The sequence below is a fragment of the Rhipicephalus sanguineus genome, chromosome 6 (genome assembly GCF_013339695.2).
Source record: "Rhipicephalus sanguineus isolate Rsan-2018 chromosome 6, BIME_Rsan_1.4, whole genome shotgun sequence".
Lineage (NCBI taxonomy): Eukaryota > Metazoa > Arthropoda > Arachnida > Ixodida > Ixodidae > Rhipicephalus > Rhipicephalus sanguineus.
In genome coordinates, this window is record NC_051181.1 from 101341875 (window position 1) to 101412806 (window position 70932).

General features: G+C 46.5%; 4 protein-coding genes and 1 non-coding gene across 8 annotated transcripts; 3 read left to right on the top strand and 2 right to left on the bottom strand.

Annotated features, from left to right (window-relative positions):
* Positions 1 to 5216: 5216 nt before the first annotated feature.
* Positions 5217 to 28051, bottom strand: LOC119396040 (40S ribosomal protein S4). The gene is made up of 6 exons (XM_037663083.2): positions 27986 to 28051; positions 27613 to 27690; positions 25447 to 25627; positions 10324 to 10593; positions 5904 to 6033; positions 5217 to 5370 (listed from the first exon to the last, which is right to left on the bottom strand). Exons 1-6 carry the CDS (start codon positions 27986 to 27988, stop codon positions 5244 to 5246), a joined length of 789 nt encoding a protein of 262 aa, XP_037519011.1. The 5' UTR covers positions 27989 to 28051; the 3' UTR covers positions 5217 to 5243.
* A 201-nt stretch (positions 28052 to 28252) lies between these two features.
* On the top strand, positions 28253 to 29018 carry LOC119396041 (60S ribosomal protein L23a). The gene has a single exon (XM_037663084.2). It carries the CDS (start codon positions 28328 to 28330, stop codon positions 28979 to 28981), a length of 654 nt encoding a protein of 217 aa, XP_037519012.1. The 5' UTR covers positions 28253 to 28327; the 3' UTR covers positions 28982 to 29018.
* A 4712-nt stretch (positions 29019 to 33730) lies between these two features.
* On the bottom strand, positions 33731 to 60043 carry LOC119396042 (alpha-taxilin). Of its 4 annotated transcripts, none has more exons than XM_037663088.2 (12): positions 60020 to 60043; positions 52135 to 52548; positions 51267 to 51542; positions 50209 to 50323; positions 47416 to 47546; positions 44081 to 44200; positions 40750 to 40944; positions 39748 to 39867; positions 38277 to 38444; positions 36902 to 36997; positions 36068 to 36203; positions 33731 to 34040 (listed from the first exon to the last, which is right to left on the bottom strand). In XM_037663088.2, the coding sequence occupies exons 1-12, from the start codon at positions 60026 to 60028 to the stop codon at positions 33994 to 33996; spliced, it is 1827 nt and encodes a 608-aa protein (XP_037519016.2). In that variant the 5' UTR covers positions 60029 to 60043; the 3' UTR covers positions 33731 to 33993. The 4 variants fall into 4 exon arrangements, with proteins under 4 accessions (XP_037519016.2, XP_037519014.1, XP_037519013.1 ...); XM_037663086.2 differs by lacking the exon at positions 60020 to 60043 and adding an exon at positions 56243 to 56672 and having other exon boundaries at positions 33731 to 34037; XM_037663085.2 differs by lacking the exon at positions 60020 to 60043 and adding an exon at positions 56243 to 56671.
* LOC119396043 (histone deacetylase complex subunit SAP18) lies at positions 56867 to 60431 on the top strand. Its single transcript, XM_037663089.2, has 3 exons — positions 56867 to 56974; positions 57144 to 57250; positions 60071 to 60431. Exons 1-3 carry the CDS (start codon positions 56873 to 56875, stop codon positions 60363 to 60365), a joined length of 504 nt encoding a protein of 167 aa, XP_037519017.1. The 5' UTR covers positions 56867 to 56872; the 3' UTR covers positions 60366 to 60431.
* Positions 59366 to 59439, top strand: Trnat-ugu (transfer RNA threonine (anticodon UGU)). Its single transcript has one exon. It is a non-coding gene; the product is annotated as a tRNA-Thr (tRNA).
* Positions 60432 to 70932: the final 10501 nt, after the last annotated feature.

The following is a 70932-nucleotide window of genomic DNA, read 5'->3' on the forward strand; positions in this document are numbered from 1 at the left end:
AACTTCCGAGACGTCACCACTGCTTCCGAGCTCCAATCTGGCGCCTGTAGTATGATGACACCATAGTCCCTATTTGCGCTTTTGTCCCAAGTTCGTCCTCAAGAAAGTCGTTGCCGCCAGACGACGACGACGACAACGACGATGGTGATGTGTGTGTGGGGGGGAGGGATCAAACCCCGTCGAAATGTTTAACTTTTGCATGGTTATATATACACGCACATACAAACGCACGCACGAACATACATAAAGTATAGTTGGACCCCCCTCCCCTCCCCCTTTTCTGGAAACGCCCCTGGCTCGTACTAAAGTTGCCTTGCCGAAACACCACTCTTCTTTCAGGTCGTACGCGTAGTTCGAACTACCGCGTTGAACTGCCGGATCCACAGTGGATCCAGCACTTTTGATAGCGCACAGCTCACGTGCAATGCCGTGAAGCCACAAACGATCCGCCCGCCTAAGCTTCAAATCACTCGAGGGAGCTCTCGGCTGCAACACAGGGATGTTCCGTACTATAAACAGAGGTCAGCAGAATTCTCACTTTCGAGGACCGAAATTTTCTGTCAAGTCAAGCTTGTAATGAGTTTACGATGGCGGCGTTATCGTACGCGTAAAGCCCGCCGCCGGTGGGGTACAGAAATGCGGCCCTCGAATTAGGTGCGCCTGTCAAATGTGTGTTTGTATACGGGCCGTTTCTCAATAATTATTCTCTCGACCGTGGGCTTGTGGGCGATCAGCCGTTTCTGATGTGGCAACCTGATCTTTTATCGAGGTGACTCGTCATTCGACGTTGCACACATTTCATTGTTGCCTGAATATGAACGCATGACCTCGCGTTCCGGCGGCGAAACACGAGTCAGCAGGCACGACGCCAATTGTGTAGGCGCGCCCTCAGGCCCCATCCGTGACCAATCAGAGCCGTTTCGCTTCCGCCGGGGATAGACAGAGGAAGAAACAATGACAGAAACAAAGAAGGAACAGGAGGTCAGGTACGCACACGCCAAGTTTCACTGACCCCCTATTTCTCGATAGGGGAAGGGCTCCCGAATTTTTTAATAACTTTTTTCCTCATGAAAACATACAGGAATAACCATGTCTATGCACATTCACGGAAAAGTGCACTAAAAATTATGTTATTGGAGAAAACTTCAGAAACGACGGAAACGCTTTGTTAGAGGGACTGTTCGTGGCCTCAAAATTGCCTAAAGGCCCGAACACACGCACGCGTTGCAGCGCGTCAACGCGTGACCTTTTGACGCGGCGCCGCGCCCTCTCCCCATGGAGAGGGAGGGCTCGCAGCTTCGCGTCAAAAAATCACGCGTTGACGCGCTGCAACGCGTGCGTGTGTTCTATGCACCAAGGAACTGGTCTTCCACGCCTTTTCGAACATAAAAAAAAGATCTCGGTGCCCCTAGTTATGCTGGCTACATGCGGCCCCGGCGATTTTGGGAGCCGGAAACATGGATGTCAAACTTCAGTCCCTGCAATCTCGGAGGCAATGCCCCGACAGTGTTGTGCTGTGAAATCAAAATATTACGTCTTCACTGGCATAATTTGCAATATTGGCTCCAAAAGTGTAAAATTTCTTGCGTATACCAGATTTCCTGTCCGCTAAAATTAGCTAGAGATCCCACGAGAAAAGTAAGATTCCCTGCGTGGAACTCCAACAGTGATACGAACGGGCATATTATAATGAGCTTGCTACGCTATTTGGCTTCATCGCGACATATCAATCCGATCTTCCCGCGCGTCATACTAGAAATTTATCCCGCGCCGTCACTCCTACATAAATTACGGCCAGCTGGTTCGGGGCATAGCAACAAAAACTCCGCTATTGACGTTCCCGTGCAAAAAATAAATTAAATTGCGATAGCAATTATATGGACAGTCTCGGCTGGATCTTGCCGTCGCCGTCGCCGTCGCCGCCGTCATGCACCGTATATGTATAAGTATGTATATATATATAAAGGCCCCAAAGAAAAATAACTCAGAAAAATGCTTCCGAAGCGCGGAATCGAACCAGGGACCTCTTGATCCGCAGCGAGCGGCGCTATCCACTACGCCACGAAACGCAGATCCTCCACGTAGCTAACGGCGAGCGTTATATACACACCATTTAGCGCTGGACGGACTCGGAGACAGCAGGCGATAATAAGCGTTTCTTCATTACCAGCGAGGTGGCGCTAGGATCCCGACGGGCGCATTTAAAAGTCGTCGGCGAGCTCGCTCGCTTCTTCTTATATTTGCGCATGGGAGAAGCTTGCCCTTCCGCTGTCTGCTCGCGCGGTTTTCTCGTGGCGAGGGGTAGAGGAATGTTTCACGCTTTCACCGTGATGTCCGCGCTCATGTTACGGCGCGTACGAATGTCACTCGAGCTCAGGGACGCCGCCAAACGAACAAACAGAAGATGAACGCGAACTATCAAGTGTCACAGCTCGACACTTGAAGCACGCTAGTTTCCTTCGCTGCTTCGGCCGCCTTTGCAACAGAAGCGCTGTTCCAACTGAGACTATTAGTTCCTTGCTATCGCATTCATTGCTTCGCCCTTGCGGCGAAACTGTGACTTTTTTTTTATTGTTCAACAACGCACAGGAGAAATCTCCCACCGGCACCACCTTGGAGGTCAAAGCGTAAGACTTGTTACTCACTACTACGACCACGACGACTACGAGGGACGAACGGGTGCCGCCTTAAGGAGCTTCGCCCCTAAAAAGCAATATAGCTGCGGGCTAAGATCTCATGAAAGCACGGTAACAGCCTGAATTACGGCACATCCGATTATGGTGGAAACGTTACTGTTTTCCGACATCGCGCGCCGAATCGTGCCAGTGGGACCCGTGCTGGTGTCGCGAATTTCGGTCGCCGCTATGCCTTGGCTCTGAAAAGTTTTGTAATTCGGCTTTGTAGCAAACATCCACGTGGTGTGGCTGGTAATTGCGAGCTGCAGCCCCCCAAAATATCGGTCGACTGCCTAAAACTTGTTTCAGCATGTGCCCTCATCGGGAAAAAAAGAAAAAAAAGCTTTCACTTGCAGTGAGTTACGCTAGCTCTTGCCTGGAAATTTATTCTATTCTTCACGGAGTCCTAAATAGCATATTTGAAGCTCGGGATCCGAGCGAGTGAGCTCTCCGATAACAGCCAACAAGCGTCGTCTTTTTTCTCGCCGATCGGGATGGCTTGCCAGATACCAGCCTTGTCGAAGACATCCGCTTCCTGAACGATCGCGATCGCTTGCAAGATAAGCTGTTACATCTACTGCTACCGCTTCTACAACTAATCATGCTTGTTACTTGACATGCGGCGATAACAAAAACACCATATCGGGCGCTAACGCACAGCACGCGCGAGAAAGAATACAGAACTACACCGCGTAGTCACAGAACACCCTGACAACATTGCGCGATACGATGTGTCGTGGTTCATGGTTCCCGCATGCCGCGCATTAGCCCGATTCTCTCCCACTCCACCGCTCCGAAGGCGATGACAGCATCGAGGTGCGCCACTTCCCCGCAGCCGCAGCGGCCGTTTGATTTGAAAAATGCGTTCACAAAATATCGAGCCAGTGCTACCGCGACTTTCGTTGCCTTTCAATAAAGTTACTGTGGATTTTCCCTGATGGGAGCACAATTTCCCCGAGTTTTCCCTGAGAATTTCCAGACTACCCAAAATCCCTGAGAATTCCCGGTTTTCCCGGTCGGTAGACACCCTGGTTCTAATATCATTACTTTACCAGAAGCGACTAGTTACGTAAGTTGCGCTGCCAGTTACCGGACCCTGTAATAGTTCCGAAATGCTCCTTGGCGTCGCCACCGCGCGCTATCGGACGGTCGCGCGAGAGTACCAGAATCTTTTCTCCACTTTGGCAAAAAGAAAGAAAAGGCCTTGCAGCGGGTATTTTGGGCAATATTTGCAGTGGCACTGTATTTCTTTGCTGGCGGCGATGGCGTACGCGGAGATGCAAATTTTTACTTGGTGGTTAATGCGTAGTTATGCGGCGTTCCCGGCAGGTACGCATTAAAGGGACACTAAAGAGAAACAATGAATTGGTTTAGATTGATAAAGTGTGCTCGGAGAACTCTTCAGCAGTTCATTTCACTACCATAGGTTTATTAGCGGAGAAAACAGTTGTTTCATTTTTAAATTTCGCGCTTGTGTAATTCGAGACGTAAAAGATTTCAAAGAGCATTTAACGTATTTTGGCACCACTGGCTCGACGAAATTTTCACAAACTCGTTTTGTCAAGTCTCTGGCCCCCTCAGAGGACAATGTACTTCGATTTAACCGATTAGGAACTACGTAAGCCCAAGCAGGCGCCGTCAAAAATATGTCACGGCAAATGGTGCGGGAATTCCAAGGTGGCGTCGCCACCTGTATTTTCTTTTTGCGAGTTTTCTCGCTTATTAGGAGTCTTCTCGCAGCAAGCGTGGTGTTTGTGGTATCGTGGAAGACCACTTTACTAGTGCGAGAAAAATCGTTTTGCTCTTTAGTGTCCCTTTAACGAGGCTCCACTGTATTGCAAAAGACACGGTAATACTATCAGTGCTGGGCCCTACATGCACAAAAGATTAAGCTTTGCAACGTAACAAGCCATAGCCATCCAGCACACCTATTAAGCATGGAAGGAGATGCCAATTAAAACAGCGAACTTGAAAATCTTGCGACCAAATGGTGAGGCAAGTTGTCATACTTTGTGCCCAGCTGCCCTCAACATACCATTTCAAACACTGAAGCAACAAATACTCTATATAGTTCATTAAAGTTTAACAAAATTCTTCATTTCTCAGCAGTCTTCATTTATTTCTCAGTGTTTCTTGCTACCATCGCTAAGCACTGTGCTCTACTCATACCAGAATACACTGTAACCAATGACAATCTGCACTGCTGCGCTCCAGGCAGGCCTCCTTGCCAGTTGCATAAACAAGAGGAACCAAATGCACTAGCTGCACTGCTTTAAAAGAAGCTTCTCAACAGTATCCAAGCTACTTTGAATTCCCCACGGCTATATGAAGATGTGTGCATCAGTCTAATAACCACACATATAAAATTGAAGCATGAACCACCAAGAAGAGTGCACATTTATCTGCTATTTCAACATCATCCAAAATATATTTCTCACTTCTCCATTAAAAAAATGTTCTTGTGAGTAACCTAACTGAGGTGTCAGTGAGCATTTGCCGGACCCTCAGAAAACACACAGCACTTCACTGTACAAAAGAAGCTGGGAGGCGTCAAGTCAGTTTATTGGCTCAGTGCTGGGCCTTGAGTTGAAGGCGTCGGTCACGTTCCTCGGCAACGGTCAGCTTGATGCCCTTGCCACGAGGCAGCGAGATGTAGGGCTTTGTGCTCTTTCCAATCACAAAGATGTAGTTCAACCTGCACGAATACGATGCACCAGCTTTTGATCATATTCGTGTGTGCACAGAAGCCGAAGTTGCCCAGCTATCACTGTACGAAACCATGCTCAGTAAGACCAATCACAAGATCAGTGTATCACAAAAGCAGATATGTTCTCCTCATAGCATGGTATCACACAGCGTACTAAAATGAGAACTATTACAACAAAATGGTTAAGACATTTGCCCTGTTGTTTAGACTCTTTAAGCTTGATTCCATCAAATATTAAGGTGACGAAAACTGTTGGCCTTCTGTTTCATGTTCAACTGTCAAGAAATTTAGAGCTAAATTTCACAATAATTAAAAAAAAAACAGCAAAGGTGGGAATGAAGCCCCAACAGTATTCCATTAAAAAACAACTCTCGCCAAATGTATGTAGCATTCAACAATAAAACATGGCTTCAAGCTAAAGTTCCATGCTGGGCATATGTTGGCTACACTCTTCACCACAGTAAACAAATTAACCCTGCTAAAACCAAGCACTGTGAAATCACAGCACTCCCGAAACACACCTGGTGGCAAACGAGTGACCCTGGGAGTCCTTGACGTGGACAATGTCGAATGAACCAGGGTGCCGCTCCCGAGAGGTGATGATACCCACACGACCCAAGTTGTGGCCACCAGTCACCATGCACATGTTGCCTGTAACACAAAACCAGAAAGATGTGCTTGCTCACTTGAAACCTACAACAGTTACCCCATATACTACAAAAGAAAACTGGCAGACACCTTTACTTAATAGTTTCTCAGGGTTGCAGAAGCTATGCCAAACGCTCTCAATGATTGCCAGTAAAGTTGTTAGATGTTGGCGATCGTAGTGGTAATCGTTATTTACTGAACCCTTTGTGGCGCTTCGCCATTTGACACTGATGTACTGCAGCGAAGTTGACATTAGAAACCGTTCTGCAGCACAGTTGGCATTGCAAAAACTAAAATACGCCTTTTGTGCATACCCCACTCTGTTTTCATGAAGCCACTGTTTGGCAATGCCTAGCAGCAGTTGTACAGTAAGCGTGCACTGCAGAATGACAGAAAAAATTTCTTGTCTATTTGCTATTGAGTTCCTCACACTGACTAAAACGCACGAAACCGTAAATAATAAAGGCCACATGCAAACAGGAGGAGAATGCTCCCTTGAATAAAGGCAGAACCATAGATGTTCTCTAACCTTTACATCGTTGGGGAGAGGGAAGGTCCCATGGGAAAGCTGTTGGGTTTTCTCATTGCCAGAAAATTTTAGAACCACTTTCCTTTGTTATATTCTTTTACGTAATGAGCAACGCCGATTTATGAGAGATTAGTCGGGAGGATTTGTCTGAAACTAAGTGCCTCCCAACCAAATAGGGACAGTTGGCAAGTACGTGCATGGGCAAGCATGATTAAGGGGGGAAGCGGGTCTTTGAGACCGAAAATCAGAAAAAAAATCGAATTTTTGAAAATGTTTTATTTGGATTCTGCCGCTACTGATGCATAACCTCGCCAAGTTTCATGCGTCTTAGATCAGTATTTTAGCCGTGACAGCATTTTATGTGCCGTCAGCGAGCTAAATTTTTAGCGATGAACGCGTAAAAAACGGGCTTATTCAGCGCCGCGCTGTTGCCGTTCTACGTTACCTACGGCAGCCATCTTGGTCGCATTCGAAAGAGCCGCGCTTTTTCTTGAATATCCCGCCGCCCTTGTTTCCGTCCACTCAGAATTCACGTAGAAAATCCGCGCCAAAAAAAGGTCCCTCCGCGTGAGCCTATTGGCACAGTGAGCCCACGTGACTAAATAACGCCTTCCGATTCGTCGGGCCTCCCGCGCTGTCTGCTACAGTGCACGTAAAGCGGCAAGTTGATGTCGCCGTAGTATAACTGTGTTGTTCTCGTCGATTTACGTCCGTAAAGTTCCAACCCGCGCAAGCTGGCAAGAAACTGGAGCAGGCGTTTTTATCATCCTCAACAAAGACTGCACGTTGCGGCGGCTTACTGGCACGGCGCCAAGTGAGCTAGACGAAGTGCGCCGCAGCCGCCGGGAGTGAATTAGGCCTACGCTCTCGGCCGCGTTTTGGAACTTTGATCGTGGCGAAGCCGTATCGAAAGTTGCGCAGCGCTCATAAATTCGAAAAAAAAAAAAAGAAGCGAGATCACGGCTCGGGTGCATCAGAAGCGCATCCAGCGGAGGACGGCGTGGTGGCGGAACGCGATTCATCGGTCGAAATGCCGACTTCACCTGTGTCGGCGGCCGCCTCGACGACGTCAGTGATAGGAAGCGTGGTAGAAGGATCGACACGACGTTCTTGACTAGCACCGATCGTGCGCAACAGCAGAAAAAGACTGAAGATAAGATCTCCGGCTTATCGGCAACTTCCGCTAGCGAGCGCAAGCTGCGCACGCTCGCTACAGCGTGCGAGGGCTCTGACCCGTCGGCGGCTAACTACGGCATCGTCGACTTCTCCGCAATCAACAAACTGCTTGAAATGACATGCACTGGGGCCGTTTCGATTGGAAAATGTGATAGGCTACTCTCCTGGTGTCTTCTAAGGCATTTATTTGCAAAGTAAAGCATTTTTACTTGTGTAGCGCTCCTTGAAGATACAGAGTTTTGTTTTTTGCTTTTTTCTCAGTTTCAATTTTTTGGCCACCTTTCATTCTTTTAGCGAGCGTTTCTCAGCTTTGGTACACTCGATTTTGATCATTTTTGTATTACTGAAAAGCTGGATGTTTAGTGAGTGCAACAAAGTGTCATATGTTACTATAGAAAAGCGTAAGTTTTTACAAGAGAGAAAATAACAAAAATACATTTTCTCGGTAATCGAATGGCGGATTTTGAAGCTTCATAACTTTTGTTGTAGGAAAGCTAGAACCATGAAATTTGCTTTTTGCACTCTTTGATAACTGTAGAATGCAATGACATTCAATTCAGCAGGATCCGAGTAGCCAATTTATTGAAAAAGTGATTAAACGAAATTTTAATGAATGATTAATTAAAAAAATTGTCGTAAGGGCTACATAAAAACCGAGTTCATATTTGATATTTACACATGTAAATACATGATCACCGAACTTTTCATTATCCTAACTTAAATAAAAAGATGCTTCATGTCAAAGTGCCCCTTCCCCCCTTAATGTTGGTTTCTCATGGTAATGCCCTACACCGAAAATGAGCGATGTAGTGCGACCGTCGGAAGCCATTGCTTTTGGTCCGCTTTTTGACCACGGCTCCCAGTTGGAGGGGTAACCATGGCTTCGATTGCGACCGCAGTGCATGGGACATTGACAAATCTGTAACAAGCGAACTTTCTTGGCAAACATTCTAAGCCTGAACGATGCATGTGAAGCACTAAGTGAAAATAGTTTGAAAGAACACTTCTCACCAGTCTTAACTTATCGTTGCACTTTAGTGTCCCTTCGAAGGAATTACAGCTCTGACCATGAAACTGAATATGTCATGGCACTGGAAGCTTTTAGACGTGTGCTTCATGATCTCCTTCCATTACAGTGGTGGACCCAGTTCTGTTATACCAATGGATGAAATAGCCACGTCCGTAATTCGGTGGATGCACCTTTATAGCAAATACGAGCATTTCAGCATCAAAGAAATGTGTGGCCACCACTGATCACAAATATGCGTAGGGCAATGGGAAGACATTAGAAACAGTATGTGTGCACAAAAGGAAAACTGGAGATGCACACACTAAAGCATTTATGTAAACCAGTGAACCCATTTCACATTGCCCTGAGTAGTTAACTGGCTGTTAAACTTTTCCCATAAAATACACTAAAATAGTTTGGGGAAAACACTACAGAAAGCTCAACTTTCAGTCATTCTATGCCAGTGTAACATTGTAACATGGGCAAGTTAGCCAGAAGTGAGTGGCCCAATGCCTTTCATACGAGTCTCAGCGATGCAGTGGTCTGCTGCATATACAGTAAAAGCTCGTTAATTCGACTCTCGTTAATTCGGAAAATCGGTTAATTCGGACACGTCATCTGGTCCCTGTAAATATACGCATCACTCTATGAGACTGGGCGCTCGTTATTTCGGACAGATTTGACCGCAAATCGGATAATTCGGCGACTTTCGGGCCGCTGGCAAGGCTCGAAAACGAAAAAAGAACAATTCGGAACAAAAGTGAAGCTCAAACGCAGCATCGCCATGGACATCAATTATAGACTTTGCTTGGATTGAGACTGGTTGAACCAGTTGAACGCCTTTTTTTCGCGTGTGGGTTTTGTTGCTTTGTTCCCGTTGGTGTGCTGCATCGTTGATCGCCGATTTATCGAGGAACGTTTCAGTACGGCTCCTTTAGCTTGATCGTTGCTGGTGCTTTTGTGCTGACTTCTCGTGCGACCACACTCTCCGCCGATGGCAACGCCGGCGAAGCGGCCCAAGTACGAGGCCAAGGACTTCACCACCAAAGTAGAAATTTTGCGTGCTCTGAATAACGGGCTCTCCCGACAAGAAGTGATGAAGAGTGATGAAAGGGGATCCTTCAATCGGCGGCAAGAAGCAAGGAACGAGTAACCGTACTTTTATCCGCCAACGTGACGGGAACAGAGCGCTTGCCGCTTCTCGTTATCGGAAAGGTTCAAAAGCCACGCTGCTTTAAGAACATCAACAATCTTCCCGTGGATTACCGTGCCAACCGAAAAGCGTGGATGACGGGTGAAACTTTTGCGGTACTGCAGACATCATGCGAGCTGCTGAGCACCTTGAAGGGCTCAGAAAAATTGTGTCCGCGCGAATTTCTGCTCGAAAACAGACAAGCATCCGCGATTACTTTGTTAAGTAAAGGTATGTTGAAAAAACTCGTGCATTTATTGTGTTTATTTCGACCATTCGATAATTCGGACATTCGGTTAATTCGGACATTTTTTCCGGTCCCTAGAAATCCGAATTAACGAGCTTTTACTGTACATGGAAAGGTTAGAAGAGGATGAGTAGACTGACCGGAATCGAACTTGATGTAGTCGTCGATCTTGCCGGTGGCCAAGTCAACCTTGACGGTGTCGTTGACCTTGATGAGGGGGTCAGGGTAGCGGATGGTGCGCGCGTCGTGGGTGGTGAGGAAAGGCACTCCCTTGGGGCCCACCTGCACCCGCTTGACACGGCACAGCTTGTACTTGGCCTCCTCGGGTGTGATGCGGTGCAGGATGAAGCGACCCTTCACGTCGTACAGCAGCCGGAAGAACTCGCCAGTCTTCTCAATCGTCACCACATCTGCATAAAGGCCCACCGTCGAGTCTCCAGGCTGCCATTTCACCAGCAAAGCATCACAAGCTCGCTCGCACAAAAAAATTATCTCAGGCACCACATTTATGAAGCCCACTACAGCACCACTCAAGTTGTGTGGATTTCAGTGAAACTTGTACTGTTCTTTCTGCCCTGCCACTGTTTTATATTGGAGAGGGGTGAAGCTACAAAAAAAAAAAAAAAAAAGAACTCGTGCAAGTTTTTATTGTTTCACGGGGTTGCAGCACAGTCAAATCCCGCTACAACGAAATTGACGGGACGCCCGAAAAAGTTCGTTGTCGCGGAATTTCGTTGCAGCGAAATTTCATCTATAGACAACAAAAGTTAGGAAGATCTGATGATCATGACTCGTCCTTTGGTCCCGGCAAGCGTATGCATTGTCCTTTGCATTTAACTGTCGCTAACTCGGACGCACTTGGCCGCACACCGTGCGAATGTATTTTCTCGCGTATAACACGCACAAAATATACAGAAAAAAAAATTTAGCGCTAAACTCGGGGTGCGGGTTATACGCGAATTTCGTTGCGCAAGTTGGCTTCACGGCAACGCAATGAAGGCGGCTTTGCGTCAATAGGCGAGTTATACACGTGGGTTATACACGAGCAAATACTATATGCAGGCTACCCTCGAAGCGTGCCGGGCGCGTAGCGCCGCGAAGGAGCATGCCAAAGTTCGCTAGAGGCTAAGTGAAAACGAAGTCGACGAAGTGCCGAAGCTCCGCACTACCACAGTCATAAGCGAGAGAAAGGAAAGTCGAAACGCTTCGTGCCGTTTCACGACTTTATTGCCTTTAATCTTTCTCCCGGTGTGTTGGCTGCGTACTTCAGCATATTCGCTATCGATAATCGCGACGATAGTCTGCGCAGCGCTTCCGGCAAACGGCGACGGTAGTTCCGTTTTCAATCTGTGCGCGCTGGTCGTGCGTGTGCCTTCAGAACTGCATCGTTGCTATCTGTGATCGCGCCTACCGTGGTTTTGGCCGCAGCATTGCATTGAGTCGGTGCGCGTACGTTCGATGGATGCGCGCGTACTTTCGTGGTCGCCCGTGATCGCGTCGACACGACCGCATTTGTATTCACAGCGGTTGCGGCAGAATGCAGTTACGCTTGGACTAGGTGCGCGCTGGCGGCGCGTGTGCCTTCAAAACGCCATGGATGTCATTCACGATCGCAGGGCTTGTGACGACGAGCAGTAGTTTTGTCTTGAGTGCTACGTCAAAACAATGGCGGGAGTTCATCAACGATTCTTCCGCGGCCCGCACGCGCATCAAATCCGCCGGCAGCATCATGGCGGATGGACGATCTGTCGCCGAGCATATCAATGGCGAAAAATTTACCGGGATGTGCGTGAGGTGGCAGAAAGCATGTCTCCGATGAAGACACGGGTCTTGCGATGCGGCCGCACGGCTCTGGCAACGAGAAATGGTAGAGTTTCTAGCGGAATTTCGCGGCAATCCTAGGCAAGCTCCTTTTCCTTACGTGGTGGCACTTGTGAAAACTTCGTTCAAGCGGAAATACCCAGAAAAAGTATTCGTTGTGACGAGACATTTTTCGCATTGTTTGCTATGGGCGGCAGACGGGGAATCGAAAATTATTCGTTGTGGCGGAAATTTCGTTGTAGCGGTATTCGTTATAGCGGGATTCGACTGTAATAACATACAGCCTTGAATGATTGCCACTAAAGTTTCTGGACATCAGCGATCACACTGGTACACAGTCAAACAGCACACGCACGCACAAATTAAGGGAAAAAATGTGCTATGCCCCGTGACAACTGTAGCACCTTTGGACTCTTGTACGCTTTCCTGCATACAGCAACTGTATGGTGTGCATGCGCTGCTGTCTACATGTTACTGAGAATGCCTCACTAAAACTAAAAATAACATGCCAGACTGCAAATCGCAAAAGCCATGCGCAAATGCTGCGGCAGTGCTAATTTTGATTAAAGGCCAAACTGAAGGCACCCTCTCCTCTACACCTATCAGTAGGGAGTGGCCCCTATGGAATGCTGTCGGGGTTCTTCAAGGCCAGAAAATATTAGAACCTTTGTCCTTTATTTTCACAGTTGGGTTAGGACTGTTAGAATCTGACTTATTGCCATGTCCATACAATCGGGAGAAGCGGAAGGTATCCATGATAGAGTGAGTAGGCACAACTTCACGAGGACAAAAAAAAAAAAAAAAACACATTCAGGCAAATATGCAAAGGCTTGCAAACCGCATTGGCACAGTTAACATTGCCTTGCCATATGGCGACACATGTAGTCTCACCAACTGAAACTGAGGCATGCTGAAGTTTCGTAGAAAGAAGAAATCGGCTTCTTTGCAAATGGGACTGTCACTTTTTCATAGATCAGAGAAGTGCACCGGACAAATGTGGCGACCAATAAACTTCTCTACCTTGTGTTGTCCTGCTGCGCAATCGCAAACTACCACTCGGGGCAGCCCAGTATGCTTATAAGGGAAGCAAAGGAAAATCGCAATAAAAGCAAACGACGATCCTGAGGAATGATGGAAGAAAGCACACGACTGCAAACGGTACTTTCTACCGCCCTCCTAATTGTACCGCTCACACTCCCGAATGCACGCGGGAAAGACCTGTGCCGCGAGAAAAAGCAAACTTCTTGAGGCGTTTCACACTGCTTGATGTATGAAGTGTTCCAGCTATTTTTGTTCATTGTAGTCATAAATTTTCCTATGCACTGGCGTTAAAGCACCATTGTGCTAAAGAATAGCTCGACGTAAAGGACTAATTCGATTTATCTGAGTTCAAAATAGTCTGGTGTGAATGTACTGATGCGATATTTCAAGACAGTTTTCTGCTTTACTCATACTCAATACTTATTTGAATGTTTCAATATTTGCCCACCTCTATGCATCAGCACCAATGCATTCCTCAGGCTATGCTTAGCCGTACCAGATATCGCAGGCTGCAGCATCGGGAAAAATTTTCACCGCCATGCACCGCAGCTCACCATCGCACTCATCTCTATAATGGTAACAGGTGCTGCACGGTGCATATGAGTTTGGCCTTCAACATTGTCCTTATCAAAGACCACGTCAAGGCTGGCAGTGCATAGCAATAATATATAGACAAGGACGTGATGAAACAAGACGCTACATACATGTGAAGCACACTCGTATCACTCCACAGCACTATGTTCCACTACTATGCGAGCACTTGCCATTTTGTCAAAGTGGAGGCGTGCACTCTGACGCAATGTTCCCACAGAGCCAGCATATGAAGCAGGCCTTGAAGACACCCCCCTCTGACGGTGTACTCTGTGGGCATACATGCAGTGTAGGCACATTGTTGGACCCAGACAGGCAGTGCAGAGCCATGCCCGAGCTTTGGATGGTGCCAGCACGTGCCACCCTGGCACACGGACTAATTTGTAAACTTCACAACAAGCACAAATTCAAACTACAGAAAATTAGCAGTGGCACTTATGCAAGGAATTTTAGACTGCCCGGGGTCCTTAACCCTTTGAGGGTCGAATTTTTTCGCAAAATCCATTCCAAAAATGTGATTTTTTTATTGCTGAAATAAATTCTTCAGACGATTCTATTTAAAGGGGCGATGCCACCAAATTTGTGGCTTGCGCGTTCTTTGCTGTAAGCGTTTCCTATAGCTCCAGGAAGCATGATGCACGCACCAAGATTCGTGTATTCTCGCTAAATAATTTAATATCGCCTTTTGATGTGGACAACTTTCGGTTTCGGTTTCTGGGCGCCGAGGTTGGGCAGTGACGTAGAAGTGTAGGAGGCGTGGTCACGTGACCACACAAGGCTGTGACGCACTAAACCAGGAAGCGATCGAAACTCGGCGAGTGATGTAGCAACCGATGCTTTGCCGGTACAGCGAAACCTCGTTAATACGTACCTGCCGGGAACGCGGCATAACTACGCACTAAACGGTAGTACGCATTAAACACCAAGTACAAATTTGCATCTCCTAGCGTGCACCATCGCCCAAATAAATAGAGTGCCACAGCAAATATTGCCTAAAGTACCCACCGCAAAGCCTTTTCTTTCTTTTTGCCAAAGTGGAGAAAACATCCTGGCACACTCGCACGACCGCCCGATAACGCGTAGTGGCGACGCCGAAGAGCATTTCGAAACTATTGCAGGGTCCCTGATACGTGGTCAACGCAGTGACAGACATAGCGACAGAAGGGACAGTGTGATTTCCGCGGTATATGTGCGTGCGTCTAACTGCGATCTGCCACTAAACGAAAACTGACACAGTTCCAGTGAAACGCGGTACGGCCGCGTGGAGCCGATCGTCTCCCGGCTAGTTGCGTGCAGCGCGTCGCCTACTCGGCTCACGCCGTCACTACCGGGCCGCTTGCTGTGCCGCACGCGCGCATTTATCGTGGGAATGTTGTTCGTACCCACTTCGCTCCAGATCGTGCACAGATGCGGCGAGTAGCTTGTTCGGTTAACGCAGCGATGACGAGCTTCATGCAAGCGATGCGCACTCCGCGATGCTCTAGCGGTCCTGGCAGCGGACGGAGGCGCGTTGTGTGGTCGCCTAATAAAAGCTTGCAGTATGGTTACAACCACGCTACGCTTGCAGTATCGTACACGTGCGTTTAGTGTGATAGCGTCAATGCAGCAAGGTTTCTCGGCGCCCGCGACCCGCAACGCTAACTACGCAACAGCGATCTGCTTTCGGTTCTACAAAGCGGTGCGCGCCTTATGACGGCTTAGTAGCGTTTGCTGTCGGGCTAGTTGATACATGGCTTAAGTTCTTCGACCATACCCGAGCATTTGTGCCATTAATTCAACTTCAGCCTTGAAGACGGCCGCGCACAACGAAGCGGCAGCGATCGGCGGCCCAGCGCGTTCAGGTTGTCGCCTAATAAAAGCGTGCAGTAGGCTTAAAAAGTAGCGCTGCGCCGCACGCGTGCCCGAGCAGATAGCTGAAGATACTTATTGTGATAAGATTGTCGGCGATAAGTCATGGCGCGTTCGTCGGTGGCCGCCACCTCGCCTTCGTTCTTCCCCGATGCTTACCCGCAAAGGCGTCGCCGCAATCGCGCGGAAGTCGGAATCGGGGATTGACTGACCTGCGCGCTTCTCAAAAAGGCGGAAGACCTTTGGCGGCACATTCTGGCGTCAGGAAGTCGAGCAGCACAGTAAAATTTTATGGCACAAAAAGCTATCGCGGTACGCAGGGTACGCACTAACCGGTAGGCACAGGGCGAACCACTACGGCTTAAGCGGTCAGCGAATGCATTGGGCTCTATGGGACTCGGTCGGGGATTCGTCGCAGCTACGTTTTAACCGTTAGTACGTTTAAAGCGGGTACGTATTAACGAGGTTTGACTGTACTATAGTGAATTAGAATATATTCTTGTTCACTACAGCTGGTACGTACGTTGCGGAAGTGGCGGAGGTCCGGAGGTCACTCACGTTACCACAGCAGATTTGGTGTGACGTCACTACAACTTTCGTTGCCCATCCTACAGATCTACGTCAGTGTTGGCGCGCTAGCGATGGGTTTCCACCGGGAGAATGGGCATTTAGGTACACTTTGGAAGTGAATTAAAATATATTCTAAACGTTTGCTGTGTCCGACCCTTCGTGTGGAATGTACTTGCATACAGAGGAAACCCACAGCAGGCTTGTTATAGCCTCGGAATTTAGTGGCACCACCCCTTTAAGAAAAAAATTGTCTAAAATTTTTTTTCGTGACCGTAAAGTGACAAAAAAATCAGTTTTGTTGCTACATACATATGGTTTATTCGTAGTAAAATCAAGCAGAATCCTAAAAAAAAAAAGAAGCTTCACAGTTTTTTATGAATAAAAATTATGCATTGTATTAAACATAGCTCACAAACATACAAAAATAAGCGCACCAGACTACGTTTCCGGTTAAAAACGCTCGTGCTCAAGCACTAAAAACTTTTCAGCGTGTGATAGTCTTTGAAGCATGGCTCCCCGCGCACGCGTTTCAGATGTCGCTCCTTGATTGTCATCGGAGTCTGAACTGGTCAAAACTCCTCGTCTGACGAACTGAAATCCAATGAATCAGATTCTGATCGGCAATTGGGGAATAGTCTGCATCGGAAGAATCGCTGCTCGACTCACCGGCAGCAGCGCAACCGACGCGCGCTTCCATAGCGTGAGCGAACTGCGTTAGTGAGCACACGGAAGAAAACTCTATGGTTCTGCGCCCGTCCGGAAAACAAAACGAGTGAAAAAGCTACAGTAATACTTCGTCTTATCGCCAACAAGACGTAGTTAGTTTTTCCGAGAACCCAAAACAGGAAACGCAATCACGGCGGCGTCGTTTGTGTAATTTAGCGCCGCGCGGAAACAGATGTAATCGCGCGCCGGGGTGCAATAAATGAGAGAGTAACAAGCGGTCACCCTTTGAGAGATTAGAAATCAAACAGCCATCCGCTTTGCGGGCGCAAGAAGCGAAAACCAACCTAAGGACGAAACCGAAACGAGCCGGACCGCGTGCGCGCGTTCTGATGAGAGACTACAAGCCGCCGCGCCTCTTTGGAAAGAAAACAAAAAAAGACGGAGAGACATTGGCGCATTAAAAAAATTACACGAATTCCCGAAGCGTGGCAGCACATTCCAAGCAAGAGAAAAGGGAGAAGGCGCGCGTTTGAAACCAAACCGCGCCGCGGGCGCTCTCGGTTGCGCAAGCGATAGCCGGCGCGCGGCGCGCCATTTTGCGAAGCATAAAAAAAGCAACAACGGAGAGACATCGGCGCATGAAAAAAATTCCACGTATTCCCGAAGCGTGGCAGCACATGCCAAGCAAGAGAAATCATCGAAAAAGGCGCGCACTTTAAACCAGGTGCACCGCGAACGCGCTCGGATGGGCAAGCGATAGGCGGCGCGCCGTTTTGGGAAGCGAAAAAAAAAAAAACAACAGAGAGACATCGGCGCATGAAAAAAATTCCACATATTCCCGAAGTGTTGAAGCACAGGCCAAACAAGAGAAATGATCGAAAAAGGCGCGCGTTTTAAAAATAAACGCTATGCCGTACATGTACGACGAAAACCCTTTGGTACCAGGAAGCTTCTGCCGTACATGTACGGCGAAAACCCTGAAGGGGTTAACAGGCCAAATCCAACAAAGTTTCACTTAGGTTATAGGGCATATGCACTTGACATCTGCTAGGAGCGCTAGTCACTCATGGTTGCCATAACATTGTTGGTCGCATATTTTTTTTAGCCCATGGCAAAGAATCCCAGTTTTGTCCGTAAACTGCTACTGAAACAAAGTGTCTTTTTGTCCTGTTGAAGGGACACTAAAGGCAAATACTAAGTCGACGTTGATTGTTGAAATAACTGTCCAGAAGCCTCGTAGTGCTACTTTTGTGCCAAGGAAGTGCTTATTTTGAAAAAAAAAAAAAATCAAGTTTTAGCGGTCCGCATCGCGTTAGCGCACTTCAAATTACCCGCCTGAAAGTGGAGTTTCTCACGTCACTGCTGCCGTGCCCAACGTTGCCCGCCTTTACCGCGTGGCGGCGTGCGCCATTCGGGCATCCGGCAACATCACATGCATGCAGCATTTTGTCGAACGGTCTGTCAGCGACCTTCACGAGCACGCAAAACCCACGCGGCAGTACGCGATACCGAAACTACCACTGAGACGCAATCGCGTGAGCAAAGCAAAGTGCAATGGCACCAACTCGTTTGAACTGATATGGGCAAATTCAGTGCAGTCCTGCACAACTTAGTTAAAGCAATAAGGTTTTTGAGCATGAGGAATGGAAAGCTACAAGATCCACAAGGGCCATGATTCCACGACTGGCTGGGCACAGCAGCCACGCTTCAGTTCTCCCCGGTTGTTGGATATGTGAGAAGAGTTCTGCATATTTAAAAGAGTTCATCATGCAGTAAGCTACAAAAGATTTCCTGTGCGGATCCCGTAAGCACAGTAATTTGAATGGTGTGACAAAAGAAAACTGCCATATGGTTTTAAACTGAAACCTCGATATAACGAATTATCGGCTATAACGAAGTAAATGAAGAATAGCCATGTAATAGATACAGGGTTCAAAATAAATGTTTATAAAGAATTTTCGGATATAACGAAGTTATTTTCGTGGCAGATGTGACTGTTATAACGAGGTTTGAGTGTACTGGTTCCGAGTGCCACTGCAACGCCATGGACAGCTCAGAATTGTCAGCAAAGTTGATGAATCGGCAATCATACCTGCACAGTAAAAGCTCGTTCATTCAGACACTTTGGGTGTTTTCTGACCCCCGGCAAGCAAGCGTATTGTTTAATGCCATCAAACTCCTTAATTCAGTCATATTTGGCCGCAACTCTGATGATCCTCGGAGCATGCCAAGCCCGAAGCGCCGCAAAGGAGCAAAAGTGCCATTCGCAAGCAACCGAAACAGCTGCGGGCATTCAGAAAGGCGTGGCTGCCATCCACAATCTTACCACAATCGCGTCACTGGCAACCAAAGCTTCAGTCGCTGCAGCAAACTTTTGTTTTCGATTTTACTCGGCACAAGCGAACTGTGTGGGTGCTATCTATGATCGCGTTGAGAGCAACTATGGTCAGAGCTGTGACAAGCAGTAGTTTTGTTTTCACCGCATGCCTTAAGGGGGGAGGTGGCATTGAAAAAAAACTTTTTTGTTTGTTGACCTAGAGCAATGAAATTTGGCATGCATACTAATAAGTGTCTTGTATAGGGAAATATGCAGTTTCATCATGATACCTTGAGTAGTTCTCAAGTTACATCATGCTACATGGTCCAATTATATGGTCTGCTTGTGGAAAGCCTAGCGCTGTAACAAAACATGCCAGGAAGCTGCAAATGGTGTTGATCTTTACTCAAAAGAAGACTACAGGGTATGACACTCTCAGAATTGTTTAGTAAATTCTCTTTTTTTTTTAGAGATCATCATGGCTGCTGACACACATTGTCAGAAACAGTGTCATGGACAAATCATCATCTAGAAAAATAACTGGGCCATAAACAAGAAATTGAAGAATGTCATACCCACAAGCAGTGTTCAGGGATTCAGGAAAAAGAAACAGAATCAAAATCGATCCAGTCATTCCCGTGCTACTCTTTCCACGAGCAATGCACAATGTCCAAAACACACTTGTGAGAAAAAGCCTATCAAAGTTTTCGAAGTTGTTTACATTTGTTAGAAGGCACCAGCACTGTAGTCCTTGGTGTTCTTGTGTAGAGGCAACCTTTTGCGTCTCTGCCCTTTCACTTCATGCATGTGCGATGACTTCCTTGCTCGCTGAGCGTCTTTTTAGCAGCCCTGTGGAGGGTAAGGGCCCCAGGTTGCACACCCATTGCAGCACAAACCTTGGTGTAAGCTTGAAAGTTGCCTGCATTGTACCTCGCAACTGCCTCATGGACTGCTACTTCCACAGTGAAGTGGGAGGCATGCTGCTGCTTAGAAATTAGTGACCAAATCACCGAGTGAAGGCTTTCAGCGGCATTTTGTGTCTTGTTGCCACTGCAACGAGCCTGCAGTTGAGGGTCAGACAGGCGTTGGTACACTGGCCGCAACGCTTCAACAACTTTGTTGGGCAGGTTATACGTGTGTGGAAGTTGTGGCTTCCCCTCTGCCTCTGCTGCACGGTGCCTGCACCAGCTGCGGGCACCGGAAGGACAGAGCTCTTGATGAGGTTCTGCATCTGTCGATGAAACATTATGAAAGGTGGCCATCACTGCTTTCTTCATATCTTCGACGTCCGTGTTGCTTCGCAGTGCTAGGCCATAATAGCTGGTGAGCCTTTTGATCAAGTCCTGCGTCAGGCCAATGTTGTCACGGATAGCCATGCCATAACAACTAGTCAGTCTTTTAATCAGGTCTTCAGTCAGGCTGCCCCATCCTCCTAGTCTATCCTTCTTGCTTCTTGACACATGTGTTGGAGAGCTGTACCCATCCTCTCTTTGACATGATTTATACAGTCTTCTTTAGCCAGTGGAATAAATCTGTATGTTCTTTCTTCAGAGTGAGGGAAGTATCACTGTCTTCATCACAAACAATGCATGCGTACCGGAGGTCATTCTTTCCAGTGACCTTCTGAATAAAATTAAGGTGGGGGACGTGGCATTTTCCTTCGTAGGTTTTGATGAAAATTGGCACAGTTATTGCAAACATTTCTGGGATCAAATATCCGAGCAGTTTATTCAATAACGCGAGTTGGTCAGATATAAATTCAACTCCCTGCTTCACACACGCCACGCTCATTTGCAAACCCCGCCTGTGATGCGTTTCATCATCCACTCGGTCGCGGAAACGGTAATTTGCGAGGCATTCGTTATTTTCGAAGATTCATCAGAGCTAGCGGCGATACCAAGCACGAATCCAAACGTGCCTAAATTGCGTCACCAGCGCTTTCTTTCAAGCCGATGTACTCGGCCGCGGGGTCCGGGAAGTCGGCGCACGATATGCTGGCTGGCGGCATTCGGTGACAATGCACAATGCTCCTAGCCGCGGCGACGAAACATCGGCGCACATAACGTGCTTGGTCTCGCATTTTGCGGCGCCGACGCGCGAAATTGCTAGCCGCTGTTCCGAGCGGTCAATGCGCGACGAGCTTGGCCGGGAGGTCCGCTGCCGATTCGTAAAATGTCCATCCGCACTTTCGAGGAGCCAGCGGACGATGCGATTTGCTGCTTGTGACGAAGCACAGTGCGGCTTGTCCGCTAGTGCGATGTCCTTGCCCGCAAAGTTCGGATTCGTCTCGTAAACCAGCGCCGTGAGCGGAGTTAGGCCTAGCCACGACACCGAGCAGTAAGCTCGGTCGCGGTGTGCGTGGCCGCGGTGCCCGATGTTTCAAAGCAAGTCATGTTCGATCGCGAGTACAAAGAGTAGTAGCGCGAAGTTATTCGTCTCGGAGTACGAAGTGCTGACAAGCTGAACTTCTACCCGAGACGCGCATCTGCGATGTTCGCGACGAGCGCGGCACGCTATCGTCTATCGTGCACTGATGACTGCGCTTCCGCTTGCAGCTGTCAAACTACAGGGTAATCATATTCTAAATTATCGTCGACCCGTGCACACAGGACGAGTGAACGCGTCACTAAGTAGCGCGATTTTCGACAGTCGTAACATCAGGTAACATCGCGACGCGTAAGCAGCAGACGGCTGTCCTCTCGGAGCGAGCATCGGACCAATGACGAGGCGTGCTGGAGCAACATGGCGGACGCGGCCACTCGGAGGCCTCGAAACGACCTTCAGAGATTTGCTTTTTGTGCGCTTGTTTTCAAAGGGAGGAGCCAGCTGAGGCGGGGAATTTGAAAACGAAGAAATGCTCTTTACGGCGAGCTCAAAATGGCGGCGCCCGGTTGTGCCGTTGCGGCCGCAAGACTTTTTTGAAAACCACCGTTTTTTTGCGATCTCCACAATAATTTTCGCCAACTCAGCACGTGCAACAAATTTTTTAAAGCACTTCTAGGTGGTTTTCAGTGAAGATATTTTGGAATCAGATAGAAAAAGGGCTACAGAAACTGAAAATGTGATTTTCAAAAAATCGATTTTTTTTGCCATTTTGCGCGATACGAAAGCCGCGTCCCCCCTTAATTCCTCATTATCTCGAAGTAGTAAAAACCAGAAAAAAGTTCGATAAGGAGACTTTCGAGATAAGCAAATATGCGCAAATTCCATTGAGAAGTCCAGTTTTATCTAAAAACGTGATCACTACTGACCAGTTTCTAAACAAAAGCACGCAGCTGGCTCTTTGCAAAGGCTTTAAAGAAGAAGACATACCAGAGCTATCAACCAGTTATGTTTTTCAGCACTGCCTTTTCTATGTAGTGCAAAAAGACTGAATAAGGATGGTCTGCCCTGCACCTAGCAAAGCTTTCTCGTGTTGCTTAAAGGACCCCTGACACCAAAATTGAAACCTCGAGATCTTTGTGTTGTTTGACTTTCCTGTATACGGGGGCACATCTGACCAATTATTAGTGACGAACGTTGCCTTTAAGATATCTTAATTTGGTTTTAAAGTAAGCGTGAGTGCTCACTTGAGTTGGCTGCACCTTGCGACATCCTGGTATGACGTAGATAGAGGCCGTGTGATGGTAGATAGAGGCCGTGTGATGTTCCAGTGTGATGTTCCACGTGTAAAGCAAGTATTGTGGACGTCACAGAAGGTTTGTGGGGCCCATGTGCACAATACCAGGAGGAGGCCTATTGTTCCGCACCCCTCTGGCTCTGTTGTCGGGCTGCTCTGGAGGTAGTTTTCATGAGGGGACACGCGCTTAACAGGTTTAACCCATATGGAGGCACCCACATACTTTCAAACTCTACTGCGTGGCTCCCCCGCATGGGGCGCCAGTTTCTTGTGGTTTTTAGGCGGGCGTTTTGAAGTGATGCTAAAATGGTCACAATTAACTGCGCTAGAATTAGTTGTAAGATACGCTAGAGCATTTACGATTTAATTTAGAGATTACCAGACACAAAGCTACAAATTACAGCAAAAAAGTCACCAACGAAAATTTCGCTGTCAGGGGTCCTTTAACACATTGCATGTGGCGATCGTCCGCGCGGCTGCATTCAACATTATTACGCATCAAGCAAAGCATGTTTCTTGTTCTTGTGAAACAGTGACAGATACCAGCATCCTTTACGCGTTGTGAGTAGGACTTGTATATTTAAATCATGCTTAAAAGTAACAAAAACCGGTATGTCGCGCAGCCTAGCAGAAGAGCCTTGAAGCTGGATTATGAAGTCTGTCAATTTGTTGTACATAGTCACATAGTCTGATGCCGTCATGCGCTCCATAATTGGTCCTCAAAGTTGGAGTATGTATAATATCTATCATCGCTTTGTTCTGTGCTGTCTACGAGGTAAAAAGAGTTGCACGATGAGAAGCGGCGCTGCTTTCAGTGGCCCATGTTGAGCCACGACGCATGCGCGTGGAGTGCACGCATGTGCAGTAAACTGCCACGCTCGAACACAAACCGCTCTCGCGCTCACTGTTTGCAGCATGTGTTGTGAAGTGTGTATAAGACTTCATATTCGCCGCAGATAGAATAATTCTCATTAAAAATGTTTCACGCCGTTTTCCATGTTACCATTCTGTGACTAGACACCTTGATCAGTTAGCTTTCCATTGTGCTAAAGCAAATAGGTGCCCCAAAAATTGGTTGTCAGTCCGTTTAAGAAAATGATCAAACCAGCTGATGTTGCAGGCGAGATCAGTGTAGACCACTGCGAAGCCCAGAGAATCAGCCTTCTCTGTCAATGTAGTGACTGGAAGGGGCTCCTCTCTCACGATGAAACCACACAATCAGCGCCGTTTTGATGTCCGGAAACTTCGAGCCTCGAATCCGCTTCTTTGATTAGGGCTACCTTTCTTTGCAGCATAAGAGACTCTTTGCTTTGGCGGCATTATCCTCACACATTGCACGGCCGATGAAAAAATCCGCGCGACGTGCCTTGCATAAATAAAATACTGAAATCTTATCTCGGACGGTAAACAAAACATGTAAGAACCGTGCTATTTTGCAAGGCCTGCCTCTGTGCATGTCCATGGCGTCGCATGATGTGACACAGAGTTGCTTGACGTTATGCCGCTATTCGTGAACAGTGTCCACTTTGTCGTAAGCCTGGCAGCCTCACGAAATGTGAGATTTTGCCGCTAGTATTTTGTGAAACAGCTCGGCAGCGAAGTTTTTGTTCCACTCTCAGTCAAGATTGAGATAACCGAAAGCGGGCACTGAAATACTTCGAGATAAAGAGCAATAAATACATTGCACCTACGGGAAATCGTTCGGTACCGAGGAAAAATCAGCTCGGCAGATTTTTCGATATGCGAGTTCGAGTTAACGAGGTATTACTGTATGTGGCAAGACTGCCAGAGTTGGCCTAGCCGGTGATGCTAATCTGTTTTCAACGAACTTTGAATACAAAATAAATATTGAAATATGACATTTCTTTGCTGCATACTATTTCTGATCGAGAATTATAATTTGGTGAACATAAGAAAATAAATAGCATCGCTGGGTAGACCAGCTTCCTGGCAATCTTGCCACATACTTTGCTTTTGTGTTTGGCAAAGCAAAGTTGCCAAAAATCCCCGTAAGAATTATGCTTTTAGAAACTGCATATCTTTTGTTCTAATGCGGCTATTAAAAGTCTACTTGGAGATTTCACATTTCTACGTCAACAAAAAATCCTGAGTGTGCATTACAACGGCAGATTCTAAACTTTAGTTGCCAATATTCACGGCGATCTCTGAATGTTTTTAATGGCCACCTTGAGGCTACGTTTTTTTATTTGTGTGGTGTTTCAATCTCCAGCAAATATACATATCTAATGTACCAGCGTAGCTGACGCTACTTGAGAAATGGCGAGCGCGACAGTGGAACTCAATTAGCTTGGTAACATAGGTAAATAGCTGACGGTGCGTATAATTCCAGAAAAAAAAGAAAACGGTTGACCTATATTCAAATAAGCACGGTAGCAGCCCCTTCCGAATATTAGTGCACTTCTCCATATGACACCAGAGTACTGCGGCAAAAGTGCCTTAAGCATTCCACACACAATCGAAAAAGGCCAGCAATTTTATTTGCTTCTTGCTGTGGTGATGGGGCTGTTTTCGGGAGATTTATGACCGTGCCCACAAAATCGAAAGGATTATTCAAAAATTTGGTTTGGGAGTCTCCCAGGCAATTAAGGAGAGTTAGCAGGTATGAAATATGCTTATCAATGAGTGAGCCAGCCATCTCCGTTATTAGACTACAGTAAAGTTCACTCTATGAATCATTGCTGGACACGTGCCTATGATGTGGCTGTGCTCCAGGCGCAAAAGAAACCAGGCTAGAGTTTTGTGGCTCCACATTCTAAATGCAACGCTCACCCATGAATCCAGCGGGGTAGTTTGTGTCAGTGCGGACCTTGCCGTCCACCTTGATGAGGCGCTGCTTGACTATCTTCTTCACCTCAGCGCCCGTCAGGGCATACTTGAGCCGATTCCTCAGCATGATGATGAGCGGCAAGGACTCCCGCAGCTTGTGGGGTCCGGTGCTGGGCCGGGGAGCCTGGAGGCAGCAGATCACCAGGCTACTTCAACATAAGGCATGCTCCGTATGCTTCACTCACGTGGCAGCCTATACTACAGTTTGAACAGAACATTTCCTGCTGTCTGCTCAAACCTGTTCCATCCCAGCAGTTGAACAATAAAGGAATTATTTTCAGCCAAGCATTTGATGTGATCTACACACTACACCACCTGGCAGTAAAGAAGAGGGCTACCAAGAGTAGCCGCCACAGTAAGCAGTGAATATTTTACTGCAAAAATTTTTACAATGGTTGACTTCAAAGACTCATTTTCTTGCTCTAAGAGTATGGCATTGCCACGTAAAGCTGCGAAGTAGCACAGCTGCAGATATGTGGGATTTTACATGCCACAACCACGATATCATGAGACACATTGCAGTGGAGGGCTCCGGAAATTTAGATCACCTGGTGTTCCTTAGTGTACTGCACAACTGCAGAATTGGGGGCTCTCGACATACTATTGGCACATCAGTCGACAAATCGAATTGAATAACCAGGATACCTGTCCCAATCGTTTACTCTAAACTTGTCCGCTGGGCATTGTATACAAAGCTTTCACGTATTGTCACATACAGGTGCGCCAGTACCCCAAGATGGCGGCTACAGTGACTTATCTCATTTTAGAGAGTCAGTGCAGAGGAGTTCAGTCCCTGAGTCCTTTTGTGCTCTTCCCACTTTCTTCTGTTCACCCACTGTGCCAAGGGGGAACACAAAGGAATGCTAGGGTTTGGGTACGAAAGATGCTTGGAGGCACCGGCCCTTGCTTGGCACAACCCAGCAAAATTTCACGCAGCGTCTCAACCAGCTGGTGCCCCAATGTCGGCCATGGTGACGTCAATGCAAGCTATGCATTAAAAGTGCAGGCGGTCTCTCCCTCAAGCAAAGCAGCAGAGCCACGACTAGCTTGTGCTTATGGCAGTGGTGGGAGCTATTCTGTATTTTCAATAGTCTCGAATAAGAAAGTCGCCACCTCTGGGCAAAGAGAAGGCATGCCCGATCATAAAATAAACTTTAATTCTGCCTCTCCCACTAACCACACTTGCATGCTCTGCTCGGAGAGCTCTGTAGTGGAGTGTGCTTGTCCTCTCAAATGCTTATTTCAGGGGTGTAGCCAGGGGGTCGACCCCCCCATGGTGGTCGAGTGGAATGCCAGACATCACTTAACCAGAATGCCTATTACATGACGCTCCACTGACACACGTAAAGTTAAAAGTGATTCGTAAATGTGCAGAAGTGAAAATCTTAATTGTCAGGGTCCACAGTTGTCAATCGTCATCTGCCAGTGCTATGCAGGGTGCCAGTAGCAACAAAGTACCTTGTCAGTTATGAAGGCACAATAAATGGTTATATCAGCGATACTTTGAACTTAGCAAATGCCCCGGCACATAAACCCCCCGATTCTAGTTATTAGATGACGAAAAAGAACTATCGAAGGGATGGTTTTCCGAGCTAATTGGTAATTATTATTGCAAAATGCACCCAACTCAAAACGAAAAAAGACAAGGCGAATTGCCACTTGACTCCGTGTTCTCCAAAATATAAAACCGAAGCTCCATTTAAAGTCTGTAATCTACGTATTTTATACAAGATGCGCCTGCGAAACGCACATGTCAGCAGATCCGCATGTTTCATGAAACACGACGCGTGAAGAGTTTCATGAGCTTCTCGTTGTGAATGATCCTAATGCTGCCAGAAACTTAACCGAAAGAACTCGTTTATTGCCTCAATTCATTCTTGAATCGCCTAGGCACAAGTCAGCTTACCACAGCGGGCTCATAGTGTATTTTCGCGTGCATGGTTTGGACGTGACCCGCCGCAACCGGCGTGTGTGCAGTGTCCCACACAGCTATAAAAAGCGCAACAGTAACTTCACGCTTATGCTTTCCATTTATTTGTTTCAGTGAATCAATGCGCCCATTTGAGTGGCAACGTTCGCAATGCTGCAGCTCGCGAGAAAACTACTCACGAAGACTCCACCGAGCTTGTCCAGCATCCATGACTTCGGCGCGTTTAAACGCTTGAGGTGCTTCTTAGGTCCCCGCGCCTGCGAAAAAAGTTCACATTAGTCAGTATCACACAGACAATACGCGATCTAATGAGCGACCTAAAATAAGAGCCGGCAACAGAAGCGGACAACGTGAACATCGTTCACAGGCCAAGGCAACAAGTACTGTCGCCCTGACAGCGGCTCCAGATTTTAGGTAAATTAGACAAAATATGACTACAATGACACAACGAGAAGAAATATCCATGCCTTTTTATAATTCTAAACGCAAAAATTACGCTCTGGAATTAAAGCATACTCGGATTTATCGAGATTGAAAAGACGCACAACATACCATCCTAGAAGGCAGCCATGAAAAGGAGCAATCCCGACATGCACTGGAATGGTAAGCTCGCGCATGCAATAGGAAGGACCTCTGATTGGCTAATCAAATGCAAGCAGTGCTAAAAGCAAATTAAACGTATAAGTTGCAATCTTTTATGCAAGCAATAATTTTTGCGTAACAAATGTAGTTAATATTAGCTACAATTGAAATTTTTAGTTAAACGTTTGACGTTATTTTCTGCGGTACGTTTCTGTTTTGCGCCACCTGCTGGCTCTTTTTGCTAGGCTTATCCTTTCTGTAATTTACACGTGTGAGGCGAAGTCCTTTGCTGCGCGTGTCTGTACAAAAAACATGCCTCCCAAGGGTAAGAAACCGCCAGCAGCCGCTGCGGCAAAGGCCGAAAAGCCCGAGGAAAAGAAGAAGCCTGCCGCTGCAGCTGCCCCAGCCAAGAAACCCGCCGGTGCCGCAGCGTCGGCGACCAAAGCCCCTGCCAAGCCGGCGGCCAAGTCCGGCGACAAAAAGCCGGGCACTGACAAGAAGCAGCAGGCAGCGAAGAAGAAGGATGCCGCAGGTCAGGCCAAGGCCCGCGCCAAGGCGATGGCTGTCCGCAAGAAGGTGGTCAAGGGAACGCACGGAACGCGCACCAAGAAGATCCGCACGTCAGTCAAGTTCCGCCGGCCCAAGACCCTGTCTCTGCCGCGCAACCCCAAGTACCCCCGCCGCAGCGTCCCGACGAGGACAAGGCTGGACCAGTTCTCCATCATCAAGCACCCACTGACGACCGAGTCGGCGATGAAGAAGATCGAGGACAACAACACGCTCGTGTTCATCGTCCACCTGCGTGCCAACAAGCACCAGATCAAGACAGCCGTCAAGAAGCTGTACGACATCGACGTCGCCAACGTGAACACGCTCATCCGGCCGGACGGACAGAAGAAGGCGTACGTGAGGTTGGCGCCTGACTATGATGCGTTGGACGTGGCCAACAAGATCGGCATCATATAAACTGTTCGCGGTGGAATAAAGCGGCTGTTGACGGTAACCTTTTGTTTCTTTAGCTCGCTCTGGTGCTGCAGTGGCACCTCGCTAACCATGCACACCAGTTCGTTGCTGCTTTACTTAGTGTACGATGTGCGTAACAACCACTGTTTAGCCAGGCAGTTGCATTTTGAACGGAACACTTCCGTGGCGGATAAGCGGGACACGTGGTCCTCACGTGCTTCAAATGAATGCCACAAATCTTGTTCTGTCAGCCATAAATTTTTCCCAGTGGGCGAAAATGAATGATACGATGTTCAGGACCACTTCACTGACCACTTTTACGCTGTTCACGCATGTCTGCATTGTCAGTCCGTTATCACCTTTGGTCTTGTTCACACACAGACGCACCAGCTTCATATGCAGTCTTTGATATGGGGATTGTAGCTGTTGTTTATCGTATTACACCATCACATGAAAACTAGAGCGTCATCGTGCTCCCACAGCCTTTTTTGCCAGTTGACATAACATCAAGCTATTTGGTTGTTTATGTGCAGCGTTACATGTCGAGAAACTGACATTCCGTGAATTTTACCTGCATTTAAATTAGCTCGTCAACAGTCATGTATTGCCACTTGTAGAGATACGTGGAGTTTTTATGGAATGCAGCAAGTGGCAACATAGTGCCACTGGTGCAACATCTAAAGTAAACTTACACCTTTGGTACGAGTGCAGTTTCCTACATTCCTATTTTCACTTGGGTGTTTACAGGTCCTGATGCCCTCGTACACAGGATAGCAATAACTGTGGCTCGTGTAAATATGCCTTGGATGCGAGTCGAACTCACTTGTACTCGCACGAGCTCAGATTCAGGAGCAGTAGTCAACTAGCACCCAATCGAACCCACGTGCCTTTGGAAGTTGAACTGCTGTATTGTACAGGAGGTTTGTCCCATATCTTGGTCGATAGTGTAATTGGATGTATGCTCACACTGACCTGTACTCGCTCGTGCTCTTAACCACTGGCATTCCCTTGCATTGATAATCTGCCTTTATCACAACGCATGCACCCTTCCCCTCGGGGGAATGTCGCGAGACGCTGTGGTAGGGTCTACACACGCCTTTTGATCTCGGAGGCTTTTGTTCTGGCTATGCCGGTTGTCCCAAATCACCCCACAAAGTTCTGTACCCTTACATTAACAGCAGAGGGCAGCACAGGAAAATGAAAAAGGCGGATTGCTCTGGTTCACCTGCTCATCCACTCCGGTGCTCGCTCACATGCATAGGCCCACTCGTGCTCAGCTACTGTCACTCACCTCTACTCAAGTTCGCTGGCACTCATGTATACAGAAATGAGCTTGAGGCAATACTCTACACCAGGTGTCTCAAACAAACACTGCCCGGGGACCTCTTGATAGCGACCCCCGGCTTTACACGGAATAAAGTTCTGTGACTTTGCTAAATAGTATTCACATTATTTTCCCGCCTATTACAATTAATACCGTTTTGTTCTGGTTAGCTACAGAGACGGGACTGGTCTCAAGCATTTTTTTTTTCGTGAGGCACTTCATGCAGTAATCATGTTGAAAGATCGGCGTCCAGATGTTGGTCACTGTGGAAATCGGTATCGATATGGTTTTCGAAACCTGACGTTATATCTTCAGAAATGACCCATATATGGGATATGGGAGAAGGCGTTCTTTCAAGTGGCAACGTTTAAACCCGGCCCTTGCGGGACTTAATTTCGTGACTGCAGCCGACTAGCTGAGGCAAGTTTGAGACCCCTGGCCTACATGATAGCATGACCTAAAAGAAGCCTTCCAACACTTCCTGAACTTGGTAAATAAACATTGTTAGTTACTAGACAACACTGTCATGAACATCTGTGCCTAATTGGTTCCCCTACTCAAAGCAGCAAAACCTACCGTTGTATGCAAGTGCAACCTGCCATTTTTAACTACCCTTGATGCTTCTCATGCAGAACTGATGGACATTTAATTACCGTGGCTAGATTTCTTGCAATGTCACAACTAAGCAGTACCTCTGGCAGGTAAGAAGCTGAAGTCTTGTGACTTATGTAACAGTAATCACTATCTGATGGCAGTGAACAGCACCACTGCATTGATACAACCTGCACAATCAGGTGACACAATGAAGGAATAAAAATTAAGAGTGGATTCACGTGTCAAAACCACAATCTGATCGTGATACAAGCAACACTGCAGTGAGGAACTAAAAACAATTTTTTTACCACATTGGGGTGTTTAACACACACTTAAACCCAAGTGCACTCTAAAAACAGTTTCACCTGTCAGGGCAGCCTTCTAGTAACTACTCATGCGCACACATTAACACTGATTCTTATTCAGGACACATGTTCATGTATGCGCATAGAAGGTTCTTTGGTTATATGCTGTTTTTTTTTTCAATAAAAATTTCCAGTTGATAGCGTGCTCGTCTTGTGCGGTTTCTCCTTCTCTTGTCTTCGTCTTGCATCCACACTGCTTCTTGACTTGATGTCTGGACTAGATGGCTGTTTTTCCCAAGGAGAGGAGAATGCCATGCTTTGCAAGGAGGCACTGGGGGACAGACATTGCACTCGCTTTAGTACTTCGTCACGTGACCATCACTGGTGTAGCCACGCCCAACTACAGCTGCCTCCAAGCACCAGGCTTCGGGGTGCTGCCACCGTTTCGACAAGTGCCTCCTACAAGGGGTGCTGGCCACCAACACCACGACGACTCAGAGGGAGGAGAGAACAGGAAAGGGGTAACAAAAGCACATTCATCGGGAATGTAGTATGGGAGGCATTGTTCCAGCTGACCAATGGCGTGCATGCTATCAGCGTGACGCAACATTCTTGACCAAAAAAAGAGAGTGCGGAGTTTTCAAGAAAAGGTAATGTAAGCATGCCAGATCACTTATTGCTGTGTTTTCAGTGTGCACACAAGACTTCTTTCTGCATTTCACCCCCATAAAAATACAGCTACCACAGCCAGGATTGAACGCTTAGGCTCAGGGCGCAATGCATTAGCCACTTGGGTACGTAAGGCAGCAGACAACCGCATTGGAATGTTATGCCACAGTCTGAAAGCCTGTCACTACAGCTGTGCGAATAGCAAAATTTTGGGTGCGAATCGAATTCGAATATTGAAGTGTGAGTGCAAATCAAATATTTTTCGAATATTTCTAGAACATTTTTCGAATACTTCGAAGTTAAATTGCAGAAAAAAAGTTGGAGAGGATTCCTAAGCATATTCCTATGAGATAGCAACATGAAAGTGTTTCTTTTCGCTTGGTTGATGAAGCACTGGTGGGGTGGTGTTTCATAGTTGTTTTATCGAGAATGAGGCAATGTAGAGGCCGAATTCTATTTATGTACATGATTTGGTGCCACCAAAGTTTTGCCGACAACACTTTACACGTGCTAGACAAAGACACCATTTCCTCAGCCTCTCCTCCTCTTTCAACTTCGGCGGAAGCCCAACTGATGTGGCGGACAAGGGTGTGCTCCCTTCAAGTCCAGAGTTCAAATCTGCCTTGTAGATGTCGATATATAAGAACATCTGAAATTTTCGATGCTAAAAAGCTTCGGCTTCCGATTTTTCGGGCTTCCTATCCAAATTTCAGGTTCAAAATAGCATTAATTAAGCCACCACCTCTGCCACATCTTTCATCTCCATGTTGGAACCAGCGTTTTTTTCAGTTAGTACATTTGCAACCGTAGCAGAGCCTGAAAGGCAGCTTTGCTGCAATACCGGGGTGTGATGAGGTGAAGCATATTGAAAATCTAGGGACCACTTCCAATCGGACGTTGACTTTCTCTTGGCAAAGTTCGGCCGTAACGGAGTTTGAAAGGCAGCTTTGCCACAATACGAGAGTGTAATGAGGTGAAGCATATTGAAAGTCTGAAGGGGTTACTTTCAATCGGACGTTGCCTGTATTTGTTTTTGGGAAGTTCGAATAGTAAAATTCCAGTGCGAATTGAATCGAATAGCAAACACTATTCGAAAAATATTCGAAATTTCAAATATTCGCACACCCCTACCTGTCACCTCATACGCTCAGCTCGGTGGCAGGCAAAGCATGCCACAAACATTATGTGAATACACGGCTTTTAAAATTTGCACAGGCTGAAGGCTGCAAGGTAATTGCAGTGTACAGTTCCCACTAACCCCCCTAAAAAATTTTGTAAAACCGGAAGGATTACTTTTCTGCTGAGTGCAATTTCTGCAGCAGCAGCTTGATCTCGGACTGCACGATTATTCTCAAGCTATTTCTTTTTTGTGGTACACACAAGTGAAACAGACTGAAACATTGTTGCAGTAAAAGCATTCCAGCCTTTCTACTGTTACTGTGCTCTCTCAGCCGTTGGGGAGAAGGAGGGGGGGCGTGTTTGTGTGTTTATGATAAAAGGAGGAGAGCCCAGTGGACAACAGGAAACAGCAGTGGTCAGAGAACGTTTTGAGCTGCGTGGGAATTCCCTTTTCTCTGGTGTGTCATACAAAATAAATTTGTTTTGTTTTAATAACTGGTTATTCTTTTATTGTAAGGTCTTTTTTCCTTTTTTTTGAAATTGGTTTGGAGCAGTTTCTCGGGAGAATTATGGCCGCGATCATACAACCGGAAAGACAGGTCGGAAATCGGGAGTCTACAGGGCAAATCGGGCGGGATGGCAGGTATGCCTGAGATCTTCATAATGGCCAAGCTGGTGCAGGAAATGTATACATCTAGGGACGTCTTTAACATGAAAATCCACAATCAGACAACACTGCTATGTTTCTTCTAAACACCTGTATCACAGGCACACATTTAATTTCTTTTCCAGAAATCCTTGTGCATTTACTAATCGTTTGAGTGTGCGATACTTAAATAGTGTGTGTGGCCGAAAGTACGCTGCCACGTTTTGTGTGCTCGATCCCTGACTGCAGCGCTTCATGTCTTTCTTTTGCATGACAGCTAGAATCAATGAAAAATCGTATAAGATGGAAGATAAGGCCTGTGTCAGCTTTGTACTTCTATGCTTCCCGACTAAATGTGTTAGCCTTCTGTTGACTCGTTCACAGCCGCTGCAGTGCCAGAGTCTTCTGCAAAGAAAGAAAAAGGCAAGGGATAAATAACTTGATGCTAAATATCATTCAACATGTACAAATCTACACATCAACAGCTGAGCATGTGTTTCTAATGAGCTGCTTTTATGCACATGTTCGGCCAATACAACATGTTTAAATAACGACTACAGTCAAACGCGCATATATCGAACCCATATATAACGAATTATTGTGTATATTGAACAGTTGTAAAATAATCCCCTTGAAATATTTTATATAGTGAATCACCTATATATAGAACTTTTCTGTGATCCCCTTAAGATTCAATATATCTGGGTTTGACTGTATAAAAAGAAATGCCAGTAACCTGTTTCAGTGCCTATTTGAAACAGTGGCCCCAAACTATCATTTTGGGGATACACTCACATTGCATAAATTTTGTTCAACTCGGAACACTGAACACGTCAGTGTCTACAGTGGAGAGTATTTTTCGCGCAGCGCCTTGGCATAATGTTGTCGTACGTGACAACATGCCTCATGACCAGTGACATGGGATTTTCCGAAAAATGCTCATGTCCTCGATAGTGACTGACAACACCATCCCTGCTTTGGCCATGTAGTCTTCTTTCGTAATTAGTTTGCCAACTTGAAACAAGACCATGCTTCCAGTGCAGATGAGCGTTTTCTCTCTCTTTTTTTTGCTCAAGACCTCATTGCAGTCTATTGGTTTGTTTCGCAAATACAGCGCAGTCCACTTATAACAATATCCAAGTGCCAAGGAAATCCCATCGTTATAAGCGATAATTGTTATAACCAGGTTGAGAAAAAAATAGACCTGGGTAGGCTGCTCAACCGCGTCGTCAGAGTCCTCGCTCTCACCGCTGTCCACAGCACGTATATGCGCAACGATCGCCTCATCACTGAGGCACTCGGATGTTTCCACAATGTCGTCTGCATGAAGAAAGTCGCCCAGACCCAACTCATTTGACCGATGTCACTGCTTTTAAGGCTGCTGTTGAATGCGATGTTTACTCTTAGCAGCATTTTTCTTTGTTCACTCTTATTTTTTTTATTACTATGTATACTCTTACCCACTCCCTTCTGTAACGCCTTCGGGTCCTGAAGGTACTGAAATAAATAAATAAATAAATAAATAAATCTGCGTTAAGCACCGACCACAACTGCGGCACCCCTTGATGGGACATTGGGATGTCAGCCATGACGTCCCGACGTGCCGTACGTGGCGAAATGTAAAACGGAGGCAGTTGTGGAGAAAGACAGTCGAAGCACAGCACACACAACAGGCGAGTGAGCGGTGGGAGCCACCATTGGTGCGACTGGGAGTGCAGACGAGGCCAAAGCTGCGGCTCCGGGTGGGGAGTTTGAAGAAAAGCTCCTCCTCCTCTCGCTTCCTCGTAAGCGGCGCAGTCTACTTGTTTTCTGAGGGGGTGGATGGGGTGCAAGGCGCATCGCGGTGCACGCGGTCAGTGCGGACAGCCATTTTTGATGAGCGTTGTAGCCAGACTCAGTCACTATATCCGACACTGCGCCACTGGAGCATCGAAATAAGCAGTTTATTCTACCATAGAAAGCATACAAAAGTGGCCGGTGCCATCATTGTTCATCATTATATCCCATATATTGTTATAAACAATATCGTTATAAGTGGACTTGGCTGCAATTTTAAGCTCAATTTTGGCAGTAACAAACTATTTTGTGATTAACACTCCATTTAATATAAAAAAGTTCGACCACAGACCCTGGGGTAGCTTTAGAACATTGCACTGAAACTTATTTGATGCTACTACCTGCCTCAAAACAAAAAATTCACTGCGAAAGTTTTCACTGTACTCCCGCAAGAGCACAAGGAAATGCACCTTTAGCATGACACAAGCAATTCAAATAAGCAATTCAAAGTACAATCCAATGTCTAATTACATTGTTGCATAGCCTTCCACAGGTTAATATAGTTTCTTTTTTTTTAATTTCGGAAAATTGTAAACCGTACATTCATAAAGCAGCTTCTGTGCCGACTAGAGGACCTTGGTTAACCACAGGCTCACCTGTGGCAGTGTCGACTCCAAGTGCCTTGACCTTCATGCTGAGCTCATTTCTTTCTAGCTGTAGTGCACGGCACAGCTTCTCCAATGTGATGACCCGCTGTTGGGCAGCCACCAGTTCCTTGTCTCTGCCGTGTTTCTGTCCACGCAAAACGACAAGTGCACGCATAATGAAAAACATTGCTCTCTTTATGTTTTTGGTGCTGTCACTTCTATGTATAATTCTATTACGAATTATAATAACAATAATAAGTATCTGGGCTTTTATGTCACAAAACCCCGATATGATTATGAGGCACGCTGTAGTTGAGGGCTCCGGAAATTTTGACCATCTGGTGTTCTTTAACATGCAGCTAAGTATAAGCACACGGGCCTCTAGCATTTCGCCTCCATCGAAATGCAACCGCCACGGCTGTGGTCAAACCCACGACCTTCAGACCAGCAGCCGGGCACCGTAACCACTGTTTCACCGGGGCTGACTATAAATTATAATAATTCATAATAACTGCCTATGAATATTGAAGGCTACAGACATAATACGGGAATTTTAGGCTAGGTGCTCTTGGAAATTCATTATTTTTTTTAATGCCAGTCCCTTCCTATAAACTTCAGGAGCAACTGTACACTGGCACCATGGGATGTTCAGAAATACCTACTGTTACGATTAGGCAATGCAGCCCGTTCATCGCACAAGCCAGCTAATGAACCTTTAAACAAGAGTGGCCGACAGGCAAGAATGTCGAGCCTCAAGGTAGACTTACACACAAAAGGACTTCACACGGACAGCCATCTTTTGCATTACAAAAAGAGTGGAAATATCTTATACTGTAGGCTCACTTCTGCTGTGATGTCTGCAAGGGCCTTATTGCTGGCTTCCCAGCGCGACTTCCACTGTGCCGTTTCCTTCTCCAGCTTCTTAATCTTCTTGGACATCTGCAAGGAACAAAAAGAAAAAAAAATGGCTCAGCTCTTGATATTGCTATGCCGCAGCATGGATACCCTCAGAGGATTGTTCTACACAGTCATTCATCTCAGTGTTACTGTTAGCCCTTTCAGTGTCAATGACGTACAAGTACGTCATTGCTTGTGTGTTTGAAAAGCATGCCTTTTTCTATCATTTCTCTTGCTTGGCATGTGCCGTCACATTGCGGGAATACATGGAATCCTTTTCTTGCGTCGATGTCTCTCCGTTTCCTTTTTTTAATGCTTTACTACAGCGGTGTGCCGGCTATTGCTAGCGCATCCGGTCGCGCACAGGCGTGCGCCGGCTAGTTTTGATTTCGTCTTTAGAGTGGTTTCCGCTTTTTGTGCCCGCAAAACTGATGGCTCTCTGGTTTAGAATTTCTTAACGCATGACCGCTTTGTTACTCTCTCGTTTATTGCTCCCCGGGGTGCGAATAGTATGCCCGTTTCTGTGCAGGCGCTGACTTACACAAACGATGCCGCTGTGGTTGCGTTTCCTGTTTTGGGGACTCACAAAAACCACTTCCGTCTCACTGGCGATAAGACGAAGGTTTATTATAGGTTTCTCGCATGTATTTTGCTTTCCGGACGCGCACACAACTACACTACATAAGTGCCACCCCTTAAAGGGACACTAAAGAGCAAAACGATTTTTTTCGCATTAGTAAAGTAGCCTTCCACGATACCAAAAACACCACGCTTTCTGCAAGAAGACGCTTAATAAGCGAGAAAACGCGCAAAAAGAAAATACAGGTGGCGACGCCACCTTGGAATTCCCACACCATTTGACGTGACGTCACATATTTTTGACGGCGCCTGCTTGGGCCTACGTAGTTGCTAATCGGTTAAATCGAAGTACACTGTCCTCTGAGGGGACCAGAGACTTGACATAACGAGTCTGTGGAAATTTTGTCGAGCCAGTGGCGCCAAAATACGTTAAATGCTCTTTGAAATCTTTTACGTCACAAATTACAAAGTTCGGCGCGAAATTTAAAAATGAAACTTTGAACTTGGTTTTCTCCTCTAATAATAAACCTATGGTGGTGAAATAAACTACACAAGAGTTATCCGGGCACACTTTATCAATCTAAACCAATTCATTGTTTCTCTTTAGTGTCCCTTTAACACAACAGCCGTGACTGAGAATGAAACATATGACACTGCGCTCAGTGCCAGCAAGCAATAGCAACGCAACAGCGATTCCAAGCAACGCCAACTATCGCCTCTGAGCGCAGGTGATAAGAGTTACCTTCTCCATGTCTTGCTTGAAAGTGCGAAACAGCTGATTGCTCTGCACCAGTGCCCCCTGGAACTCCTCGTACTTGCTGGCGTGAGACGACAGCTCCTCCCGCAGGTGTGACTCCCGCGCCGCCAGCTCCTCCTGCTGCCTCTGAGAGTCGCACACCTGCTTCAGCACCTGCACGTCGCAAGAGAAGAAAGACTTGAAGGACCCCTAAACCACCTAGAGGTCGAAATTTAGTCATGGTGTTGCAGTTGTGCACGAACGAGTCTACAACAAATACGTGGTCGTGAGAATTTTTCGAAATGGTGCCGTAATAGCGGAGTCACACGCATTTCATGATCAAAATGCAGCCCTTGCTCGTTCTGCTCTTTTCTTCGCTACGCTCCGGTCGTTGGCTTGTCTCTCCTCATAGCCAAGTGTTCCTCCTCGCTAAATGAGGAGGATAAGCAGGGAGCGTGCATACCCGCAGGCAGACAAACGGGTTTTTTCTGCTGCTGACACGACCAGATTCACCTGCTGACGTAACGACCAACGCTGGGAATACCGAAAGGCCCAGACAGGTGCATGGGATTGTTTTCTGGGGCGCACCCACGACACTTGGCGCGCAGCGTTTCTCAGTGCTGATCGTGACGGCACTTTGAATTCGATTTGTGCGTTACTTGAAATGTTAAAAGAGGTCGTTTAGTGGCCTTAGACAACAAATCTACCACGCAAATGTGACAAATGCGGCCAGTTGCATCTTGGCTGCTGCAAACAAGCTGTCATACAAACTTCCAGTAAAGCGAGACAAGTGCCCAAGTAAGGCAATAAAGTTGTGTCGGAGAAAACGTGGATTTGTGTTCTATGTATAGCAATAACCAAGCAAACTGCACAAAATTAAAGCAAGCAGTGTACAGTGAAGCTTCTGTGACAGGCTGTTGCTTTCTTTTGTATGTATTTTAGGTGTAGTGTGCCTACATCAAAATAAGGGCTGACCAGAAAATGAAAACATCATACCCTACTTATAGAAGACGCCTCATACAATAAGGGACAAGAAATGGTCCACAGCTTGTGTCACTTAATATGTGTGCTCAACTGCACTAAATAACCTTTCATTACTTGGATACCTTAATCAGTGCGGTAGCCAGGAAGGTGGTTATGGGGGGCGGGGAGGTGTCAAAAAAGCCACCTCCAAAATTTTTACATTTTCTATCTGCATGTGTATCTGCACACATAAAAACACATACACGAACGTACATAAAGTAGGGTTGGACCCCCACCGAAAAAAAATTTCTGGATGCGCTCCTGACCTTAATGACATTTCACGATGGGAGGTATGTCACATAACTAGTGTTTGATGGCTTTGTTTTGTACAAGTGCACTCTCCACGGCCAACAATAAAAGCGTACAAAGCACTCCAGTTTCCCTTGATGTGGAACAGTGTTAGGGCTAAGCTGAGTTCACACATTATCTGGAAGGCTCCATAACTGCTTCTCACAATTTGTTTCTCTGCAAGGAATGCCTGCCTCTCGGCTTGCAACTGTGCTTGGGCCCGGGCCAAGTGTGTTGTGGCTACCTGCGCCTGCAACTCCTTCTGCTGAAGAACGGCATCTATGTTCTGCAAGAAAAAGGCAAGCAAGTTATTGAGACACAATGGCCAGCAGTGAGCAAGTGAAAAACAAAAACAACAGTGAAGCCTTCCATGCAGATGAAACAAATTTCTCTATGACGTTAACAACTTTCTCACCGGCTGTGGTCCAACCAAGCGAAGCGGCTGCTTCGGACTTTTTGCACACGGAGGGGATGGAATGTAGATCTGTACTCTGCTTAACAACGGTTTGTGTCTAAAGTCACGCTCTACTGCCGATGATGTTAAGGTTATGAACACATCGGCGGCAAGCTTTTCTAACGACTTCTGATTTGGCCACAATAAACTCTCTTGCAGTTGTTAAAGAGACACCAAAGCGAAACACTAAATCATTATAGGTTGAATGATTATTTTTTGATAACCTATTGCCATTAATTGCACCGTCATAGGTTCATTATTACAGAAAGGTAAATGAAAGTCAAAGTTTACGCTGAATTTGGTGCCTGAATTCCAGCAGCTGAACGTCAGCGTGCCGTCATACATTTCCAATTCTTTTTTTCACACTTGAGCCACACTGGCTCAGCAAAACTTTCTGAAACATGCCATGTCAAGTCTCTGACTCCTCTAGAATGCAATGTAAAAGAGCCACGTAGCCGCCATTAAAATCTACGACGTTGATGCGGGAATAAGTTGATGCGGGAACACGATAAGTTGATGCGGGAACATCAGAGCAACGTCACCCTCTGTATTTTCATTTCTTCACGTTTTCTAGCATTCTCAGCATCTTCTCGCCGCAAGAGTGGTGCTTCGATTATTATGGAAGGATGACTTACTGACACAAGCGAAACTGTTTTTCATTTTAGTGTCCCCTCTGACCCAAGAACAACGAGGTCAAACGCAAGAGCCACTGACCTTCTCCCAGAGGTCGTAGTGGTCGATGACGCCCTTCAGCCTCTGTGCCAGTTGGAAGTTCTCCTCGCGCAGCTGCACACTGCGCGCCTGGTTTTCCTCCAGCACGGCTGTGATGTCCATCAGCGTCGTCTGGAACTTGGAGGCCACTTCTCGGCGCTTCTCCTCCTCATCCCGAATGCGCATCATGCACTCGTCCTAAGGACACATTTGCAAGGACAACAAGGTAAGGCCCGGCACTACTCTCTGCAGTATGGCACGCACCGTTAAAGGGGTACTGACACGAAAGTTTTCAATAGTAATTTCCTTGCGTCAAATGAAAGGCCAAGCCCACGATAGCCTAGAAAATGTAGTACTGGTAAGTGCAAGTGCGCCCAGAAAAATTACCATGCTTTTCGGTTCCTACTGCACCCTGACACCATGACATGGCACGATATTCTCGTCACGTGCTCGTACAAGATATCGTGACATTTCCGTGGCTCTGTCAGTGACACGCAAGCGGCCATTTTGTATGCTTTGGTACCCGGCTTCATCACAACTAGCCATACTGGCGGGCATAGTCACCAGAATTGATACTGTAGCCTGATGTCATGCTAGTGTCAATGTTGGTAGGTGTGCCATGCAAGAATTGGCTTTAATGTGGAAATAAGATATCAGCATTTCCTGGGCCTTACAGTTGCTCAGAACTGTATACAGGATATTTGTATGGCGGAGTAAACTCAGCTTCTAAAAATCCAGCGCTAAATGTAGTTCAAATCTAGCACTAATGTCGTTTTTTTTCTAGCGATTGGTGTAGTTTTAAACACTGCACTAAATGCAGTTCCACTACTGTGAACCTGAGGAAGTGAGTAGCACGGGCACCCAGCAATTCCCGTTGCATTGTTGTCAGTCTCTGTCTATGAATGATCTTTCGCACGAGCTCGTAACACCGGCGCCGGAGAAGCGCTGGTGGGAGGAGTAATCGCACGCCTGGCGAGGCGGTGGCACCCTTTCTTGCGCGGTGCGAGTGTCGGCCGCACATTTCCCAAGCGTTTTTAACCATATTAAGTTAATTATTACGATTACTTCTGGGTTATTTCTGTTAATCATATTATTTTAGACCATGCTCGTTTAACTTAACCCGGTTTTGAACATTGCTAGCCTTGTTTTAGGCCTGTATTGACCACTTCGTTTTGAGCTTGACATGCCACATGAGATATATGGACGGACGACAAGCCGGGCCCTTAAATTGCTACGCACTTAAAATTGGTGTCAGTACTCAAGCTCAAAGTTTCCCTTCGTGCTTACAAGGAGGATAACAGAGGAGTATCCATGTGGAGTACGTAGTTTGTTTGGTGAAAGGCCAAGCCTTCAAGAGCCCAGTAAATGTACTGATAAGCGTGAGAGCCCCCTGAAAAAGTAATTACAGTATTTTTTTTAAAAGCTAGTTCCAGTTCGTACTGTACCGTGACGTCACAACACGGTATGAGCTTCTCGTCACATGCTAGCGTAAGATATTGTGACGTTTTCATGGCCGGTCCGTACCGTGGCTCCGTTGGTGACGGACAAGCGGCCATTTTAGGAGTTTTGGTACCTGACGTCATCACAACTAGCCAGACTGCTGCGTCAAGTCACCGGAATTAGTGCTGTAGCATGGCATCAAGCTAGTGTCGATGTCGGTAGGTGTGCCATGGGAAAAATGATTTAATATCAAAATAAAATATCTTATCAGTATTAAGTGAGCTTCACACTTGCTCAGAGTCGTCTCTGTATACAGGAGAATTGTATGGCAGAGTAAACTCAGCTTCTAAAATTGGTGTCAGTACCTCTTTAAAGGGCCCCTAACCAGCCCCTGAAAATACAAAAACCGAGCATGTTATTCTCTCCTGCCGATTCTCGTATTCCTGGTGTACTTCGTGACGCAATAACAGTGATTCACGTGACGTCATTACGGTACATATTCTCGATTGATCCATATACGCGAAATATCAGTTGTGAATTGTCTCCTACACTGCTTTGCCATGCAGCCAGCCGCCCGTTCTTCCTTGTCTGGCATGAATATCGTGTGCGATCGGCTGATTTCACTACATTTCACGCGTTTTCGACTGCGCAAGCGGAGATAACGGGGTGTAGCGAACAAGTGCGAAATCATGATGGGCTCCGCGCTTAGTGCTGGCCTTGTACACGTGCTTTGTGAAGAAATAAGTGGCGAGGAGGAGGTATTGCCTGTAGGAAAGGTAGTGGAGGCAAGAAAGAAACCACTCCCTCGTCTTTGGACTCGGGGTGGTGAGGGGCCCTTCAAGGAAAGTGGCTTTGAAATGACCTTGCATTCACAGCACAGTATCATAACTAAATAAAAGGTCAGGTATAACGAGCAGACACCCTGAAGGCTCGCAGGCATCAGCTATTTATCTGTGATGTAAGCCTTGCCTAAGGCTTACACAGAAGGGGACATAGACACAGTTTCAGGTGCACATTGCTGAAAAGCAAAAGTATAGTGTCATCAAAAGGTGCAAAAGATGAAAAAGTTTGTGAAAAGCGGCAACACGAAACATCTTATAAAACATTGGTCATGCAAATAAAGACATGACGGAAGGAAAATCGACAACACAAACATTTTTTGTGCTGCATTTTAACCAAATAGATCAACTTTCTTCCATTTTTAGCATAAAAAATTACCAAAAGAAAGAGAGAAAAGAATGAAAATAAAGCACAAATCAACCAGCATGCCTCACCAATCAACTTATCAAAAGCTAGCACAATCTCAAGACCGTGACAGCTTGTGGTGCAGTCCGAATGCCAACACACATGAATGCGCAGATTAGTTGCACAAATCACTGCCTGGCCCTGCATTCCAGAACTCCTTCAATGAAATGGAGGGGAAAATATAAGCACTTCAGAGCAGTATTGGTGCAGTCTTGTCTTGAATAGTCTTGGCATGCTTGATTCTGGTCAAGTGACAGCTGGATTTTGTCCACATTTACAAGGTCAGAGCAAAGAAATCGCCATCTGAGGATCAAGAAATGTCCACCCACATACAGTATAGACTCTCAGTACACAGAAATTTCTTAAACGGAACTGCTGCTTGAATTGAACAACGACCTCTGATATTACTGGTTTCGTACCTGGATTCTGCACCCCTGTTCGTCTCTCAGTAAATGGAATTCCTGTTAAACGGAACACATTTTCCTGTTCCCTACATGTTTCCGTTTAATGAGAGTCTGCTGTACGTGGGTGTACTGCTTATATACGTTCTTCGCTCGTATACCAAAAATTCAGCTTAACCAGGTTCCTCCGGACAGAAGTCTGCATGTGCAAAACAAAGATGGAAACGCTGGTCAGAAGGTTTGCCCACCTTGACTGCCCGGGCCTGCTTCTGTAGTTCGCGGCAAAGGCTTTCCAGCTTGCTCTTTGCCAGCAGGGCCCGATTGCAGTCGGACTGTAGCTGCTCCTTCTCTCTCGACAATTGCCGCACCTGCACGCATACACATACCGTATATACTCGTGTGATGGTGGCAGGTTTCTTTTTTTGGCAAGAATTGGGTTGAAAATCATGAGAATCGTGAGTGCAGCCATTTCACAGAGAAAAAGAAACAGCTTCATTTTTTCGCACATGTTTTCAGTGCTACATGCCGTTACTGAACTGCAGTACTCGCTTGTACTGGGAGAAGCGAAAAAGAACATTTGGCACTTTCACGCGGTTGCAAAAACGTTAGTCCTCACCCTCGTCCTCCTCCTTACTCGACGCATCCTCAAGCTTGCCTCTGTCCCGGATGAGGCCGCCCTCCGTTCTATCGAATTTTGTCGAGATTCCTGTAACCTTGAAGCTTTTCTCTACCTTCTTGAAGGAAACACCTACCCACGCTTCGAAAATGCAGTGACACACATCCACAAGGGATCCCCTTTTCAGCCATACAGCCGGTGTTGTTTGATGGACGGCAGCCCCTCGGAAGCGGCCACTAAATCTCGGAGGCTGTGCTTTTGCTACTTGGAGATGCCAAAAAAACTGGCCCGGCTTCTTTGTTTTGCACACGAAAAAAAAAATGCTTTGGAATTCTCGCGCCCCACAATGTATAATGCTGACCTCCTCAAAAATTAAGGGTGTGACTAATGCATGGGTAATTTTTAAATACATTTCCTGGGGGGGGGGGGGGGGGATTCTTTGACAAATTTCTGGGTGCGGTTATTACATGGGTGCGGCCATTACACGAGTAGTATATGCGGTGCCTTTTTTAAACCCTCGGCTATTTTGAACAAGCTACCTAAACTTGTCTCTGGCACGACATCCTTAAAGCACCTCCTCAAAAAAAAAAAAAACACACACAACAGTTTTAGATGAGAGGTGCTTCCATGTATGTGGTGTGTGATTTACTGTCAGTATGTCTGAGTGTATATGTGAGGAACAATCGCGTGTCTTTGTCTCACGTTTATGCTTTCTTTTGTTTGTTACTTGATAATCAGCAAGAAGCTGGTTACTCCATACCAATGCCCACAAAAAAGTGTAACTACATTCACCTATTACACAAGTCCATTTTTCAGCCTCGAATGGTACTTCTTATTTTGTCAAAAAAAATTTATATAGTTAAGCCTCGGTATAAAAGAATTTCATTATAACAAAATTCTTGCTATATATAATGCATTTTTTACCTCAATGTAACAAGGCTTCCTCATCCACAATTTCAATATAACAATGTTTCACTGCTACCACAGAGGAATCAAAGGCAATAAATTGAAAGTTCCGATGGTGCCAGTAATCATATCGTTGACTTGCACAAAGTTTTTGCTGAAATATTTTTCACATCGCGCAATGGAGAACCGCTGAAGTGCAGCGGCGTCTTTTCCGTCAGCAGCTTCAAAGAAAGGGTGCTACTGTACCACATAGAGGGTGCTACTGAGTAGCACAGAGCGGGAGCATATGGCTGACATGTGGCATTTGGAGACCCTTGAGCACTGTATTGCACCCTACTCTATCATCTCTACACAATGCGTGGCTCTGTATTTTGCACCGCATGTGGTGTCAACGCCCTGTTTGGTGCTTTAGATGTGAAGCAGCTTATGGCGGAATTCAATCCGGTGGTGGCGGTGTGCGGCGTGACCACCCTTACTGCGCATCCTCCCCCCTTCCTTTCCTCTCCTACGCTCCCCCACTCTCGCGCCTCGTTCTCTCCTGTGCAATGCCGCGATGAGCGCCAGCGCATGCGTGTCCCCTCCTCTCCTACGCTCCCCCCCTCTCGCGTGCCTGTCGACCGCGTTCCCCGCTCGCCCTGTGAGGGTTAACAGCCAGGCTAGAGGGAGGACACGACGTGCGTAGCATTCCTCTTTGCGTTCCACGAAGCTTTGAATGGATGGATGCAGCTTACGGCGCGGGACTTTTTGTTATCACCGTGCGTAAAATATAACAAATATGAGTAGCCGTACAGGCGGTAGAAGCAGACACAATGGGCAATCCCAAACTTGAAAAAAGTTATTCTTTGCCAGGCTGGACTCTGTGAAGATTAGAACTAATTCTTTGCAAACGCAATCAGAACTAACAGGCTTGTTTACCAAAATGAAAGTTCATTTTCTTCTTTTCAGCAAGGGCATTGCTGCAGCAAATTTTAAGCGGCCGACCCATCTTTTTTGAAGCTGCTCGCAATTACCAAAGGCACCGCTGTTGGTTCTTTGAAGTTGTGTGGATGTTCTGTGACAAAGCTGACTAACAAGACTTTTTGTTGATCCAATGCATAGCGGCAAATGAAATTCATGACGCCGTAATGTGTCTTGCTCAATTTTTAATATGGCCCGCAGTACTAAAAGAGGAAACGTGGCCATCTTAAACTAATGTCGTAATTAAGGTTGATGCCTTGCTTTCATGCAATTTTAGAACACGCAGCTCTTTTGTTTTTGTGGCCTGCAACAGCTTTTGATGTTGCGTGTTCATTGGACTGAGCACGATAGCTTCGCTCATGTTGCATTACCATAGCACAATGGACCTGCACTTGTTTCAGCTTTACGCCTGACATACAGCCGCTGTGAAGACGACTTAAAGGGGCCTTGCAACACTTTTTCCGCATGATCAGAAAACGCTGCCAATCGGTAGTCGAGGTTCCTGAGAACATGCGAGCCAAATGTTACAGCACAGCACGGGGCCTGAAATTCACAATTGATTCTCAAAGGCAGCTAGAAACTTTTCCCTCTTCTCTCGACAAATGATATCATAAACCCTAAGTCCACGGCCATTGGCTGATTTCAGCATCGTGAACTGCATACTTACTGAGGCCACCGTGAGATGCCGTGCTCACGAACACACTGAAAGTAAGCCGCGTGTTTGAAGAAAAGAAAGAGAAGAATGTGCTAAAGGTCATGACGCACGCTGATGAACAGATGCATCTTCCTGCCCCTTTGTCAGCCCCCTCCTCCACCTCCTCCCTCTCTCTCTCTCCTTTCCCCACCCCCTTCGAGGAGCTTTCAGCACACTCACTGGTAAGAAAGGAGAGAGAAGGCGCCTGAAGCGTGTGACAAATCCCTGCAGCTCCGCTCATACTCGACAGATTCTAAAAATTTTTTCGGCAGTCAAATTGTGAGGCAATTGGCTCTTTTAGTGAAGCCATTGGATGATTACTTGGAAAAGTGTTGCAGGGCCCCTTTAATTCCCCTTGAGTGCTCCTTTCCCCTACACACAGTTACAGGTAGTTGACAGGAGGAACTGACCTGCCGCTCGGCCTTCTGCACAGCTGCCTGCAGCTGCCACGTGCCTTCCTGGAAGCCCAGGTAGTGCTGGAACAGGGCGCCGAGCTTCTCCTCAGCCGTCTCGTGGGGCTCCAGGATTTTCAACACATTCTCTGCAACCGCAATAGGACCAACAACCACTCACTTTCATGAACGTACACTAACAACAGGCTCCACACTAGTTTAGGCTGGTAGGCAATTCCAGGTTGCAAGGTATACCTTAAGGGGACATAACACCCAATTTTTTATCATAATCTGTGTTATGTGGGTTAATCCTTGTGCGTTCGCAAACAAGCTGGCGAAATTTTACCGCATTTGGTAGAGCCCTTTTAATTTTTAACTAACATTTTCATAAACACCCAAGCGGCCTGAAGGTCGGGCAACACTGGTGCACTCGTGAGCCATGACGTAACAAGCTGCTTGCTGTGGGAGCGTCTGCTTTCCGGCAAACGATTTCGTTCCGTGATCAGCTGCACGTGCAATTGAAACATTTCGGCATTGTTCAGCTTCACATCGAAATTGAACAATCTGCACTGGCTGAAACTTCGGTAGAAGCCGACGACTGTGCTCTATGTAGCACCTGATGTCACTCACGCCACGGCAAAATGGTGGTGGCTGGCAGTGGGTGCGGTTTATAGCTGCCGACATCGAGGACTTATTTTACACTGAAATATTCTTCTACAGTGTGTTTTTTATATATGTATAGGCACAATAGACACTCTACTTCTATTTTTCACAGAGAACTGCAAATTGTTCGGTAATCGTGTCATGGCCCCTTTAACCCTTTGAGATGCTATGTACACAGTTGTGTACACCACTTGTTTTTGCTATTTGTATCAGCTACGGGCTAAGAAAGAGCAAGACATATTGAGCTTTGGATGAATCGAACCTCCTGCATAATAAATTTGTCTTCATCTAACTTCATTTTGCAGTGCACTGTTGCATATGGTCACTCTGCTGAATGGACTACCACGTTCCACGAGTCGTACGACATGCCGCTTCCTGTGACCCCGTGTAAAAAAGTATAATTTTTATTTGCTCAAAATGGACAGAACCAAAAATTAAATTGCATTATATTTCTAGCCAGAGATTTCCTTCTACTTAAGCCAAAACAGAGCACGAATGACTTCAGGACAAATAGATATTTAGTTACAACTTAATTAGGACAAGTAACTATAACACAAATTAACATATTACAACGGTACTTTTGTTGCAATAGAATACTGGGTGCCTTAAAATAATGTTGTATCAACCTGACACATTTACAGACAGTTCTACATAGGTGGCATCTGAAAGGGTCAAGTGATGAAAAATCGTCTAGCAAGGAATGTCACTGGAGCCATAATTTCAAATAGAAAACTTTTCTTTTGTCTGAGCAGCAACTGGAAGTGTGTTTTGAAAGCACACTAAAAAAAGTGGTTGCTGCCCTGATGAAGACAAGTTCACTTGTCAAAATGTTGGTTCCAGCAACCTTCTTTGTTCAACGATTTTCCATCACTTCAGGCCCCAATCATCCCCTGAACTTATGTCTTGTAAGGTACACCTAATGTGACACAACACGCCTTATGGTCATAAATGGCAGTGCTTCAAAGCTGTTACTAGTTTCATCCAATGCACTGTAAACGAGTGTTCTTGGCTCGTGTAAACATCCTGCATGTCAACGATATCTCGTCATCCATCCAAACAGACGTAAATAGCTACTAATTAGTACTCAGATGAGTACAGTACATATGCAAGGATAGCACACAACGATTTGAAAAGTGGTGTGAATCCTGGTCTACGAAGTTTAATTCTAACAAAACACTACCAGAGAGGCTAAACTGACAACAAGTACTTCAAAACACATTTTAGAGAGTGCTCTATCATGCATGCATGAAGAGCTAAAAATCACCGAAAAAAAGAGGGGGGAAGGGATGGGGGGTTTGGTCACATAACTTGGCCAGTTAAAACTCAACTTGAAGCATGCAATACACAGGTACACCAGGAGGGAAAAATTTACGGGACATGGACTTTACTGCAAATGCCAGCTTCTAGTCTGTTAGTGCATGACGCTTCTAATTTAACCCATATATGCCCAGTGTCCTACATATAGGACGCTTCTTTGATGCACTCTAACATCGCTATTTCTTTAGCTGATGACCAGCGCCACCTACAGCACATCAAGCAGGCCTCATTCTCAACATCTGCAAGCCTAGACATTGCTTGCTTTTCATGCTGCCACGTGCCGACCGCTTTCTCCGGGTAAACACGTGCTTTGTGTGAAAGGCATCGTGAAGAGGAAGAAGTGCACGTGAAATGCCGACCGCTTTCTCCGGGCAAACACGCGCTTTGTAAGAAAGACGTCATGGAGAGGAAGAAGTGCAATCTCGGTGTGCACGTGAAATGTTTCAAGGCTTACCACACCCGCACATAGCACCCTAATGCCCAGTGTCCTATATTTATAGGACGGCTTGAAAAACAGTGCTGCGTTTACCTGGCAGTAAATAAAGAACTTGTGCTTTCTCTTGAGGGTAGAAGTACACTTTTTGTGAAAAAAATTGTTTTGTCATTTTTGCTGAGTCTGGGCATATATGGGTTAACAGGAAAGTGTATAGGTAGCAATAACTACTACAGGCTGGAGCATTTAATCGGAGGCGATGTTCCCAGACAAAGTGGTAATATAGGCTTTCTAGAAAATTTTGTGCCCTGTAAAGTTTTGCTGCAGGGTGTACTTTTCACACGTGTCTTTGAGTGAACACTAAAAGGCAGTACTATACACAAGCAGCACTGACTTACCAACGGCACGCTCCCCTTTCCGTTTTGCGGCAGCCGTGCTGTTGGCCTCCTGAGCACCGAGCTTGCGGAGTGGAGATCGTCTCATGCCGCCACAGCACGGGCTCCTCGCCTGGTTCTAAATGAAGCAGCAACACCACCATCAACATCACTCCCCTTTGTGCGCCGCAAAAGCGCGCATGTATGTTCTGTCATTCAAAAACAAAACCTGCTATAGGATACCACTGTAGTAGTCTCAATGCATGCTTACTTGAAGAAGCGGATATTACTAGAGAACATACTTGACTAACTTAGATTCACACTTTAACTTTTTAAAACTGGTTATGTTACTGGGTGTGTTCAGTTTAAGAATGTCAGTGCATGTCCACCGACCTCTTTTAATTCTGCCTAAAATAATATAATTTGTCGGCTGAATTTCTAGGTCCACGACAGGAATCTTAGCGTCACTAAACAAAAGCTTGCCTTTGCCAGAAAAGTTCAGGATTCTCCACTGAGCCCGAAACACATTTTTGAAAACTGAGCAAAAATGAGATCTTGATGAGATCACAAAGAAAAAAGAAAATTAAGGTGCCAAGCCTGAAGGAAGCGCGGAGCTAGGTGGTCTTCTTTGCTTCTCTTTTTTTTTTCTGTTACAGCAGATCTGTTATGGTGGAGGTTTGCCGTGTGTCAGATAGAAAATTATCATCATCATGAACCGGCACGTGCTCAATGACAGCCCAAGCATTCTGTACAGATAGTTAACAGGAGAAATGCATACAAGAGAGTTAAGAAGAGAGTTAACAAGAGATAATTAACGAGAGAAACTCAAACACACCCACCAGCTCTGCTGTGACACAGCCTTGCGTGACTTAGTGTAAGCCAGAAAAATTTTCATGACATAACTATGAATAACGTGCATTGACAAAATGTTACCTTGGTGTGTTGGCAATGCCATTTTAAGAAAAATATCGCAAATATGGCACTTCGATCTACAATGGTGAAGCAACAGGAAGACGAACAGGAAGAAAAATATCAATTTGATATTTTTCGAAAAAATGTTTCTATTCGACGACACAATTTACACCACTCACAGGATTGTCGGTGGTTGCTGCCGGCTGTGCCACCTTCTTGTCGCAATGGACAACGCTCTCGGGCGGGGTGCAACACTTGGGTGATCCCGTGGAAGGAGACGGCGACTTCTCGGACCGCACTGTCTCTGGCATCGGGGACGGACTTTTGCGCGCGGCTGTGACACACGGTTCTTTTCGTGGGACGGGGGACGAAGAGGACGGAGGAGTGCCCGCCTGATCGACGGACTTGGATGTCTGGGCGGCTTCCACTGCATTCTTCTGAATGACCTGAATGAAAACAAATAGTATCAAGACAAGACATTAGAGACACTAGCCGTAATGACTGACAACTAGACTTGCTTGGTTACACTTAAAGAGCACGAACAAAAGAGACAATGCTGTTTTACTTGTGTCCCTGCCATGGGTCAGCAAAAGAATGTGGAGCTCACACAAGAAACATATCTTGCGCTAAGGGCTCACTCGGGCTTAGACTCACCAAAATTTTCCTCAACCGGATTCACTCGGACTCAGACTCACGGCTCAATGTGAGTTTGAGTGAGCCGACTCATGAGTGAGTTTGTTGACCTATAGTCGCTGTATATGATTTGCATCATAAACATTTTGCCTTACAAAGGTCTTTGTTTTCTTGCACAGTTTGGAAACGACTGTGTAACTACCCTTTTGTCCTTTGTAGTAAACAATGTTAACCCATGCCACCATGAAACAATGTTGTTTCGTGGTGGCATGGGTCATCAACCTGCCTCTTGTTCAACCTCCAGTAAAAAGTTTTCTCAGCTAATTATTGTCACGCTCAGTCAGCCCTGCACAGGAGACATAAAATGAGCTGAAAACAGGAAACGCACCACGGCACCAGACGCACCTGTTTGAGCAAACTTAGTTTTTTGGCTGCCTCGTCCTCAAACGACGGCACAGCGGCCCCATTCGAGCTGTCTCCAGAAGCCAGCCTGGTGTTCAGCGTCTCCATTACGGCAGCTTTCATCTCCTTCGCCTTGCCACCAAATGAGTTCATAAGCTTGATTACTTCGGGGTCCCTCTGGAACACAATAGGCGGTTCTGCTTTCTTTTCAGGAACGGGAGACTCTGGTCTCTCTTCAGCCACAGGGGACTCCGTAGTGTCGGAGACCTCTGCAGCAGGTAAGTCCGGGCAAGGAGGGTAAACCTCTCCATTGGCTACGACTTCGGCTTCTGTAGGCACTGCAACGCACCCAGCTAGGCAGCTGTCATCAGCGGCAGTGTCTTCCTGCTGCTTCACCAAATCCTCTGGGCTTGCGTCCTACATACACGTAAAAATGAACACATACACACACACACTGCTCAACATTCACTCTGAGCACTTGCCTTGCATAAGATGATTGCCACATTTTATAATCACGCTCAAAAAGTTGTACCTATAAATCATTTGTATATTTAGAGCACAGTCAAACTATGATATAATAAAGATAAAGTGAATCAAATGAAAAAGAGCAAACTTGATATTTTTCTCATGGATATCATAATTTAATGATTATATGTGTTTACAACAGATACTGGAATTAAGGTACTTCCTTGTTGCATGCAGCTTCATTTTTCCTGAAGTCTGACTGGGTGTCAATAGTTCAATGCAGTTTCTTTGCTATAATCAAAGTGTGTTGGTTGTTTCTAATGCTGCTGTTGCTTGCATGTTAAACAGGGGGCACGGTATCTCAAGCGAACATTTCTGTCTGCTTTGCATCTCTAGCAGTGTGTTTGTACTACTACCTGTATTTCTGAAGATACGGTGAATCGAAATTTCTTTTAAGATCCACTTGATACCACGCGCATTTCCTGAACTGTTGGACAGTGGTGTGCAAATAGTAATTTTTTTGACCAAATCAAATATGAATCGAACAGTACCAGAAGCAAATCGAATAGATGTGAATATAAAAGAGTGTTTGAATACTGAACAACACTTTAAAACGGATATTAAAACAATGTTCACAGCCTATAATTCATAGTTTTACCATTAAGACCACAAATGAAGCATCAGAAACATGCTAACGAGATTCTTCACGTGCACGGAATTTCTCGGAGAGTGCAAGCGATTGCTGAATAGTCGTGTAAAGTCTGGCTTTCTGAGTGAATTAGCGTGCTACGCTATATAAGCCGTCATGGTCTATGCCAGCGATGACGAAGTTTATCATACTTTTGTAGAAGTGCCAGAATGGTCCTAATCAACTGTAGGAACATGCAGTGTGACTAGATGAAGCAAGGAACAAGACGGGACATGGTGCTACATCTCATCTCTGTCCGCTTACACCTTACGTCACTTACAATGTCGCACCAACTACTAGCTCTAGGAAACGTATCAGCTGCATTCTAACCTAAGAATTTCGCATAGTGTGCCCAACTATTCCATTTCAACATGTATGTCGGTTGCAAATGTCGAGTTAAATGCCTTCAAATGGTCCTTTCTTTTTTTTGAACCTGGTAATAGCACTTTGTGTAACAACAGTTTATGTGGCCTCTGTGCATGAGCATGGTGAGCCGGCACTGCTAACAATGGCAGCCAAAGTGTGTCACTTAGTGGCAAGAGCCGAGGCACGCCAGACGTGATTCCGTGTGCTAAAATGCTGGTGAAGCAATGAACTTGCAGCCAGGGCTAAAAATCCACTAATGGTAGAGCCAGGTACGACCGAAAGGTGCAGTGCGAAGCAGCTGTGACCTTCGAAATGGTCGTAAATGGCCATCCACACTGATGGTATGAAGCGTACAGCCATGGACTCATGTGCCAAAGAAATTGCTGCCGGAATGTACTGCACTGGACTAGCCTTGCATGTAACAGTTACGAAGCAGCAAATAATTCGGTCCTACTGACAGCAGCAGTTTCGCATACCAAAAGTATTACATAGCTTTTTGCACTGCCAGAGAATTAGCCAAGTTGCACTACATGAATACCAGCCAGAATTGTTTTAACGTGATAATGTTAAAGACCTCGTTTTGCTGAAATTCTGCTGTCTGTGTCGTTGGTTGCGAGCGAAAAATCAGCGGTGCCCGTGAGTAAAAAATTGAGATAGATGCAAATAAATAAAGAACTTGGGTTCAAGTGGGGATCAAACCCAGGCCTTCTGCGTGGCAAGCCAGTGTTCTACCACAAAGTCACCGCCAGTGCTCGAAACTCTTTTGGAAAAAAACCCCATATGAGTGGCATGCAGTGTGAAGAGTCCCTACGCATGGAATAGTGTGTGACAGAATCGTAGAATCGCACCAGGTTTCAAAGCCTGTAAATTGCGCAACAAGGGCATTGTTTAAAGTCCCACCCAAAACAATACACTCGAACATAATTAAGCATCATCATCATGAACTGCATCAAGAATGTGTGCAGCTGCACGTGTTGCCTTACAGATGCGTAGTGGGTACTTCGCCAATTCACAAAAGGAAGAATTATGGCGTAGTGGGCACTTAGCAACTGTACTTGCAGTAGGCATTCTAGGATAGTTTGAAATGGCCAATGTTACACGCACACACGTTCCTTTCTTAGTGGCATGTTAGAGATGTCCACCAAGAAGCGAAGCCAGGTTAGCGATTGAGAAGGCGATGCAAACGGGGCGAGATTACTCTTTCGCGTTCTACTCTTGAAGGCGAAGCTCAAGCGTCCTCCAAGTTTTTAGCCAAGTTATGGCAACACTGTGGCAAATAAGTACAAGTTTTAACAAGCACTTGGAACCCTATTAGCCCAACTCACTGTTTATAGGCAAACCATGTACAAAGAGTTTCTATATGCAGACTTCCATTTTGTACTGCGCATTGCATCAGCAACTGGCCAAGGGCACCCGTCAATTCATGATGTAGTCCTGGCTACTCAACATGGTAGCTCATTGGCAAACCTGCTGAACATAAGCGCATGGGTTTAATTGCCATCATCGGTGGCCTCATTTAGGCACAAGTGAAATGAAAAAGCATCCTGTGTTTTTATATTCTGTGTAGCCTTATTAGCGCTTTTTGAAGTCGTGAGCCAATCGACTGATTTAAGGGCACATTGAAGAACCTCAGGTGGTCAAAATTAACCCAGACCTTCCCACTACAGCAGGCCTAACATATAGATATTGTGGTTTTAGCATGTAAAAGCCCAGAACTTTTTGCCATCTTGGCCTTCGAATACTGTTCTCGCATTACATTCTGCCCAAGGCCAGAGGACAACGACCCCGGAAAACATTGAACTACATGAGATTAGCCTCTTGCCTAACTTGTGACATGTAGGGGAGTTCTTCCAACGAAGTGTGCAAAAAGCACGCGTTACCAAATTGTTAAGGTAACATTTGTAAAGCTCTAATGAGCATTTTGTACTTTCATTTAAACTTAATAAGAACTTGTTGTTGGGCGAGTTGGTGACAGGACAGGTGTTGTCCTGTCCTGCCTTCTCTCATGTGTTCGTCCTTTTTAGCGCAAAAATCAATAAGTCGTCTAAACTGTTTCGCTTATAACGACTCCTAAAAGTTATCTCACTGTCACCGACTCAGTTTTCAGTTCTCGTTTTCTTTTTACACAGGCATAAAAATGTGGAACGTGAACATGCGGCCTGCTTTCTAACTGAGTAACTCCCACCAATTTTGATTTTTGTACATACCTGAACTATTAATACAAGACGAAGAAAAGTTAAATGCGCATGCGTCCGTTACTTTCGTTGTGTAAAGCTGATACTGAAAACCTTGGGTTGCGTCATTTAAATGTCACCAGCAAGCATTCTGGTGAATCTTTCTACTAGGCGTACTTAGTGAAACCTCGATCACTGCGTGTCACCTGGCCGACGCGCCGAAGACGCGAGAACACGGCCAAGGAAGGTGAAGCGCTCACAAAGTAACGGCATGCTTACGCACTCCTTATCTTGTGCGCTACCTGCACTATGTAGCGAGGTGTAAGCACGGGAGGGCACACGTGAGCGGCGGCGGGGTTATCAGCGGTTCTGAGCCGCACGCTAGGCGTTAAAAGCATGCCGAAATGCAACGCCTTACCAAATTAGGAACGACCGTCTTTGCATCTCGCGGTTCTTCTTCGGTGACGAGGAGCTCGTCCGTTCTTTGTACTTCGGTTTCCATCACAGCTCGGGGAAAAAGATAACGGCAGTGCACAACGCCGCTTTTGTGGCGGGTAAAACGCTGTCTCGCGGAGGTGTCTATCAGAACAGTTACGCAAATCCTAACGTTCTGAGGCTCAGTCGACTAGCTGCATCCGAAAATAAGAGAGAACTAAAGTAACGCACGCGTCGACAACCGACAAAAACGCAATAAAAAGGCACGACTGCAAACGCAGGAGAAAGAGACCCAGTTATATTTACAGTCTCTCTATTCCAACGGTTAATTGAGCTCGAAAAAACTAAAGGCGCTCGGAATGCACAAAAATAGACTTCACGACGCGTAGAGCACCGCCATGCCTTTCAAGCGCATGAAGCGAGCGAACGCGCCGTTTCAGCCGAGCCGCACAATTTCATCTTAGTTTTTGCGACACATTGCGGTAAAAAAAGTAAACGCCATGTTTAAAATAAAATTTATTAGTTATAACACTATAAAAAGTTCATTTATAACTCGTTCAGAAACTAGTTAAACTTGCAGTGAGTGCGCCGAAGGGCCGAAGTTTCAAGATCAATGCAGGCAACAAGGGGCACCGGCGCAGTCGCCATTGTTTACGCGATGGAGTCCGTCGTCGAAGAAAAGAATGAAAATGAGAAGCCAATTGACCGAGAAAAGGTTTGTAAAGTCACTCAGAAGTCGTACGAGTGCTTCGACACTGCGTCCAAGCACCCGCCCGCACGGTCAAATTTATGCGCTCGCCGACTAATGGCTGCCTCGGTTTCAATGAGGCAACTGGTGCGACTCGCAGTCTTATGAGTTCAAACGCCGTTTGTTTTCCTTGTAGACCTGCCCACTGCTCTTGCGGGTGTTCCTGAACAACTCCAGGCATCATTCCATGAGCGAGTACTCCAGGGGCAACGTGCCGAGCAACGAACTGCAGATCTACACCTGGTGAGTTTCGAAAGCTTCCACTGGTGCGCCGCCTTGAGATCACGCGTGCTTCATGCCGTCTGACTGACTTGCCCCGCTTAAACCTGCTGTGATTCTCCAATTTGGCGACATATGTTATAGTTATGTCCCATTCTACTGACTTGGACTTGTCGGGTTTGTTTACTGCCTGGTGCACTCTGATACAAGTACGCCAGTGCGGTTTGTTGTAACGTCGGCTTGGTTTGTCGACAGGAACGCGTACTTGTGTGTATCGAACACTGCTGACGTGCGCCATGCAGTAAAGGGTTGGGAGTCAGGTGAGTTCCGTAGTGACCTGGTGACTTAACTTTAACGCTTCTGACGTTCAAAACAGTTGTGTCTCTTGTGCTTGCAGCACAGCTTGTCATTTCGTGCGGTTTCCGAGTCTCGGAAGCCTCACGAAAACCACATTATAGTAGTATCTCATATTTCACAGTCTCGTGGCCCTTTGGTCGTGGCTGCTTCACCTTAATCACATTGCGAGGCGCCGGGCGCTTGCATTTGGACTTCCTTTGTAAACTGCTTGCCATGACTCAAGTAAAAATTGCCAGCCCTTCCGAAAGTCGTAGCGGAGCAAACAGCCTGTCAACTCCGGCGCTAGACACCAGAGTTGCTGCCAACCATGTCTAGGTTACCTGCCAAATCTGCCAGAGTTCATAAAGCGTGTTGTTGAGGTGGGCATTGAGTTATGTGCTGCATTGTTCTCTGACTGCATTTTTGGGGTATGTAGTTGGTAACCCACAACAATGTCTTTCACTGCATCCATTGAAAACAGTGGCATGTAAAAGTTTCTTGATGTGCAGTTAAGTTTCATATTCACCTTATTGCATGTTTGCACTTCTCAGCCCAGCCGGTTTCCAGCACATCTGATTTGCTCTTGTCTGGTAGGTGCTACGTGAGCTTTCATAACACACACAAATTGGTGCCGTCACCAAGTGCAGCGCCACCGGTAGTTCAAGAACATGCTGCAGTTTTCACTATTTGACACCAATGTTTCTCAAGATAGATGTGTCCAAAACACATTCTTGTCAACAGATGTAACACTCCCATCATGTTTGGGTTGTCAGGACAACACACAACCCGCCACGGTGGTCTAGTGGTTATGGCACTCGACTGCTGACCGGAAGGTGATGGGATCAAATCCCGGCCACGGCGGCCACATTTTCAGTGGAAGCAAAAATGCTTGAGGCCTGTGTACTTAGATTTAGGTGCACGTTAAAGAACTCCAGGTGGTTGAAATTTCCGGAGCCCTCCACTACTGCGTCCCTCGTAATCATATCGAGATTTTGGGACGTAAAGCCCCAACAATTATTATTATTAGGACAATGCACCATGATAGGAATTATCCGGTCGTATACCCTCAGACGTTACTACCACTGGCACTCTTGTGGATTGAACTGTTGCAATAGAGAAGAGTTTCACTTTGATAAAAGAACTTGAGCATGGTGAAGCCTTGGATACAAAGGATAACTTGGTGATTCATCAGTGCTTGTATGGGTGTCTCCTGTACATGCATCTAGTCTTGCATAACACATTTCTTCCTCTTCTGCAAATTTTGATAGCTTACCCTCCCCTTGATTTTTCCATGTGTGGTTTCAGCGATCGTATGGCCCATTTTTACCACCCATTTGGCATGCACATATTTTCTGATTGAAACAAGCAGAGGAAGCAGAAGTCATTGTATGTTCTGCCTGTCTCTTCAAGATTTCTGTTGCCCTCAGGTGCCTTTGTTAAATGTGAGCCTCGAAGGTTTACGCTAAGTACACTGTGACAAAAAAAAAGGAAACTATAGACAGGGCATTACTGTTGGCACCATCTCAGCTAGATGATTAAAGGGGCACTAAAGAGAGAAATCCTTTTTCTCGTATGAGTAAACTACCCTTTTACAATACCAAAATCACTGCCCGTGCCACGAGAAGACGCTTGATAAGCAAGGCAACTCGCAAAAAGAAAATGCGGGTGGCGACGCCACTTTGAGATTCCTGCACCAGTCACCGTATTGTTACAGATTTTGAGAGCGGTTACTGGGGTCTACATAGTTACTAATCGGTAAAAATGAAGTACATTGCATGTGGTAATGTGCACGAGGGAATGACTGCTGCCGTAGCTCAATTGGTAAGAGCATCGGACGTGTAATCTGAAGGTTGCAGGTTCGGACCCTGCTGGTGGCAAGTTGTCTTTTCGTCCACTTTACTTTCTTCACATCTATATCATAATTACTACAATAAAACTCAAACAGTACAATTGACGTCCCCTGTACCTTCCTTGGCTTCATTATCTGCTGATTTTCATTTAAAAAATACACTTTGAAATTCGTAATGTCACACGCAGCGATTTCAGCGCGAAATTGAAAAATTTACTTTTACCTTGATTTTCTCCTCTATTAATAAAGGTATGATGGCGGAATTAACGTCGTTAGAGTTTTCAGAGTACAATTTGTCAATAGAAACCAACTCATTGATTCACTTTAGTGTCCCTTTAAGTGAAGGAGCAATTGGGAAGTCAAACTTTATATTCTGTACGTATCTCCATTATTGACTCTTTTTTAACAGTTAATATGAGACAGTGATCTTTTTAAAATATGGCACTTATTTCATCATGTTGCAGTGTCTAAGAAAAATGTCTCGGGGTTCTTTTAAAGCTTGTGGCAATTTGGGAAACATGGTGAGGGTTAGCAGAGCAGTATCGGACACATCGGATGGGTTGCAAGGTAATGAAGCTTTAAAAATGGCTCGATTAAATGTTACATACACGGGTCATTGTGCCTGCCTTGATCATGCTCAAAACTTGCTTCACTTTCAGGATGGACGCTACCTTGAAGGAGTTGACGAGCCTTGTCAAGGAAGTGAACAGAGATGCCCGACGGAAGGGCACCTTCTTTGACTTTGCACTGGTGTTCCCAGACGTGCGAGGTCCAGGTTATCGCATGCGGGACATCGGCACCACCTGCTCGGGACAGAAGGGCTCGGACGACAACAAGACCCTCAACGCCTGCCGGTTCCAGATCGGCGACTACCTGGACATTGCCATTTCAACACCTCCCATGCGCGGAGGACCAGTGCCACCTTCGAGACGGGGCAGGCAGTCTGGCTTCTAGCCAGCGTGACCTCTAGCTTCAAAACATGTCCCATCTGTACAAAATAAACACCTTTCTGTCTTGTAACCTATATGGCAAATTGAGGCTTCGTTTGCTTTTCTTACTGCACTCCCGCATTGACCATGGGGTGTGTGAGGGAGCGGTAAAAGAAAGGACAAAGAGTTTAACTAAAGGGTACTTATGGGTTGCTACTCTTTACTGGTAAGTGGTGTGGAATCTTCATAAGAGCAGCGCTCATGGAACACACCAACACACTTCAGGCTGTCGTGCAAACGAACACACACATGGGCATTTATTAGCAGCTTTTAAACAACAGCGAGCCCGCCAGCAGAATCTTACAATAACTACAGTAACATGACAAATAAGCCAATATAATGCCAATGTAACTCTCATAAGGAGCATAGCATACACAATGTACAGGTCGGTCCACTGTTAAAGGGAACACTCGAATGAGCCGCCTTCATTTTGCTGGCCCCCTCATTCCAAGTGGATGTGGAAACGTTGTTCGTTCAAGGTACTGGTCTGTCAAAGGGAGTCGGAACTGTCAACCACCAGTAGTCTTATGTAAATCTAAGCCACTGTACTGTTGCAAGAGAGCGATATCCTGACATGCCCTGAACGCAATTGTTCCCTTTAACAGTGGACCGACCTGTACAGCGAAGGCGACGTTCGACTCGCCACGGGGCCCCATGGGAACGAGCCGTAGAATCGTCTCCACGAACCTCCCGCGGGAGATGACCGTCCACCAGCAATGCCAAGAACCACAGAGGAAGAACTCCGTTCCTCATGACCCCGGCGTAACCTCACTAGCGAGGAGGGACCACAGCGCCAACTCGCTTGGCGGCGACTAAGCCAACTACGTCCGCAGGGGGCCATGGCAGGACCACGGCCGCCTGGATCGGGGCGTGTTGCAACAACGCCGCGCGCCGATGGTCCAGGCGGCCGTGGCAGGGCCGCCTGGACCTCCGAGACTGCGCGCCGGCGCGCAATATCGGAGGGCATGGCAGGACGCATGGGTGCCGCGAAAACCACTTTACAGGGGGTGCGAGCACCCTCAGAATGGGTACGAAAAGTGAGAATAGAAAAATGAAAGAAAGCGTTAAAACATAAGGCTATGAATGAGCACTCACAAAATCATTTACGTCACCGCAAACACTGTTGCATGCATCATGAAACGCTCTGTGCCACCTAGCCACAGTTTTTCGCAGAATTGGGTACATTTTGCATGGCACAGCAGTGCCTTTGTAGCCGCTCGCAGTGATGTCTGCTTAGGCCAGTGTCCCAAGATGTTTTATTTCTGCAAGTGTGCTTGCCCAGCAATGGTAGAGGCTATGTGCAAATGCAAAGAAGGAACCCAACAATGCGCATTGCAGCAGTATAACTGTATAGGGGTTCTTAAAGATGGCCAAATCGCTGAACTGCTCACCATTCTTGACTTCTTGCCTCGAAGGTCTACTAGATGCCTTATTGCATGGCACGACTGCAGGGCAGTAAAGCCAGCTTGCGGGTAACGTGGCACGGTGTTTCGGGTTTGTCAGATTGAAGAATGGTGTTATTTAGCCTGTTAAAGGGAGAGTTGCATTTATCAAAATACAGACCCTTATTTGCATAACCAGGGGGCTTGGGGGTTTACCCGTGGTTTACCCCCTCCAAATTTCACGCATACACGAGCACACGCAAAGAGGCGTCGTACACCCTTACCCGTGCAATGAATTTCTGGTTACGCCCCTGCAGACCCTGGTCAGGAGCCTTTCATTTCACAGCGAAGCTGTATGCTTCTCGTTGGTCTGAATATTTCGTGTCGTCATCACAAGACTCCTATAGCGTGTATGTGCCACAGAAATTGAGCAAGTCCCACTAGTCACCACATGCGCTCGCGTGCTCCTCTGCTAGCATATGCGCGTGCTCCTTGCGTTTTCACCTCGGACGCTGAGGAAGGGCATTCGGAGAGGTGGACAGACGAGCCGATGAACGCAGCGTAGCGAAGGAAAGGGCGAAACGAGCAAACGCGTGTAACTCCGTTAGCGTTTGCTGTAGACTCCTGCACAACTGTAACGCCACAACTAAATTTCGATGTCTGGGTTGTTTAGGGGCCCTTTAACAATTGAAGGCAAACGGCATATCTTTCTTTGCAATCATACATACAGCACAGAGCTCAGTATTCGTTTCAGTAAAGAAAACCGCAAAACAAGCATCAAAATCGCATGATGGATGATAAGGCGCCTGTGAAGAATGGGTACACACTCCCATGCGTTCCCAGTAAAGATTAGGCTGCAGCTGCTTTGCACTTCACACGAGGGCTTCGAATGACGTCAAACGGCCCTTCTCCCCGCGTACGTGTGTTCCCCGCTTTCATATATAAAAGGGAGACCCGTATAGCAACTCAGTTCAACTCACTCAGACCGCGGAAATTCAATACACCAGAAGAACAGCGTGAATACAATGCTCGACGAAAGGAATTCGACTTGCTGAAAATGGTCGTGAAACCAATCACGGTCTACCACAGCGACAACAAAGCGATTATCACTACCGTTACTCTAAAGTAATAATAACCCCCCACCCCATTAGCATGTGTGGAGTTTCGCTGGACATTCACGTTCGCAGGGCGGGATGGCGGCCATTTTTTTTTTCTTTCAGATCGTAGAAGCCTATCAGGTTACGGACCTGCTGAGCCTGGAAGAGCGGAAAGATGGGCTAGAGAAGAGTGCGGTGTAGTTACTGCATATGCTTTCCTGGAGAAACAGATTCTCGATAATTCGAAGGCAAAAGCAAACCGGACCTTATGCCTCTGAGGCATTGCCGCAGTGCTTGTGTGAACAAGTAGGGGATATACTGCAGCGCGGGAATTTTGTCGTGATGTGTTGAGCTCGCAAGGACAAGTTGCGGATTGTACGTGGGCACCTGTACAGATGCGGAGGTGCAGAAAAAAAAATTCACAGCATATCCACGGGTTAATGATGAAGAGCTTGGGCGAAGTTCCTGAAGCAATCATGGTTACACCGTGAAATCTTCAGTGGTTTCGCCCAGCAGTAATCAAAGCGATAGCCCAGTACATCATCAAAGACGTGACAAACACTGTATATATTTATACAAGAAATTTTATTAATCGTAAGTGGTATAGCTAGACGTGGCTTCCGTTCCCCCTTCATTATAACGGCTTTATGGTCGGTGATGGGTCGTAGTGGGATGTTCGCAAAGACGAAGTAGTGGGCAGTTTGCAAAGGTGGCTTCCGTTCCCCCTCATTATAACGGCTTTATGGTCGGTGAAGTAATGGATCGGTGATGGATCATAGTGGGATGTTTGCAAAGACGAAGTAGTGGGCAGTTTGCAAAGGATCGGTGATGGGAGATACTGTTCGGGAGATACTGCCGGTTACGCCTTACGCCGGACGCGTGACAAGGTTAGGCTAAGAGGAGCTTCGCCCTTAAAATAAACCAAGGCGACGTAGAAATCAGTTCCAATGGGAGTTCAAGGAAACCGGTTACGTTACGACTTGCACGTTGACGGTGAAGCTAAAAATCACACTTCCAAATATACCGTGGAGCCACGATTTGGAGTGTAACTTGTCCTCAACCAACATCCGTGAGCAGGAAAGCTTGTGCGCACGCATATGGTGACCTGTCTTGCTGACTTTTCCTCTCTTGTAAACTCTGCGCTCGGCTCGTCCAGTCATTGGTTAGAGTGCAGCGCTATGAGCATGCAGGATTTTGACGATAATGGCGGCCGAGAAACTCTGATGTTGCATTCGCAGAACTGTTTAATTACTTCCCACCTTTGTCCTCGAATCCGGGGACCAGAGGCAGGCCGTTGTGAGTAGCACGTCATATCTTCATTCTCATTCTTGTATCCTGCGCGAAGCTTCTTTTCTTTCGGACTCGATAAGTGGAACGAGTGTGTGTGCGGGGGGGGGGGGGGGGGGGAAGCTGCGGTAACACGCCCCCCCCCCCCCCCACTCTTTTTATTGGATAGCCCTTCTTTCAGGTCATTTCGTAAGCGAAAGGACACTCATCAGATTTTCTCTAACACTTCTTTACAGACAATCAATATATAGCCGCACCGGCCGGGCGCTTCTGATGTTCTGCTCAGAAAAAAAAAAATCAAACTTAACCGCAAAGCACGAGCGCAATCGCTCCTCTGCTGACGACTGCAAACTTTAAATCAACGACCGTTGACATGCCTCTTTCAGAATCGGAGGGAGCGCCGACGTGGGACCATCCATTTGCGCGCTGCCGCTGATTGCTTAATGGTTTTCTGCGCCACCCTCGAACTCCGTTTTATTGTTCAATCGACGCCCACTTTTCTTACAGCCTTCCCTTCCACAAAAGCGCGTCTCCTGCAGAAACCGCAGCCCACGGCCGTGCTTCTGTGTCTGCCAGCTGCTCAATCGCTCTGGAACCGCGCACGGCCGACAACGTGCCTTTTTTCATATGTATAGCTCGCCCAGAATCGGGAAAGGCGGTCCCGAATCGGGAAAAGAGAACTATAAGCGGCTAATTGCGGAAAGCTAAATGGCGACCCCGCTGGGGCTCGCGCACACGTCGCGAAGGCGTCGTCTTTTCGTGTGCGTCGAGATAGGCGCCAGGCGCGTCTTCTCGAAAGGGGAGGGGCCGCGATCTAAATTCAGGATCGAAGGCGAGCGAGCGCTCCGACGGCAGCAGAAAAGCGCGCGCGGCCGCAGGCGGCATGTTCCGGCCGCGGGTGCTTCCTCTTCAGTCATCGGCACGCAGCGCTGCTGCTCGGGCCGCGGGGGAGAAGAAAGGGGAGTAGTGGGCCTCCCTTTCGCTGTTCCCCGAGGACCGTGCCCCGCCCCCCATTGCTGCGGCCGGTTGCGCCACGCTCTCCTTGCGCGTCGCCTTTCGGGGCAAAAGCGGTATATATACCGTTCTTCCTCTTCTGACCCGCTCCTCGAACCATTCTTCCCGAAAAGTTCGCCCTTTAGAAGCCTGCCCCGTTTTCGAGAGGTTCTGAAGCAGAATTTTCCATGCAGCTTTTGCCGTCTATATATACATAGTGCCGCGTGGCAGCATAAGGCTACACTATGTTACTTCTCCAGCGGGCGAGAAAGCTCGGGAAAAAAAAATCTGGGAATGCGGCAGAGGTGGGGAGAAAGGAGGTGAGAAACCGGCAAGCGCCGTAGACGTTGCGTATCACGCTCCATCGTCGTAAGTGAAATGCGCAAGCAGACCAAATGTTATCTATTCTGCGCCGCACCATGGATGACACGGTGTATCCCACGCGTACCTGTGTTCATGACTGACATTTTTCGAATTCAAGTTGTCGGGCGTTACATTGGTGTGCCGTGGTATCCCGTCCCATCGCGTTTTCAACGTGCTTTATTCCCATAAGGCTTGTTGGGCTTGTTGGTTCTGCATTAAGACGAGTAGTGTGGCGCATAAGTCGGGACAAAGGAAAAAAACACGATGACGCACACAGAGCGCAATAGCGCAGCAACAAGCCGGCTGCACCGTAGGTGCGAACTCGAGGGGGGGGGGGAGGCTTTTGTTCATCTGAAAGGGTGCGTGAAGTCTGCCCCGTATTTTTACTTAGACGGACCTTTCCCATCATTGTTTAAAGAGCCCAATTATTGTTATGCATTCGTTTGGTGATAATGGTGGCCGAGGGACCCTGATGTTGCATTCAAACTGCTTACTGCTCACGTTTACCCCCGGAAGGCAGGCCTTTGTGAGGAGTTGCCGAATAAAAAGGTGTTGTTTGCAAAGCACTGGCGTAGCCAGGTGGTGGGTTCAACCCCCGTCCCCCGAAATCTCTAAATTTTTCACCTGCATACATACACGCAGACGTACAAACACACACACGTACACGAAGTCTGGTCGAACAACTCCCTACGCCCCCACCTTTCCCTCCCGAAAAAAAATCTCTGGCTACGGCCCTGTTGCGAAGGAATGCGGTTCTGCAAAATGTGTTATCAAACCAATGGTAAAAGTTCAGGAGAAGATAGAAGTTCGAGGAGGTTAAAAGTTATTGTATACCGGGTGCCGCAGGAGTCGAAGTTTCGAAGCGGTTCGGCGAACGTTTCGGCAAGCAGCGCAACAAGTCTTGAAGAAGACAAGTCCGCTTGCCGAAACGTTGGTTCCAGTGACACCAGTGTTCAAGATTTTTTTTCATCAACGCACTCGAAGCCGCACTTGCCTTTACTATCGACTTTTTCGATAGTAAAAGCGATAGTTACAGCGAGTTGAACCTCGCTGTAACGAGCACTGATATAGCGAATTCTCTGCTATAGCGAACTAAATGCGCGCTTTGATTGGCCACGCTTTATTTCGGTGATATTTATTCTTTTTATAACGAAACCTAAAACGGGCGAGAACCGCCGCGATATCGGCTCTCACGAGAAAAAATTTGGTTCGCTCAAGGCTCGAAATCTGAAAGGCATACCCTGCGGTCTCTGGGGCCCAACCTTTTGTATAGGACCGCATTACATACGACATAGTTACTCCCAAAACAAGTTACAAAAAGATGAGGGCAGCTAGTGGTGCCAAGCCTGAAGGAACAGCCGAACTTTCCTAGCCTACCAGCCAGGCCTATAGAGATAGCCAGTTAAGCCTAGATATAGCCACATGAGACGGGCAGGTAACCCTAGGAAGTCCAAGTTCAGCCTCTCTCTCTGTTAATTTTTCTATCTCACTCCCTCCGCTATCTCCCTCCACTGTCTTCGCTTTCTCTCGCACCTGCGGTATACTCGGTAGTGGGGCTTGCCGAATTCCTGTGGTGCATACCCGCCCGTGCTGCTTCCGAGTTCCTATTTTCACTGTTTCTTTCTCTTCCCGCTCGGCGTTGAATCGGAGTTCTTTTCAGAAGTGGCGTCCGCGCTGTCGTTTCAAGGACGGACTGCCACGCCCATTGGCACTGCTTAGAAGTGAACGCGCCTTTGCCATAGTATATATACTTACTTTGGGTTCAGGCCAAAGTCGTGCACTCAGCCCCTAGCGAAATAAAAAAAAAAGAAACGATCGAACGCTCTTTTTGCCTTGTAGGAGGAACGAAAGAGCCGGAGGCGTTTCCCGCGGCATGCTTTCGACTATGATCTACCGGCGCCAGATGATGAATGACCGTTATGGTCCGAAGGGAACGCCCAGCGACTCCTACAGCTTTAAAGGGCTCGCGCGCCGTTCTCGGCCCTTCAGCGATGCGGCTATCCACAAAATAATTTTTGAAATTTTCATGCATCTAAGGTCGGCATCGACCAGGGGCGTAGCCAAGGGGGGGGTTGGGGGGGTTCAAACCCCCCCCCCCCGAAATTTTTCAATTTTGCTTGCGTATATAGGCACGCGCACATACAAACGCACGCACGATCATACATAAAGTATGGTTGAACCCCCCCCGAAAAAAATTTCTGGCTACGCCCCTGGCATCGACACGTAAGGAAAAGAAACTCTTGGGGGATGTGCCACCGACATTTACGACGCAGACGTGCCCTGGAGGCTATACGGACAGTATCTTTTGATAGCAGGCCCCTAAAACATGCGCGAAACCGAGCCTTTTCTTTTCCCTTCGTTTTATTTCCTGTTCCCTCCAGCCAGGACCCTTCAATACTCCGGCTAACGAAATTATGTCATCCCGAGTTTCTGCTTTCCGATAAATGTTTGTCTTTTTTAATTGCGGAGCAGTTTAAAAGACCGCCCTGTCGTCGTCTCATGTCTCGCGCTGTTGGCCTCACGCAGGTCCCACGTTTGATACACACAAGCAGAGCTGGCTGCACGTTTGGAGCGCCAGCGTCGCTGAAGGGCTAATTCGTCTGTCCGAGTCAGAGAAGTGACAGCGAAACGCCAGCTTTTCGCTGTCGTAGGGTAGCAATCAGGTACATAGGGCAGCAAACCGGATGTTATAATTCCGGTTGACCTCTCGACATTTCCCTCATACATACATACATACATACATACATACATACATACATACATACATACATACATACATACATACATACATACATACATACATACATACATACATACATACATACATACATACATACATACATACATACATACATACATACATACACACATACACATACATACACATACATACATACATACATACATACATACATACATACATACATACATACATACATACATACATACATACATACATACATACATACATACATACTACATACATACATACATACATACATACATACATACATACATACATACATACATACATACATACATACATACATACATACATACATACATACATACATACATACATACATACATACATACATACCATACATACACACATACACATACATACATACATACATACATACACACATACATACATACATACATACATACATACATACATACATACATACTACATACATACATACATACATACATACATACATACATACATACATACTACATACATACATACACATACATACATACATACATACATACACATACATACACATACATACATACATACATACATACATACATACATACATACATACATACATACATACATACATACATACATACATACATACATACATACATACATACATACATATACACGGAGGAGAGAAGCGGAGGCGAAACGCCAGCGCCGGGAGTTAGACGCACCGCGCTCGGAGCAGCAAACAGTAGAGAAACAGTAGAAATGAGACCATAAAACAGAAAATAAATAACCGCTAAGCAAATCACATAATCACAAGAAAAGAACAGAGAGGATAGAAAATATCATATAATTACAGGAAAATAACAGAAAAAGACAAGTTAAACACAAGGGAAACAGAGGCGAATCAATGCTCCGTAGTTCGTACAGCTTTTACTATAGGGTGAAACTGGCTTAGATTTGTTTTGTTTTTTTTTTGTTTTCTTCTTACCTGAAAAGCATGGTGTGCGTGCGCGAACATCTTGAAAAAGAATTTACGATTAAAACAATTCATTTCTGGACTGCTGCATTGGGGATTCCAGAGGTTAAACAAGTTTCTGCGAAGGCAGGCCGACCAGAGGGTGAAGAAAGAGCCGCTTACAATGAATTTTATGGGTAAAACAGACGCAAAAGCCTTGACACAGGTGCTCGAGCGCCGCAAGAAAACCGGTATATACACAAAGGTGTCATATAAACCCACATAGCCACGACACCTAATGCAGACGTCATGACCACTCTGCATTTTGCTGACTTCATCTCTCAAGTGGATTGACTGCTTAGTACAACCGGTGTGGTTGGTTAAATGGCCCGTAATTCACCTCCGGTATTTTTTCTAACATTTCAAGTAGACGCGCGCATAGGTTCAGAGCACCGAGACGATCGGCAGCTGTGATAAACGTGGCAGCGCTGAGCGCCACGGACGCCCCCCCCCCCCCTAAAAAAAAGGAATTTCGTGCTCCTATCCGGGCCTTTCGGTATCCCCAGCGTCGGCCGCCCGAGGACGTGGACGCCCGAGATTGCCACAATGTGTTAGAGGGCCGTCTGCACAAGTAGCGTACAGATACTGAAAGAAATACTAATGCACATTGTATACACTTGTTTGTCTAGGTATACGTGTTGTGCAGACGGCCCTCTAGCACATTGTGCCAACGACGCCATAGGCTGTTCTCGGGCGTCCATACTTCCCATTGGGCCCGCCATGCAAGCAAGCTCACATTGTAACGCGAATTCATTACTCGTCGCCCTGACATCAGCGCGACAGGGCTTTCGACCACTCACGAGCCACTGACATATATCTCGCATCTTGCCGCTGCCTGTTACGAGTGCCAGCTACGAGGGCGACCACGTGCTTTGCGGCGAAGCGCCAACAAAAAGAAAAGCAGGACGCGTAACGTTAGGAGTGCCAAATTCAAAACAAAAATTTCGGAATTAATGAATAGGACAACTAAAGAGGACCTCTGCGATAGCGTAAGCGTGGTTTCGAAGTTCAACACACAAAAATGAATTTTGTACACATTTTTCTATTAGGCACACTTAACAAATACAAACGAACTTCGAGGGGGCGCCATGATCGTCAAAATTTATTTCGAGCAAAAATGTTTTGCCACATTACTCTATGTGCCACAGCAAAAAAGCGCAAATTTTTTCAGCAAAATCTGTGATGTGCGAGCGCCACGCCTGGGACACTTCGGATACACGAACCAAAAATAACTGGATCGATGAGTCTTGCCCACAGAAGCATCCTCCTAAGTTTGCACTGTATCTTTTGTTGTTTTAGTTGTTAACCAGGCATGTTCCTGGTTAACCTCCTTGCCTTCTCTCTTGGTTTCTTCCTTTGTTTGTTCGTAGATTACCAATTTTGGCACATACCCACTCTGGGGGATTGACCAAGAAAAATTATTGTAGCCTATGGATGATAATTACATTAATTTTTACCTCCCTATTACTAACCCTTTCGGCCCTAGCGGTGTCAATTGACACCATCACACAAAACTTGTCCTAGCACCTTGGAAATGAAACCAAAACTGCCGATTCTTGGGGGAATACTTCTTCAATCATCCCCACTGCGATTGACACCAAAATGGTGGCATGCTTGCGGAGTTGCGAGCCGCAAAGAAGAAGAAGCTTGACCGAAGTCATGGGTGACGCCGA

Coding starts and splice junctions, on each gene's coding strand:
- LOC119396040 (XM_037663083.2), bottom strand. Junction 10,594..25,446: donor CTACCCCGCTGGATTCATGG/GTGAGCGTTGCA, acceptor GCCTTTATGCAG/ATGTGGTGACGATTGAGAAG. Junction 6,034..10,323: donor CTACATCAAGTTCGATTCCG/GTCAGTCTACTC, acceptor TTTGTGTTACAG/GCAACATGTGCATGGTGACT.
- LOC119396041 (XM_037663084.2), top strand. CDS start 28,328: ATGCCTCCCAAGGGTAAGAAACCGCCAGCAGCCGCTGCGGCAAAGGCC.
- LOC119396042 (XM_037663085.2), bottom strand. CDS start 56,326: ATGGAAACCGAAGTACAAAGAACGGACGAGCTCCTCGTCACCGAAGAA. Junction 40,945..44,080: donor AGCAGGCCCGGGCAGTCAAG/GTGGGCAAACCT, acceptor ATGTGTCCTTAG/GACGAGTGCATGATGCGCAT. Junction 36,998..38,276: donor TCAAGCAAGACATGGAGAAG/GTAACTCTTATC, acceptor TGTTCCTTGCAG/ATGTCCAAGAAGATTAAGAA.
- LOC119396043 (XM_037663089.2), top strand. CDS start 56,873: ATGCAGGCAACAAGGGGCACCGGCGCAGTCGCCATTGTTTACGCGATG. Junction 56,975..57,143: donor AGCCAATTGACCGAGAAAAG/GTTTGTAAAGTC, acceptor TTTTCCTTGTAG/ACCTGCCCACTGCTCTTGCG. Junction 57,251..60,070: donor GAACTGCAGATCTACACCTG/GTGAGTTTCGAA, acceptor CTTCACTTTCAG/GATGGACGCTACCTTGAAGG.